This window comes from Ziziphus jujuba, chromosome 5 (genome assembly GCF_031755915.1).
Source record: "Ziziphus jujuba cultivar Dongzao chromosome 5, ASM3175591v1".
Taxonomy (NCBI): Eukaryota; Viridiplantae; Streptophyta; class Magnoliopsida; order Rosales; family Rhamnaceae; genus Ziziphus; species Ziziphus jujuba.
Window position 1 is genome coordinate 31201998 of NC_083383.1, and position 71516 is coordinate 31273513.

General features: G+C 35.0%; 4 protein-coding genes and 1 pseudogene across 45 annotated transcripts; 4 read left to right on the plus strand and 1 right to left on the minus strand.

The window, feature by feature from the left end:
- Window positions 1–2234: 2234 nt before the first annotated feature.
- LOC112489593 (cytochrome P450 714C2-like) lies at window positions 2235–5168 on the minus strand (annotated as a pseudogene).
- A 12392-nt stretch (window positions 5169–17560) lies between these two features.
- LOC107403768 (uncharacterized) lies at window positions 17561–24888 on the plus strand. 24 transcript variants are annotated; one of them, XR_007241756.2, is made up of 11 exons: window positions 17563–18027; window positions 18121–18697; window positions 19439–19511; window positions 19661–19847; window positions 20800–21139; window positions 21454–21548; window positions 21684–22146; window positions 22224–22336; window positions 22473–22572; window positions 22668–22762; window positions 23277–24578. XR_007241756.2 is itself a non-coding variant. In XM_048476513.2 (5 exons), exons 1-5 carry the CDS (start codon window positions 22083–22085, stop codon window positions 24871–24873), a joined length of 639 nt encoding a protein of 212 aa, XP_048332470.2. In that variant the 5' UTR covers window positions 21890–22082; the 3' UTR covers window positions 24874–24888. The 24 variants fall into 24 exon arrangements, 1 of the variants encoding a protein (XP_048332470.2); XR_007241755.2 differs by having other exon boundaries at window positions 21712–22146; XR_007241763.2 differs by having other exon boundaries at window positions 17564–18027; window positions 20800–20862; window positions 21032–21139; window positions 21454–22146; window positions 23277–24577.
- A 2394-nt stretch (window positions 24889–27282) lies between these two features.
- LOC107403345 (putative disease resistance protein RGA3) lies at window positions 27283–34850 on the plus strand. Of its 17 annotated transcripts, none has more exons than XM_060817138.1 (8): window positions 27283–30258; window positions 30358–31767; window positions 32060–32135; window positions 32273–32500; window positions 32762–32801; window positions 32972–33814; window positions 33910–34003; window positions 34523–34850. In XM_060817138.1, exons 1-2 carry the CDS (start codon window positions 27390–27392, stop codon window positions 31269–31271), a joined length of 3783 nt encoding a protein of 1260 aa, XP_060673121.1. In that variant the 5' UTR covers window positions 27283–27389; the 3' UTR covers window positions 31272–31767; window positions 32060–32135; window positions 32273–32500; window positions 32762–32801; window positions 32972–33814; window positions 33910–34003; window positions 34523–34850. The 17 variants fall into 17 exon arrangements, with proteins under 17 accessions (XP_060673121.1, XP_060673116.1, XP_060673117.1 ...); XM_060817133.1 differs by having other exon boundaries at window positions 30358–31299; window positions 31453–31524; window positions 31666–31767; window positions 32273–33814; XM_060817134.1 differs by having other exon boundaries at window positions 32273–33635; window positions 33715–33814.
- Window positions 34851–52523: 17673 nt separating this feature from the next.
- On the plus strand, window positions 52524–55796 carry LOC107403348 (putative casein kinase II subunit beta-4). 2 transcript variants are annotated; one of them, XM_016010231.4, is made up of 5 exons: window positions 52524–53138; window positions 54095–54313; window positions 54642–54751; window positions 54867–55032; window positions 55236–55796. In XM_016010231.4, the coding sequence occupies exons 1-5, from the start codon at window positions 52874–52876 to the stop codon at window positions 55364–55366; spliced, it is 891 nt and encodes a 296-aa protein (XP_015865717.1). In that variant the 5' UTR covers window positions 52524–52873; the 3' UTR covers window positions 55367–55796. The 2 variants fall into 2 exon arrangements, with proteins under 2 accessions (XP_015865717.1, XP_015865716.1); XM_016010230.4 differs by having other exon boundaries at window positions 52525–53138; window positions 54092–54313.
- A 6699-nt stretch (window positions 55797–62495) lies between these two features.
- LOC107403351 (uncharacterized) lies at window positions 62496–66345 on the plus strand. Of its 2 annotated transcripts, none has more exons than XM_016010233.4 (3): window positions 62496–63815; window positions 65129–65390; window positions 65685–65800. In XM_016010233.4, the coding sequence occupies exons 1-3, from the start codon at window positions 62788–62790 to the stop codon at window positions 65712–65714; spliced, it is 1320 nt and encodes a 439-aa protein (XP_015865719.2). In that variant the 5' UTR covers window positions 62496–62787; the 3' UTR covers window positions 65715–65800. The 2 variants fall into 2 exon arrangements, with proteins under 2 accessions (XP_015865719.2, XP_015865718.2); XM_016010232.4 differs by having other exon boundaries at window positions 62499–63815; window positions 65742–66345.
- Window positions 66346–71516: the final 5171 nt, after the last annotated feature.

Genomic DNA, 71516 nt, shown 5'->3' on the forward strand with positions numbered 1-71516 from the left:
ATTCATATATAAATATCTGCAATCCTCAATTTCATACGCTCTCTTCCTAAGGATATTGTGTATGCCATCTACAAAACATTTACTATATAGCAGTGTGTTTACTTCTAAATCTTTCTATCTTCTTCTTCTTTAATTTTTTTTCTTTTTTGGGGATAAAGTATTTGCGTGTTTGCTTCTAGCTAACCATGTACCTAAAATTTTATGCACCGATCTTCTCTCTCTCTCTCTCTCTCTATATATATATATATATATATATATATCTATACCTTTAGAAAGTACTAACTCTAGAATTCTCAACTTCAATTCTAATTAATCATAAAGTATTTTTCTCTTATCTCCAAGTACTGATTTTTAGTAATAAATTACCCTAGCAAAAAGGAAGAAGAAAAAACTTAAAAGAAAAAAGAAGGTCTGAAAAGCAACTAAGATTTCTAATGCAGCTATAGTCTAAAGTGGGGTTTTAATAGAGCAACCCACAATTGTGGCCAATTATGATGCTACATGCAGAAGCAGATAAAGTGAAATATTGAAATGACTGGAGAGGAAGTAGTCAATTCACCCAAATAGAAAAACAAGAAAGTGAAGTATAGAGGTGGAAGACTAGATAGAAGCGACGCAACAGACAGATTGTTATAAGCCAATTAAAAGCAGCCCTTAGATTGTATATATACATATCATATTCATGTTATATTTAATTATTTCTTACCATACAATATATGTCTAAAAAATGTGCATAAAAAGTTGTAGACTATAATCTGAACATATAGGTTAAGCTGGACTGCAACATGTCCACCACTTCTATATGAGTATGTCAACTAATGTAGCTACATCTCTTCCCCATACTGCTTGTGTTTAACCTGATTTGGTTATAAAAGCTCAGACCTACCGACACCTATATATGCTATACAAATCATTCACTTCATATTTATTTTATCTGTATACAAATCCAAAAAGAAATATAATTAGTTTCCTAAGGGTCAAGTACGTTTTTAAAAAAATTCTTCTTTTCAACCCACAAAAGCAGTTTTCTAGACAGAGTTTACGTATCATGCACTAGTGAGATAACACCTTTAGCTTAAGGATTTAAACTTCGATCAGGGTAAAAATCCTTATATCCCTAAGTTGTAACAAATACATATATATACATATATTATGTTTTTTTTTATTACAAACTAACATTATTATAAACTAACATTATTCTTCATCAAATTCATTGATTTCCCTGCCTTCATCCTTTATTTATTTTCCACGCTCAGGGATGTCGATGGAACCCAAAAAAAATTTTTTTTTTTATAAAAATTTAAAAAAATTAAAAATGACGTGTCGTCTGGGTGTCGTTCATCCCAAACGACATGTCGTTCAATCCATCTTCAACCTTTGTCCGGGTCGATCCGAACCCGCCTAAACCAGTCCCGATCCGATTCTTGACCGGGTTATTTCTTCCACCTCCGGCCACCGTTCAAGTCCAAATCGGTCCCATTTTTTTCCTCTCTTCATTTCCTACTAATACCCAATATCAATCTATCCTAAAACCTAGGTTATAATCACTTCTATAAAAAAACCTAAATCTTCAAAAATTCCACATTTTTAACCGGTTCTAAACACTAAACACAAATCACAAGTTTCAATGTCTCATTGTACTAAATTTGTAAGTATTTAACGGTAAGGCAACAAATAAACACAAAAAATAAAAATAAAAATGCACACGGGTCCATGGCAAGGCAACAAATAAACACAAAAACAAATCCACATCAGTCATGGCAAGGCTAAAAATCCACACAAAAACAAACCCACACCGGTCCCACAGCAACAAATAAACAAAAATATTCAACCAATTACCTCGGACAGTGCTGAGATGAGATGCACTTTTGTTTAGCTTTTCCACGGCAACTTTGGTTTTTTGTTTTTGTGTGTATTCGCGTAAGGACAACTTTGTTTAGAAAAAGTAGATTTTTGTTTTGCTTAAAATATAACAGGATATATAAGTATTTTTTTGTTTTTGTTTTAAGGTTACAATAGATATTGAGGGGTAGAAAAAAAAAGATATCAAATGAGGGGGCAAAAATCATTAACCTCGTCCCTATGAGCGTATTGGGCCAAATTCCCCAGAAATGGCCCAAAAATATAAACTTAAAAACAAATACTCCTTAACAAGCACACTATATCATATCAGCATTGTTTGCATCCATCAGATCCATCAGCCTTACATAATCCAATTCTTCTTTTTTATTATTTTATTTTTTTAATGCATGAACTCTACAGATAAAGCATGAGAGCCAAATGAGACGGCAACGCTGAATTTCTCTTTTTTGTTTGACATGCAAAAACATGCTGATTACTGCTCCAAACTGTCTGGTCAATTTTCTCCCTTGGAGTGTAACTCCATCTTTAGGTTCAATACCCAACCCAAAAGCTGGGCAGTGTTGGTATGCTGCTGAGAGAGCGAAGCAGAACTTTGATAGTATAAGAGATAAAATCACCTTCAGCTCCATCATGGTCGAGTGTTGGCCAGCACATATACGATTTCCAACTCCAAATGGTATATAAGCATGCTGAATTTTGGAAGTTCGAAGAACTCCATTATGAATCCTTTCGGGATTGAACTAGTGGGAATTAGGCCCACATATCTAGGGGTTTTGATACAATATTAAGATTGGAATCTGAATGTTCACTCCTTTTGGTACCAAAATGTTTTTGAGCTTCATATCCTCCAGAGCTTCTCTTACTACATAAACTGCTGGTGGGTAAAGCCTAGCGTCTCTTGAATAACCATGGTAAGCTGTGAAGATTCCAAAACAGCCTCATCATCACTTTGGATAGTACATATGAAGACATATAAACTTTATAAAATCCAAAGAATTTGGATGTCACGAATAGAACATACTATTTTTATGCTTTGCAGCATATCAGCATTTGGAACTCCATCTCTGTAGATTTCAAGCACCTCAGCATGGACACGAGCTTGCCATTTTGGATTGCAGCTAATAGCATCAAACTCCATGATGCTGCAATGGCAACGGTCTCATGGCCAGCAAAGTATATGTTCTTGCAGTTATCTACTATGAACCTATCCCGAGTCATTCCTAAAGACAAGCTATTGATATCAATGTAATGACTGGCACTATCCACTATCATTTGTAAAAGGTCCTTTTCATAAGAAGCCTCAGCACGACGTTTCACCACTGCTAATATCGTTGATTTTATCCCTTTCTCTAATCTCCAAATCTCTCTATTGCTCTCGATTGGCATGTATCTATATGATTTTATATACTTATGTATGTCAGCATATATAAAGTATGTCTAGTTCATTCAAATGTTGTGACCAAATATACCATGAAGCAAAGGACTAAATTACAATAGGATTGGAGGAATAAATGTCACACATAAACTCCATCCAAGATGTTTTGAAATTTGTTGTAAAAGGATTTTGAGTAGTACCTTCATCCAGGAAGCCCAATGGTTTGGTTGGACATGACCTTCCGAAGGTGTCTGATTTTCAACAAAATTTATTTGTCTCCCTTGTGAAAAATTGCTACCAAAACAGGATCTTGAGATAACATCTACAGACAAACTTCTCAAATCTTGGTTAACATTAATGTCTGCAATTTCTCCCTCACTTCTGATTCTAGTCTCCCAAGATTCTAGTAATGATGTTGTAGAGTCAACCATTAGGTTCACCATGCTCGTCAACAAAAATTTAACTAAATTAAATGCAAAAAAAAAAAAAAAACACAATCTTCATCCATTGACAAATTCACAAAACTAAGCAGTGTGAGATTTACCTTAAACTTCAAGGTATAATTCAGGTGCAATTATTAATTCAGTAGCAATTATCAATTATCTTTCTTTGATGAGCCCAAATGGATCCACCAGTAGCTAAAATACCCCGGCCAAATAGCGGTCTATGATCCTTGGATAGATAAGAAGACTTACCTAAGAAGGCTTGTCTTTAGCAATTCAAGTTATAGCTTTTCCATTCATATATGTAAACTTTTTTTTGGGCTACAGCTGTTAAAGAGATTGGATTGCACTGGGGTATTGAAAATGGGCTTCATGAGCTTGAGAAATCAAATGTCCACAATCAAAGCTTATTTGTTGATGCAGTAAGAGAAGCAGGACAACAATAATCAAATCAAAGTTTAGCTTCAAGAACTTCAAAATGTTATGTTTGTCGCTGATAACCAGGTGGACAAGTTCCACACTGAAGCTTTGCCGTGTTAAGTTACTCTGTGAATAAAATAAGCAAGCTGTTGTAGAATTCTGGAACTAATTCCAATAAGAGAAACACTAAATAAGAACACACAAATTTACCGAGGTTCGATCAAAAATAGACCTAAGTCCTCGTTGCTCAGGCGTTGAGCTTTTGCACTATGAATGTAATGTTTACAAGCTGTTACAAAGTCTCTAATGGAGGATTCACACAAGAATTCCCAAAACCAAAACCCAAGATCCCAATACACCCATTCATTCTTCGATCTCCACAGAGATCTCTCTCAAACTCACGTTGAGAACACAAAGAAAACAAGAAAGAATGGCTCTCAAAACTCAAGGATTCTATCGCACAAAGCTATAAACAGGTCTGCAACTCTCTTTTTTCACTATCTGTTTTTTCTATCTGCTATATTAAGAAGAAGACCAAAATACACACACACACACACACACACACACATATCTATATATATGTATATCCAAAACAAGAGAACGGTGCGTTCAGCTTATTTCTTCAATAGCTTCAACGTGGCAATCATCGTGTGGTGTGAGATGACCTTTCTGCCTTTCATTCCGATGTGGCAGCAAAGTGATGGTGTTTTGGTTGATGTATAAACGCTGTAAAATTCTTCTTCTTTCTCCTCTATTCAGCAGCCTGTAATCACAGATATAAGAGCTTTGATTTGAGGATTATTATCTCACACAAGCAGATAAACTTGCTTTTCGGCTGAAAATGAATCAAAAAATAAAAGAATTCAGGGAGGCTTTAGGTGAGGTTAGGACAAACAGAACATTTTTAATTAGAGGAGTGTTTTGAAGAGACATGGTTTGTCTTTACTACAGCCAGGGAGACCCGTTCCATTTGTGTGTGAAGATGAAGTTATTGGAACAGAAGATGGTAGGATGGAAATCTTTATATTCTTATTGGATGATGATGAAACTGAAGAAAGCAATATCATTGTCATTACCATATATATAGTTGGTATTGGAGGATCAGGTAAAACAGCACTAGCCAAATGTTGCTAAGGTAATCCATAACTTTCTACCATATTACTTAAAAAGTGTTTAGACGAAGACAAATCTTGGTCTTTGTTTTAAAAAACTGGCGTTTGAACTGGCCTTAGGTATGGATATATTAGAAAAGTGCAATGGTGGTCCTCTGGCATATAGACAATAGCAAATATATTATATTTCGGCAATTCAAAAAATGAGTTGTTGAATTTGAAGGATGATGAACTTTCTGCAATACCTCAGGAAGAAGCTAATGAAGATATAATGTGATAACTTTGAACCTTTCCAATAACTTTTTGACCAAATTCGGATCATTTAATTTTGTATTTTATCCTCATATACTTATCACTATATTAAATAATTATCTTTTATTTAAATACCTAATACTTCTAATACCTACATAATCTTGCATCATACTATTATATGTATGATTCTTCAATAGCTTAGGTAGCTTGCAACTGCTATAAAACTCTTTTTGTATAAGCTCTTTTTAGCTTGTATGAAATATGTCGTGATTTCCATGCATGGCCTCAAAAAAAGAACAAAAACAAAAGCAAAAAAGAAGGATAAGAAGTTGGAGTGCATCTATTTGATGTAAATTACTATTCAAGTTATGTAACAGTATATGCTTCCTTTTGTCCAGAACCGCAGGAGACCAAGTTTGGTTTCTCTAGTCTGCTTTCTCTTTTTCTTACTGCCAATGTTTAAGGCAATGCCATTTATGGTCCAACAAATAAAAATAAAATAAAAGAGAAGGTAACTTGTTTCTAATTGTAAGTGAATTTAGATTGTGACAAAAGTGCAAGGGTAGTGTCATGTATGTATCCATTATTAAGTTGCTTATGCATGTTAAGTACAACCAAACTGTGTAGTATCATGTATGTATCCATGTCATTTACACTATATATATGCTTCCTTTCTTGAAAGAAATTGTTCTTCATATTCCTTCTTATGAGAATTTCTACATGGTAGTGTTGACTATCCATCGCTGACAGCAGTCATAGAATAAGCAAATTGGTAGTAATTTTGCATTTATTGGTATCAATGCGCATATTCTCTGCTCTTGAATCTCCTACAAGTACAAGTTTAGGATTTGAAGTTTTATATGGTTAGTTCACCTTCTCAGATATGTATAATTATTATTATTAACATACTTTCATGTGTCAGATTGTATCGTGTAAAATCGTGGTCATATATATATGACTTTTTTAAAAAAAAGAAAAAACAAAAACAGTTAATCATAATGTAGAAATGATTACTTATAGTAAACAATTTTTTCATGTTCTGAAGAAGAGCATCTTTTAGTAGTTCAGAATGAGTTCTCAACTTTGGAAGAATAGGTGTCTTGTTATAAAAGTGGATTGTTTTCATAAAATATTTATATTTATATTTGAAAACTTTTTTATTTTTAAATGAAGTAGTAATGTAAAAAACTATAGTCCATTACAACTTCAAGAATTTGTTTTATATGCAAAGTTGATATTTTAACTTGGTAATCTTCAATTCTCTGTTTCCCTCTTTGGAAATTGGAAGCATTTGTTTATATATTCTAATTACTGTATGACTGATATTTGATTGTGACCTATGCAATCCGATGTAAACAAGAGAAAACACATCAATAGAAACACCAAAATGAGAGAAAGCAAAAAGCAACAAAATCAAACTCTACTCATTTTTTCAATGAGAAATTGGCACAAGTATATATTAGTACCTTTGTATTATCTCTTTTCTCTTCTTCATGATAATTACTTTTTTTTTCCCTTCATAATCAAATTAATATATACATTTGCGAAGGGAATAAATTTCTTTCTTTTTTCCTACACTACTCAGCTATTGCTTCTATACTTGCCTCAATTATAATATTAGTACCTCTGTTTTTGGAATGTATATTGAAAATAGAGGATTTGAATTTAGAATTATCTAATACAGTGCTTCTATATTAGTACCTCTGTTTTTAAATGTACATTACTTCCTTCTCCTATTCATGGTAGTATCTATATATATACATATATATATATATATATATATATTCATAACCGAATCAATATAATAATATATACACATAATTAAAAAATAAAATAGAAGGAAAATGAACTTCCATTTTCTGGAGGGAATAAATTTCTTACTTCCTAGATCACTCAAGTGCTTCGATACTTTCCTTAATACTTTATCATATGCCAAATGCGATTGAATTTCCCTACTCAAGGCAAGAATCTACAGCATTTGTTAGTGAGCTATCTCTCCAAAACGCAAGGAATTAACATATAATATTGCTTTTAGAGCAAAGAACCTTGTAACTCAAGTAACTAGTACTTTTCAAATATTGAAGAAACGAATAAATTCTTTTGAAAGCAAGCTAGATGAATGGATTCTAATACTTAATTATAAATATTAGCAAGCGCAGGCTCTTCTTCTCACATATACACCAGCTTACAATCTCCCTATTATCGGCTTTTCTTCTCACATATAAGTTATAAGTGTTCCTGTTGAGTTCTAGTTTTCTTTTTCAATGGCTGAAAATATTCTCTTCAATATTGCTGAAGGAATTGTTGTGGAGTTGGGTTCTTTCCTTCGCGGTGAGATTGGATTGCTTTGGGGTGCCTAAAATGATCTTCGGATGCTTGAGAGAACAATGTCTGCAATCAAAACTGTACTTCTTGATGCAGAGGAGAAGCAGGCACACAATAATCGAGTTAGAGACTGGCTCCAGAAACTTGAAGGTGTTGTGTACGATGCTGATGATTTGGTGGATGATTTTCACACTGAAGCTCTGCGGCGTAGAGTGATGCCTGGCAATAAATTGAGTAAGAAGGTATGCATTTTCTTCTCAAGCTCAAATCAACTTGCTTTTCGTCTAAAGATTGGTCATAAGATAAAAGAAATTAGAGAAGCTCTAGATGAGATTAGAGATGAAAACACCTTTCAATTAGTGGAGCATGTTGAAGAGACAAAATTAGTCTCAGCTAAAGCAGCAAGAGAGACTCACTCTTTTGTACGCAAAGAAGAAGTAGTTGGGAGGGAAAATGAAAAAAAGGAAATCTTGAAACTTTTGTTGCATGATGATGCAATGAAAGAGAATGTCTCCACCATTACCATTGTTGGTATTGGTAGATTAGGAAAAACAACACTTGCTCAACTTGTTTTTAAAGATGCCATGGTCCAAAAGCATTTTGACCTAAGATTGTGGACGTATGTCTGAGAAGTCTTTGACTTGAGACTAATTGTTGGCAATATTATTAAATTTGCCACCCACCTAGACCAAAATCTTACAATGGATCAGTTGCAAAAATTGCTTAGGAAAGACATAGATGGAAAGAGATACTTTCTTGTGTTAGACGATGTTTGGAATGAGGATCCTACAAAATGGCTTGAGTTAAAAATCTTGTTAGAGGGTGGTGCAAGAGGTAGCAGAGTGTTAGTAACTACCCGCAGTGAGAAGGTTGCTATGATAACCCACTCATTTGATGGTCAACCAATTCACTTAAGTGGCTTGGAGAAAGCTATGTCGTGGTCTTTATTGGTGAAAATGGCATTTAGGCAACAACAAGATTTGGAAAACCCAGAGATTGTGGATTTAGGAATGGCAATTTTAGAAAAATGCAAGGGACTTCCTCTTGCCATAAAGACCATAGGAAGTATACTATACTTCAAAAATCCTAGGACTGAGTGGTTGTTGTTTAAGGATGATGAACTTGCAAGAATAGCTCATCAAGGAGATGGTATTTTAGCAACACTTAGGATAAGTTACAATCATCTTCCTTCTTATTTGAAACATTGCTTCGCTTATTGTAGTTTGTTTCCAAAAGGTCATCAGTTTGATGTGCAAATGTTGATAAATTTATGGATGGCACAAGGTTTTATTATGGATATTTTCTGGATCTACTTTGGAGGTCCTTTTTTAGGAAGCAGAGGAAGATGAATGGGGTAGTATCTGTTGAAAAGGTGGTAGTCTTGCCACCTTGTGCAAACCAAAATCCACCCAAGTTTGCACCCTTTTTCTTTCTTCAAAAGAAATATTTTGTTGAATGACCTAATGCAATATTTATGTCTATGTTTTATGTTCCTTTTAATGTCTTTTGAATGCCTAAGTTTTATTGTATTTAGCTTAGGAATTGTCTCTTTGTTGGATATTGATTTTATTTTGTAAAATGGCTATGTGCTAGAAACAGTGTTTCCAGCACCATAGGTCTATTGTTGGGGCTGGCGTTCTCTAAGCTTTTAGAATGAGTTTATGATTTTTGGATATATTGTAGTAGACATGTAAATGAAAATATATAAAAAAGAATGACTCAAAAAGGCCTTGGAAAACCCAAGATATACAGGTTGCAAGTTGGCATAACTGCTGAGATTTCCAGCAATTATGGCCCATAGGTTTGAGATGAATTGGAGGCCTTACCCAATTCTTTTGGACATAGTCTTCTCCAAATTTCATCCTTGATATTTTAACATACCACATGCCAAAATTCAAGCAATTTGGATGAAGATATCTCAGTCTTCCATCTGGTCAAAGTAGTGATACAGGATTAGGTGGAGACAATTTTTTGAAATTCAAAATCTCACCAACTCTTGTCATGATTATGCACTCACATGTGAAGCTGGTGGTTGAACGGTCATGTATCATAATTTTAAGTGGGAAATGTGTAAATTTTGAATTTTAAAGACTTTCATTTGGTCCCACACACACCTCATATGTATGAGACAAGTTTTGTATCCATATATGCAACAAATGAATGAAAAGCAGTGTGCTGTTTAGTTTTGTATGGCCTACTCTAACATCTTCTCTTCTTCTTCATCTTCTTCTTCTTCATTCAAAACAAAAACCCTAACAATCCTAAATATCAACATACCAAAAACAAACACAAAAATCACCCAAACATCAAACCAAAAACCGGATTAAAGGTTGTGCACAAGACTAACATCTTGTGTACAACACTCTTGGCCAAGTGAACCCAAAACCACACCAAACTCCAACAGTATCTGCAGCTGCAAAATGCATGATCTCATGCATGATCTTGTAATTTCAGTGGCTGGTACTACTAGTATCTTACTAGATAAAGATCTTATAGATTTTGGTGAAAATCTTATCCATGTATCTTTTCATTCATCATTAGACTAGAGAATATATTTGAAAGGTATTTCATCGCTGCTTAAACATAATTATAAGTTGCGGACATTATCTGGTGTTCCTCAATCTAATGTAGCAATGATGAATTGTAAGGAATTTTATTCCAAATTTAAGTCATTACGGGCATTGGGTTTGAACAATTTTTCAAGAATGGAGAAGCTACCAAAAAATTTAGGTGAATTAAAACATTTGAGATATCTTAATCTCTCATTTTTTTCGTGAAATCCAAGAGCTGCCTAATTCTATCACCAAACTGCAGAATTTACAGACATTGAATCTTGATGGGTGCAAGAAGTTATCAAGTTTGCCAAGAGATATGCATAAAATGGTCAGCTTGAGGCATCTTGTGTTGAATGGTTGTGATAGTTTGAGTCATATGCCCAGTAGACTTGGAGAATTGACTTGCCTTCAAACATTAGATAGGTTTGTTGTGGCTAAACAGTGGAGGGGGTAGAGGAGAAAGAATATGAGTATTGGTGAGGTTGGAGAACTACGCAACCTTAATAGTTTGAGAGGAGTGTTAAGTATTGAAGATTTGAGACCTGATATTGAAGAATCAGAGAATCCAAATTTACAACAGAAGCAACATCTACGGAGGTTAGTTTTGGAGTTTGATATTTTTGAGGGAGAATATGAGAAGTCGTTAGAGTTGTTGCAGCCACATGCTAATTTAAAATCATTGGAAATTGGATTTTACATGGAAGTGGGATTTGCAAGTGTTAGAGTTTGGGCCCATGTATATGTGAAGGATTTGGGCCTCAAAAGGTTTTGGGCTTTTGTTTGTTTCTATTTTGGAAAAACATTATTTTTGAATAAAATAAAAAGATTTTTGAATGTGGCAAGTTGAGAGTTTGAAGGCTTTACAACTCTTTGTTGTTTAGAGTTGGTTACTTACACGTTCTTTGATAATGTTTCTACAGTTTTTACAGAAAATAACGAAAAAAAAAGGGTTTTTTTTTTTTTTGGAGTTGAACGAGAGAGAACAAAAAAAAAAAACAGTGGTAAAGGGAAGGTATTCAGATAGTTCGAAGAGAAAAGCTTCAGAGGTGCTGAATTTGAAAGCTTTTGTAGCCCTTATATCCTGGCAGATGTTCGCTACAAAACTTCTGCACCGGTGGTCGTAAAACGTCTTAAGGACACTGTGGTATCACACAGGGCTCGGTCAACCTTTTTAGAAAGCAGATCAATTTCAAGGACCTACAAGTTCTATAATGTTTTAATTATTTTGTATTTAATTTTATTTATTTTGTATTAAATTGTCCATATGTATTTACATATATTCACATATTATGTTTGTAACAATCTTAAGACGTTTTACAAATTTTATATATGTAAATATAATATGGAAATTTAAGTTGTTTATTATGTTATTGATTGCTATGTATATATTGCATTTTTATGTATATATATATTGATTATATATTTCCATGTGTGTTTCACTGTTGAAACAAAAGAAAGAAAAGAAAAAAAAAATTTATGGGTAATTATTAATTTTTATGTTTTTAATCAAAAATTATATCCAAAATCAAATTGCCCATAAATTTCTAAACCTTTTGGTCTATTTTTGGCCATTTTTTGGCCACTGGAAGAGTGAAAAAAAGAAGAAAAATTGATTCTGGTTCGTATGACCCGTTTACCAGAGAAACCGAGTCAAAACGACCCGGTTGAAGGTTATGTTGAAGAAGAAAGGAAATTAGGGTTTGGGCTGTATCTCAAAGACTGGGCCGTTTTTTTTTTTTAAATTTTTTTGGGTCAGGCCCAGTTCCAAAGCCCAGACCAGGTTAGAACAGGCTACTGTTCAACCCAGGATCCAGGCCCAATTGAGATCAAGGCCTAAGAGAAACGACCCAATGGCAAATGGGCTAGCCACGTGTAGCAAGGAGAGAGCACCACGTGCCCGACCTGCCACATCAGCATAGTGACACGTGGCATGAACAGTACCAGTAAATAGTATCGATGAATAGTGACTATAAATAGTATTTTTGGGTGTATACAGTAATTTTTGTGGTGTATTCAGAAACCCTAAAAATAACTTTTTTTGTGTTTTCCTTATGGAAATTGTTTATAATTAGTTTGTTAATATAGAAAATAACAACTAATTGATTTCTGTTGTGTGATGATACAGAAATGGCAAGTGGAGACAACAGGACTGTGCCCACTCAGACTTTTGGAATTCAGATGCCTCCTTCTGCTAGTCATGCAGAAAAACCTGAGAAGTTTAATGGAGCAAACTTCAAAAGGTGGTAGCAGAAGATGCTATTTTACTTGACCACCCTGGGACTTGCGCGGTACTTGACGGAAGATGCGTCACCCAGTAATGAAGAGAGTGATAAGGAGACTCTCATGGCGTTGGATGCATGGAATAATTCTGATTACTTATGTCAAAATTATGTCCTGAATGGCCTGTCTGATGCCCTGTATGGTGTATACTGTGGCACGAAATCAGCTAAGGAGCTGTGGGAAACACTGGACCGGAAGTACAAGATCGAGAATGCGGGTTCAGGAAAGTTTATTACAGGCCGATTCTTGGACTACATGATGGTGGATGCGAAGCCAATAATGAATTAAGTACATGAGTTGCAAGTGCTGATTCAGGAAATGCTTGTTGAAGGGATGATAATGAATGAAGCATTACAAGTGGCTAGTATGATTGAGAAGCTACCTCCGAGTTGGAGTGACTTCAGGAATTATCTGAAGCACAAGAGAAAGGAGATGGATATAAAGGCTCTTATTAGCAAGTTTCGCATAGAAGATGACAACAGGAAGTCTGATAAGAGAACTTCGAAGGCTGTGTTGAAGGCTAATGTTGTGAAACATGGTCAGGGCTCCAAGAATAAGAAGCAAATTGGAAAAGCTTCTAAGCTGGGGCCAAAAGGAGGAATCTCCAAGAAGGCCAAATTTCAAGGTAGGTGCTTCAATTGTGACAAGATGGGTCATAGAGCTACCGAATGTAGGCTGCCAAAGAGAAAGAGGAACTAGGCATAGGTGATGGGGGACATCACTAAAGAGGTTGACGATATTGACCTAAGTGCTGTGATATCTGAGGTGAAATTGGTGGGATCTAATCCTAGAAAGTGGTGGATAGATACTGGTGCGACCCGCCACGTGTGTTCGGATAGGAGTATGTTCACTTCCTTCGAACCAAAAAAGAATGGGGAGAAGCTGTTTATGGGTAACTCCGCTACCTCAGAAATCCAAGGTGAGGGCAAAGTAATCCTGAAGATGACATCGGGGAAAGAGCTGATTTTGAATAATGTACTATATGTTCCAGACATTCGTAAGAATCTGGTATCTGGATCGCTGCTGAGCAAACATGGTTTTCGCTTAGTGTTTGAGTCAGATGAGGTTATTTTGTCCAAATTTGGAATGTTTGTAGGAAAGGGCTATGTAGTCAATGGTTTATATAAACTGAATGTAATGACTGTAAAGCCTAAAGAAATGAATAAAGCTAGTAGTTCTTTTGTTTACTTGCTTGAGTCTTCCATTTTGTGGCATGGTAGACTAGGACATGTTAATTTTAATTCTCTGCGGAGATTAATTAACTTAAATCATATTCCCACATTTGAAATTAATTCTAATCATAAGTGTGAAACTTGTGTGGAAGCAAAATTAACGAGGCCATCATATCAAACAATTGATAGAAATAACGAACCTTTGGATTTAATGCATAGTGATATATGTGATTTAAAATTCGTACCGACTAGAGGTGGTAATAAGTATTTTATCACCTTTATTGATGGTAACATGAAATATTGCTATGTATACTTACTTAAAAGCAAGGATGAGGCTATAGAGAAATTTATTCTCTATAAAATGGAAGTTGAGAATCAACTTGACAGGAAAGTTAAAGTGATCAGAAGTGATCGTGGTGGAGAGTATGTAACTCCTTTCGGAGAGTATTGTGCTTAACATGGCATAATACATGAAGTTACTCCACCATATTCGCCACAATCAAATGGTATGGCTAAATGGAAAAATAGAACCTTGAAAGAAATGATGAATGCAATGTTGATAAGTTCTGGAGTACCTCAGAACTTGTGGGGGGAAGCCATTTTGTCGGTAAATGACCTTTTAAATAAGGTGCCCCGGAAAGATAAGGTAAAGACACCTTATGAGGTATGGAAGGGAAGACAATCCTCCTACAAATATTTACAAGTGTGGGGGTGTCTAGCTAAAGTAGTAGCACCTACACCTAAAAAGGTGAAGATAGGTCCCAAAACTATTGATCGCATCTTCATAGGATATGCACAGAATAGTAGTGCATATCGGTTTCTCATGTATAGGTCAGAAATTTCTTATATACGCAAGAACACAATAATGGAATAGAGAAATGCATCATTTTTCGAACACATTTTTCCATATAAAGTGGAAGAAGGACCGAGTACGTCTAAACGAACTTATTATACTATTTATGATAATAATCATGATAGTGATCAAGAACAAGAAACTAAAGTTGAGCTTAGACGTAGCAAGAGAGTAAGAACTTAAAATTCCTACGGTCCGGATTTTCTTACTTATATGCTAGAAAGTGAACCTCAAAGCTTCCAAGAGGCTATAAATTCTCCTGAAGGGAATTTATGGAAAGAAGCGGTCAAAAGTGAAATTGATTCCATCCTGCAAAATCACACTTGGGAGTTGGTAGATCTTCCTCCAGGTTGTAAACCTTTGGGTTACAAATGGATTTTTAAAAGGAAGATGAAAGCAAATGGAACAATAGATAAATACAAGGCAAGGCTTGTAATTAAGGGATACAAGCAAAAAGAAAGCCTTGATTATTTTGACACTTATTCTCCAATAACGAGGATAAATTCCATAAGGATAGTACTGGCAATCGCAGCATTGCAGGATCTTGCAGTATATCAAATGGATGTGAAAATAGTTTTTCTTAATGGAGATCTAGAGGAAGAGATCTACATGGAGCAATCTGAGGGTTTCAGTGCTCCAGGATAAGAAAAGAAAGTCTGTAGATTGGTAAAGTCCTTATATGGACTTAAACAAGCTCCAAAGCAATGGCATCAAAAATTTGATAATGCCATACTAAAAGATGGGTTCAAAATAAATGACAAGTGTATCTATGTAAAAGATATAGAGAATGGATATGTCATTCTATGTTTATATGTAGATGACATACTCATAGTAGGTAGTGACAACAATATGGTCCGAACTACAAAAGCCATGTTAAATTCTAAATTTGACATGAAAGATATGGGGCTTGCAGATGTCATTTTAGGTATGAAAATCACGAGAACTTCGAATGGAATTATTCTTAGTCAAACTCATTATGTAGATAAAATACTGGCTAAGTTTAGTAATGATGATACTAGTATAGCCAGAACACCCATAGATATGAGTTTACACTTATCCAAAAATAAAGGAGAAGGTGTATCTCAAGTGGAATATACTAGGGTGATTGGAAGTCTGATGTACTTGATGAGTTGTACCAGACCAGACTTAGCCTACGCAATAAGTAGACTAAGTAGATACACGAGTAATTCAAATGAAGATCATTGGAAAGGGATCGTTAGGGTACTAAGATATCTACGATACACTCATGAATACGGAATGCACTATACAAAATATCCTGCTGTATTAGAAGGATACAGTGATGCAAATTGGATATCAGATATAAAGGATTCAAAATCCACTAATGGCTATGTGTTCACATTAGCTGTGACATGGAAGTCCTAAACAAAAACTGTGATAGCTCGATCCACTATGGAATCCGAGTTTATTGCTTTGGATAAATGTGGTGAAGAGGCAGAATGGCTACGCCAATTTTTAAAGGGCATTCCGAGGTGACCTAAACCTATGCCAGCAATAAGTCTACATTGTGATAGTCAATCTGCGATTGGCAGGGCACAGAATATTATGTATAATAGAAAGTCTAGACACATTCGTCGTAGACACAATTCCATTAGACAATTAATCTCAACTAGAATTTTCTCAATAGACTATGTGAAGTCAAAAGATAATATTGCGAATCCGCTAACCAAAAGGTTAAATAGAGAACTAGTTGAGAAGTCATCAGGGGGAATGGGATTGAAGCCCGTGAATAAAGTCAATACGATAGAAACCCAACCTAGTTAACTGGAGATCCCAAGATCTAGGTTCAATGGAACAACTCAAATTGTAAAGACTAGTATGGATCATTGTAGGGGGTTAATCCTCTGCCCATTCCTATAATGAAACAATGATAGAAAGAGGTTAAGCATAAAAGTATGCTTTTAATGATTCCTATAAGTGTGTGTTTAGTAATCTATGCATAGGTATGCTGATTACATAAAAAATAGGAGTCACCTATGTGAGAGAGAAGAGTGGCCGCTGCAAAAGAGAATTATTTAGGGCACAATTTTTTAGAAACTCTCGCAGAACCAGGGAGGTGTTTAGGGCCAAAATGAACACAACCGTGAGAACTGAAGTGTACCAGGAAGGAATCATGTGTAGGCTATGTTGTCATTTTCACAAAAGACGAAATGATTCAAAGATATCGCTTCTACCATAAGTCAGTAAAGAAAATATAGTCTCACAAGGGAAGGTTCAAAGAGTAACATCTATCTATCCTATGCAGGTTCTGACTGTAGAGCTTTACCACCAAAATCATGGTTGTTTTAGAAGTCAAATCATTCATGTGGGGGATTGTTAGAGTTTGGGCTCATGTATATGTGAACGATTTGGGTCTCAAAAGGTTTTGGCCTTTTGTTTGTTTCTGTTTTGGAGAAACATTATTTTTGAATAAAATAAAAAGTTTTTGAACGTGGAAAGTTGAGAGTTTGAAGGCTTTACAACTCTTTGTTGTTTAGAGTTGGTTACTTACACGTTCTTTGATAACGTTTCTACAGTTTTTACAGAAAATAAAGAAAAAAAAAGAGTTTTTTTTTTTTTGGAGTTGAACGAGAGAGAACAAAAAAAAAAGAAAACAGTGGTAAAGGGAAGGTACTCAGATAGTTTGAAGAGAAATGTTTTAGAGATGCTGAATCTGAAAGCTTTTGCAGCCGTTGTATCCTGGAAGACGTTCGTTACAAAACTCCTGCATCGGTGGCAGTAAAACATCTTAAGGATACTGTGGTATCACACATACTTCGGTTAACTTTTTTAGAAAGCAGATCAATTTCAAAAATCTACAGATTCTATAATATTTTAATTATTTTATATTTAATTTTATTTATTTTATATTAAATTTTCTACATGTATTTACATATATTCACATATTATGTTTGCAACAGCAAGTTGGGTTGAGTCCCTTGTTAATCTTGTTGAATTAGAATTATATGGATGCACTGAATGTCTGTATCTCCCACCTTTGCATGTATTACCTTGTTTGCAGACACTTACTCTTAAATGGCTGTATTCCCTAGAGTATATTGATGTTGATCAAAATGCTACTACTACTAGTAGTAGTTCAAGTTGTAACATGTCGTTCTTTCCTTCCCTGAAGAATCTTGAGATTCGGGAGTGTCCAAAACTAACTTCCATGCCATTATTTCCATATCTTGAATGGTTATCCCCAGAACAGACCAGCTCTAAGCCATTACTACAGATGATGACGATGACGATGGCACAAAAGGAAGCTAGTTCTAGTTCTAGTTCTAGTGCATCTTCATCATCATCATTCCAACCTCTCTCCAAATTGGTGGATATGCAGATTCAATCCATTGACGACGTACAATCTCTGCTACAACAAGGTATGGCCTACCTCTCATCTTTTCACCCCAATCTCTTTATATGAAAAATGGGGTGCCCAATTTCTATTTCTAATTCGAATTCATTCCCTGAAGCTGCTGTTATGGGCAACCTCTCATCTCTTCAAACTCTTGATATTCGGAAGTGCCGCAGTTTGACATCATTGCCAGAAGCCATGGGCAACCTCTCATCTCTTCGATCTCTTAAGACTTGGGAGTGCCCCAATTTGACATCGTTGCCAGCAGCTTTGGGCAACCTCTCATCTCTTAGATCTCTTAATAGCCAGAAGTGCGCCAATTTGACATCGTTGCCAGAAGCTATGGGCAACCTCTCATCTCTTGGATATATTGAGAATCGAAATTGTCCCAACTTGACATCGTTGCCAGAAGCTGTGGGCAACCTCTCATCTCTTGTATATCTTGAGATTTGAGAGTGCCCCAATTTGACATCGTTGCCAGAAGCTATGGGCAACCTCTTATCTCTTAGATATCTTGAGATTAGAAAGTGCACCAATTTGACATCGTTGCCACAAGCTATGGGCAAACTCTCATCTTATATTGAGATTCGGGAGTGCCCCAATTTGATATACATCGGGTGACGACTGGCCCAAGATTGCCCACATTCCAAATTTAGTCATCCACTGAAAGCTCTGCTATTTGGTATTTTCTACAGGTATATTCCATATATTCGTCTATCTATCTATTTCTTAACTTCTTCCAACTGCTTTCAAGGTGTTATATATTATCTATCTTATGATATTAATTATCTACTGCTTTCTTAATTTCTTACTTCGCACTGCTTTAAGGAGTTTGTTCATTACCAGTTTCCCAATCTTGCAACAAAGATATACTGTTTCTTACTTCCACTGAAACTCGGATGCATGCTACGAAATTTCTTCCACTGAAATTTCTTATTGCACCTTCGGTCATATTTCCATCTCTTAGTTTCTTAATTTCTTTCTACATAGATCTTAAGCTTATCCTATAATTATGACGACGATGATGCCTTATTTCTCGCTTATTATTTCCTTATAATGGTGCAGCCACATTCACTATCTATACAGCTTCTTTTTTCACTCCTGGTGCAAACTAGAATGGAATTACGTTAAATGTAAATCCCACTAGTAAGTTTGATCGTTTTACATGCTTTCAAATTAGTTTTAAAACCATGTTATTCGAAAATAAATTCTGCTATTCACATATTATAATTGTCACAAATAACATATAACACAGGATCATCTCAACCTCCCCTGTTTGCCCATTTCTTAAGGCAATGCCTATTTGGTCAAATGCTCCACTTTTTGCTGTTTATGTGCTCTGCGTCATAAAATAAATGGTCTCTAGCTTGTATTTAGTTTATGCTCTCAAATTTCCCATTAATCAAAGCTATTTTTTAATTTTTCCTTAATGCCAGGTTTACAGATTGTGTTGCTTGTACAGAATCAATTATCAATCCATCCCAAATAGCACTCATGGAATAAGCAATGGTTTGTAGTAATTTGTAGTTTCTTTCAATAATAATTGCTGTCTTTTGTATATTTTTTACTTAGTTTTTTTATTTTTTTTATTTTATCTTTTTTATGATTATTATTATTATTATTATTTTTAATTTGTCACGGTCCCAACTTTTGGGCAGGTTAGGTCTGCAACACTCCAAAGAGATTGGATTACCTGGAAACTTGAAATGTGAAGCCATATCTGCAATGAAAGCCTTGCTTGTTGTTGATGCAGAGTAGTGGAGAAGCAGACACAAAAACATCAAGTTAGCAATTGGCTTGAGAAGCTTCAGGGTGTCTTATATGATGAATACAACGTCAAAGCAGGTAAGCATTTTCTTCTCAAGCTCAAATCAATTTTCTTATACGATAAAGATGGGTCATAACTCATCACATAAAGGATATCAGAGAGACACTATATGAGATTACGGGCAATAGAAGCTTTCACTAGGTTGAAGAGACAACGTATTACCATTTTATCAAGCCATTAAGGAAATCAAATATTTGAATTTGTTATGAATAAACTGAATTAAAACTCTTTTTAACAGTATTACATATGGCTATCCTTAAGGCGTGTGCACACACACACACACGCACACATATTTTCTGTTGCAAAAGTTTGCGTTGAGTTTCTTGAGGCCATGCCTTTTTAGTCAAATAGGCAGCTTGTCCGCTAGGCTAATTATTAATGGTGAATTTATTTTCTTTCTGTTTTCTTCCCCGTAATTTAAAAATAAAAAGAGAGAGAGAGAGAGAGAGAAGAAAAAGAAGTAAGAATGCAATGAACCATGAAATATGTATTAGTAATCATTGGCATCTTGGATTGCATGGTTGCAGCTATCTATTTGTTGGAAATTAGAACGATGACCATTCTGGTTTTAACATTGTTTGTGATAGTACAAATTGTTGTCTGAGCGTTGGAAGTTGGCATAGAACATTTTCTCTGTTCAAACAGAGAACAATGTAACATGACTGAAAAGTAGGTTATAAAGGTTAATAGAAATGATTAACCAGGGTGTATAATTTTGAGTTCACAGTTTTATTATCTCTGAAATCCCATTATAACACTTTAATGAGCTACATGATGCATTTACACTAGTACATAGTTAATCATGCTTTCCTTTGAGGCCGTTTGGTCGCTTTGGACTGTTATACAAGATGTTTTCCTTATTTCATGATGCAAATATTCATCATTGATAATATTATATATATATATATATATACGGTCAAGATATGACTAACCTGTATTTCTGAATTATGATATTGGATTGGATTAAAGTTTGGAGCTGGACTAGCTGCTGATAACGGTGCTGTTGGGTTTACCTTTAGCTTGATGATTGTGGTAAGCCTGCAAGCATTCTGACTTCTACCTCTGGTGGTAAGTTCTTGAATTACGTAAATGAATAAAAGATAGGAGGTGACGTACCTGAAGTTTTGGCATCTCATCAGGCACTTAAACCAATCTAATCTGCTGGTATCAAGCTTTGACGGAAAGTTTTACATGCTTGCAGAAGGACAGATTTTAAGCATTTACTAAGATGTGTTACTTCCTCGACTCTTGGCTGGTCTAGAGAAATATCAAACAGCAGGCCTATCTTTCCTTATTCTTTTCATATCAAGTTAAGAAAATCATTTCCTTTTGCTTTCAATATTCCAAAATTTATTGTTTTCAAAAAGTACATATATACTTTTTACTTTTCTTTTTTTTTTTTTTTTTCCTTTGGTATTTTAAAATCTTTGAGCTTTTGTTGTTGGATTGACAACTTGAAGATTGAAATATACCTTATCACAAGATCCCTTCCTGGAATTTTAATTGTGTTCTCTCTTTTATACAAAAATGTCTTTTTTTACAGGTAATTTATATACATAAATCTTTTTTGGAAACTAAATCAATGTCTATATCTTACACTTACTTTGATCTCCATTTTTACAGGTTTTACTCATTTACTTTTCTATTCTTTTTTGGATTCCATTATATCATCATTAAGTTGTCGATCTCCATTCCTGTATTGGCTTCAAAGTTTAAAGGTAGTGCATACTCCCAATGTGATCATAAATTTGTTAGTGCTTTGCAGCATGTTGGCTTCACTGTTTCCGTTACTAAAGTACATGTTGTCTCTCTGTGTGTTTGTGGATTCCCTTATATTTCTCTGTTTATGCAAGTAAAAGTGCTGCGAATTCTTTCTTTAAGTACTGGCAGACTTGAACTTGACTGAAGTTAACTTGAAGTACACTCATCTAACAACGTCTTTCAACCAAAAGGGGAATAACAGAACCTTAACCGAAGCCATGCATTTTGAAGCTGAGTCAGCAAGATTGTTTTTTAACAGTTAGAGGCTTATAAAAGTGGGCTTAACAGCATAAAAAGATACACTGCAACAGAAGCTTTCAGTCTCAATCAGTGTCACCATTGTTCTTTTTTCCCTCGTAACCTCTTCTTCTTTGTTTTCCTTTCTCTTGGTATTGTTTAGCAACATTTCAAGTGAGTGTTTTGTGAAAGAGAGAGGGTGGGGGATTTTGGGCTGGTTTAAGGGTATAGAGAAATCTGTACCAAGAGAAAGAATGCTGTATCAAGCCTTGTCTATGATGCTAAGAATTTCTTGGATTGAGTTCACCAAAGATGCAGGTCTATTCTGAACTGAACGTCGTAAATTTGTGTGTTGATTCTTTCTTTAGTATTGAATTTTCAATGAATTGGTGAAGACTCAGGTTCTAAAGCTCAATCCAGCTCATCGTCTGAAAAACGCTGCAGCTTTAGCTCTGCTCACTCCATCAGCTTCAGCAGGAATATGTTTTCTTCCTTATCTTCATATCAAGTTGAGAAACTCATTTCCTTTTACTATGGAATACTCCAAAAGTTCTTGTTTTTGAAAGTACATATATAGTTTTGTTATTATTATTATTTTTTTCCTGTGGTATTGTATATAAAATCTTTGAGCTTTCTGTTGCTAGATTGACAACTTGGAGAAGGAAATATACCTGATCACAAGCAAATGTACCCGGAATTGTGTTTGTGTTTTCTCTTTTATGCAAAGATGTCTTGTTTCTACAGGTAATTTATATGTATAAATCTCTACTGGAAATTTAATCCCTCTAAATAAATCAGTTTTTCATCTTGTGCTCTTACTTTGATCTCCATTATTACAGGTTTCACTGAGTTAATTGTCTACTCTTTCTTGGATTCCATTTTATTGTCATTCAGTGGCCAATCTCAATTTGTTGATTGGCTTTGCATTTTGAAGGTATTGCCTGCTCCCAATGCGATCATAAATTTGTTAGTGCTTGTGTGGCACTGCAATTCCATTATATAGTATAGGTTATGTGTTTTTGTGTGTGTGTGTGTGTGTGCGCTTGTGTATGTGTGTGTCTGTGATCCCTTATATTTGTCTGTCTATACGATTATAAATGCTGTGAATTCTTTTTGTATGTCTTAACTGCCAGCCTTGAACTTAATGGTTACATTAATTGAATTTCAAAATAATTTATTGAATTACATTTTTAACAATTAAGATCTTATTTATAACACTTGCATGGTGTTCAAGAGTTGATAACTTTTGCTTTCACCCTTTCTTTACAATATTAATTTATAGATCCTTTGGAAAAAAAAAAAAAAAAAAAAAAAAAGCATATAGAAACTGTCTGGAGATCAGTATAGCTCTGTAATTAAATATCAAATACTTATACTGTCATGACTTTCTCTTTTTATGGGCAGATTTTTGATAATTTTATTTAGTTAGTAGTTTCACAACGAAACAGGTTTTCTATGTGGGAGTTACAGTCATTATTACATGTTGATTTGTTGATGAAGTCTCAGGCTCAAAGCTCAAACCAGCTCATCATCTGCAAAGCCCTGCAGCTCAGCTCACTCCATCAGTTTCAAACTCAGTAGCTTCCATCTAATCAAACTTGACAACTTTAGTCTTCTGACATACTAGCTAGCTTCCAGTTGGCAGTTCTTAATTTAGAAAATGTTACATATTCATTGTAGTCTAGACAGATATAGTACTTGTCTCTACAAATATCAAACTCAAACTCAATACTCAATGAATTGACGACTGAGTTTTTTTTCTTGGCCAAAATTTCTATGACTCTGTGTGTGTCTGTTTTATTAAATTGAAACTTTCACATACTTCGTGTGAGTTAAAACATTTGAGATACCTAATTAAGGTTGATGGTTCATGAATGAGCTCAATGGAACTGGCAACCAGGCAAGCATTCTGATTACTGCTGCCTCCGGCAGAGTGGATCAGATCGTTATACAGTTCAACTGGCAAAGCTTGGGACTGTATATCTATAACTGCTTCTTTAATCAAATAATAAGATTATTCAATAACTACAGTGACATTCTAAATAAATATCCCACGAGGGAGAATCATCAATCTTCTTTCGTGTTTGACTGCATCTTTCTGTACATACGCTTAGAATTGCCATTTCATGTAAGGTTTTGAACCATGACCAAACAGAATCAATAACTAGAAAAGATGGAAAACAACAAATAACAAGAAAGAGAGAGAGAATAGAGAGAAATTTTAGATGTTTAATAACTTCAAATATTGGCTAACAGAACATGTCCTCTTTCTCTGTGAATCCTTTCACTTGAAAAATTTATATACTGGTTAGTAGGGACAAAGAAAACTGTTGTAAATATTAACTTGAGTTGCAAGTGAACATGAGTTTTCATCAAAGCTCGTAGCTTCTTAATGCAATATATATAAGTAGATGTATATATCCATCACAAACTGGTTGTTGAACAAAGATCCAACATTTTGGTCATTGGTTTTGGCTGTAAATAAGGGGCAATAGCATATGATTTCTGGTGCCATAAAGATAATTATGGGAAACTGGAAAGACCGCTTATGTGTGTCATTTGAAAATCTCATCTAAACTTGTAAAATGTGGCTGAAGATATTCATTGGTTGAACTGAAAACAATGTGGCAGGAGTAGGTTATCAAGGTTGGACTGAGCTGGTGATAGAGCTATAGATATGCTACTCCAGAAACTTGATTTATTTGATATCTTGATATAACACCATTGTCTTCTTGTATATTCTCTTGTTGTTGAAGTCTCTTTCTCTTGGTATTCTAGGAATATTTCTGGGAGAGCTTTTTTCTGAGGAAAAGAGATGTTGTACAAGGGGATTTGCGGTGGTTTATGGGTTTAATAAAATCTGTAAAAACCAGAGAAAGAGTTGTGCTGTATGAACTGAGTTGTATAGTACAAGCTGCCAGAACTTATTGGATGGAATTCACCAAAGATGTATATTCATTTCTTGAATCGAACCTCATAAAAATCTTTTGTGTTAATTGTTTTTTCCCTTTTTTTTTTCTTTTTTTTTTTTTTTGGGGGGAATAGTTTAGTGTTGTGATTGAATTCCTACTGATTGAATGGTAAATAAGGGTAAATTGGTTGAATTTCTAAATACCAACCAATTAGGGCTCCTAAATTGGTAATGGATTGCATAAGCATTTACTTCTTTAAGATTTAAGATCTTATTATAACACTTGAATGGTACTCGAAAGTTAGTTTATTTCTGCCTCTTACTTTGTTTTTGCTCTTTCTAAAATACTAGGAAAATGTCTAGAGATCTTTGTTGTACAATATCAAATACTTGTACTGTCTTGACTTTCAATTAAAAAGATTGGTGAACATGTTTTATTTTGAGCAAATTTTCAGAATGATACTCACAGGAAAACAAGTTTTCAATGTAGTAATCACAGTCATTTTTACATGGTATTTGTTCTCTTGATATAACATCATTCTTAGTTTGTCTTCTTGCATATTCTTTAGTTGTTGTAAGTCTCTTTGTCTTGGTATTCTAGGACTGTTTCTGAGTGAGTTTTTTCTGAGGAAAGAGAGGTTGTACAAGGGGATTTGTGGTGTTTTATGGGTCTAGTAAAATTTGTAAAAACCAGAGAAAGAGTTATGGTGTATGAACTGAGTTTTGTAGTGCAAGCTGCAGGAACTTATTGGATGGAATTAATCAAGGATGTAGATTCATTTCTTGAATCGAACCTCATAAAGAATCTTTTTAAGTGTTCTTTCTGTTATTTTTGGAACAGTTTAGTGTTGTGATTGAATACCTACTGGTTGAATGATAACTAATGGCAAATTGGATGAATTTTTAAATACCATCCATTAGGCTCTCCTAAGTTGGTAATGGATTGTATAAGTTTTTACTTCGTTTAACATTTAAGATCATTTATAACACTTGAATGGTACTCGAAAGTTGGTCTTCTTTTCTCTTGGTATTATTGAGGAACATTCTGGATAGGTAGTTTATGATAAAGAGAGAGGATTTAGTAGGGATTTTGGGTTGGTTTATGGGTTTAGAGAAATCTGTACCAGGAGAAAGAATGTTATATCAAGCTTTGTTCATAGTGTTAAGAGCTTCTTATCGGATCTAATTCATGAAAGATACATGTGTATTCTGGATTAAACCTCGGAAATTTGTGTGTGTTCATTCTTTCTTTAGTATTTAATTTTCAATAGTTTTGTTGGTGAAGACTCAAGTTCCTAAGCTCAATACAGCTCATCTTCTATAAAGCTCTACAGCTCAACTCAGCTCACTCCAGCAAATTACTTTCAAAAATCATTTTATTTTATTTTTTTGCAATAATTAATTTTAAAATTTCACATTTTTTGTTTATTTTTAATTATATTTTATTTAAATTATATGATAAGTTTCCATTTTTTATACATTTTAATTATATAATCTGTTTAAATAAGTTATATGTTTTGATAAAATATATTTACTCAAATTTATTTGAAAAATTGTAATATATTTAGTTGAATATATTCGATAAATTATAATTCATTTCAACACATGTAGTAAAATATATTTGGCAAATTATAGCTTGGTTGAAAAATTTTATGGAGTTAAAATTACTACATGAATTTTTTTCAAACTAAAAAAATTATCATTTAACTTAAGTAAAATTAATTATTATAAAAAAAAATTTAACTTAAATAAAAGTGTAAGAATAATTTAAACTTCTTTTTAAACCATGTGAAAGGTATTATTAAAAATTTTAAGAATTTTTTAGCATCTACCTTAACCTTAAATATAAAAAATTTTCCTTATTTTGTATGAAAATAAAGGAGAAAAGAAAGAAATTATAAAAATAATTGACACCACATAGGACAAAGAATCATTCATTCTCATTTGAGAAAATACAAGGGAGCCATTATTGTACGGAATAAGAATCATTCATTATCATGTCGGAAGCCATTATTGTGTGGGTCCCTCTTCCACCAAACCCAACGACCATTATTAGAACGAAAGGCCAATTGAGCTACCACGTGGCCCATGTCGAGTGGTTATAAGTATTGGCCTGTGCCACCAACTTCCGTATTCATTTAACTTAAGTAAAATTAATTATTATAAAAAAATTTAACTTAAATAAAAGTGTAAGAATAATTTAAACTTCTTTTTAAACAATGTGAAAGGTATTATTAAAAATTTTAAGAATTTTTTAGCATCTACCTTAACCTTAAATATAAAAATATTTCCTTATTTTGTATGAAAATAAAGGAGAAAAGAAAGAAATTATAAAAATAATTGACACCACATAGGACAATCATTCATTCTCATTTGAGAAAATACAAGGGAGCCATTATTGTACGGAATAAGAATCATCCATTATCATGTCGGAAGCCATTATTGTGTGGGTCCCTCGTCCACCAAACCGAACGGCCATTATTAGAACGAAAGGCCAATTGAGCTACCACGTGGCCCATGTCGAGTGGTTATAAGTACTGGCCTGTGCCACCAGCTTCAGTATTCATCTGGTAGCTCTGTTGAGTTTCTGGTTTTCTTCAACAAAGGCCTTTTCGACTTTTAGTTTTCTCTTCACCTCCAAGAAACGCAAATGGCAGATACTATTCTTTTCGATATTGTTGGAGAAATCATTTTGAATTTGGGTTCTTCAGCTCTCAAAGAGATAGGATCGCTTTGGGGTGTCAAAAATGACCTCCGAAAGCTTAACCAGACAATGTCTGTGGTGGAAGCTAAACTTCTTGATGCAGAGGAGAAGCAGACACGCAGCCATGAAGTTAGTGTTTGGCTAGAGAAGCTTCAAGACATTGTGTTTGATGCTGATGACTTGGTGGACGAGTTTCACACTGAAGATCTCCGACGCAGAGTGATGCCTGGGAATAAAATGAGGAAACAGGTATGCATTTTCTTCTCAAGCTCAAATCAACTTGTTTTTCGGTTGAAAATGAGTCACAAAATAAAAGAAATTAGAGGGTCTCTAGGTGAGATTAAAGATGATGCAACCTTTCCTAGTTTAGAGACTCGCCATGAAGAAAAAGAATTAGTCTCACCTAATGTGAGAGAGACTCACTCGTATGTACGCGAAGAAGAAGTCGTTGGGAGGGATGATGATAGAAGGGCGATAATAAAACACTTGGTGGATGTTGAAACTAGTGAGAGTGTCTCCTTCATTGCCATAGTTGGTATTGGGGGATTAGGAAAAACAACACTTGCCCAGCTTGTTTACAATGATGATAAAGTTCAAAAGCATTTTGATCTAAGAATGTGGGTGTGTGTCTCAGATGTCTTTGATCTGAAATCGATTGTTGGGAATATTGTTAGATCCCCAACCAATGCATCCCTAGATCAACTGAAAGACAAGCTCAAGAAAAAAATAGATGGACAAAAATACTTTCTTGTGTTGGACGACGTGTGGAATGAGGACTCCACAAAATGGGAAAGCTTGAGGAGCTTGTTAATGGGTGGTGCAAGAGGTAGCAGAGTTTTGGTAACCACCCGTAGTAAAAAGGTTGCTGAGGTAACCCGCCCCATGTTGCCATATACCTTAGAGGGTCTAGACCAAGATAAGTCCTGGTCTTTATTTGAAAAACAAGCTTTTGGACAAAGGCCAGATTTTGAGAAATCTGATTTTGTGGCCTTAGGAAAGGAAATTGTTGACAAATGCAGAGGAGTTCCTCTGGCCATAAAATCAATAGGAAGTATATTATACTTCAAAAAATCAAAAGCTGAGTGGTTGCTTTTCAAAGATAATGAGCTTGCTGAAGCAATTCAGCAAGAAGACAATAATATCATACCCACACTCAAGCTAAGTTACAATCATCTCCCTTCATATTTGAAACGTTGCTTTTCTTACTGTAGTTTGTTTCCAAAGGATTACAAATATGATGTGCAAGAGTTGATTAAATTGTGGATGGCACAAGGTTTGATTAAGTCAAACAGAAACCAATGTCCAGAAGACATTGGTTATGGATACTTTTTGGATCTACTTTGGAGGTCCTTTTTTCAGGAAGCAAAGGAAGATGAATGGGGTAATCTCGTGTGCAAAATGCATGATCTCATGCATGATCTTGCAATTTCAGTTGCTGGTACTCGTAGTGTCTTAATAGATAAAGATTCTATCAAATTTAGTGAAAATCTTGTTCACGTATCTTTTGATATTCCACTAGATAAAGATTCTATCAAATTTATTGAAAATCTTGTTCACGTGTCTTTTGATATTCCACTAGACGGTTCAGCAATTTTGAAAACTTTATCGCCGTTGCTTAAACATAATTATAAGTTGCGGACATTATTTTGTGTTCCTGAATTTCATCTTCCTGAATTCAGGTTTAATTTTGAATCTAATGTAGCAGTGACAAACTTGAAGGAAATTTGTTCGGAATTTAAGTCGTTACGGGCATTGGGCTTGCAAAAAATTTCAAAAATGCAGAAGCTACCAAAAAATTTGGGTGCATTAAAACATTTGAGATATCTTGATCTCTCATTGTTTGTTGAAATCCAAGAGCTGCCTAATTCTATCACCAAACTGCAGAATTTACAGACATTGAATCTTAGAAGGTGCAAGAAGTTATCAAGTTTGCCAAGAGATATGCATAAAATGGTGAGCCTGAGGCATCTTGTGTTGGATGGTTGTGATAGATTGAGTCATATGCCCAGCAGACTTGGAGAACTGAGTTGCGTTCAAACATTAGATAGGTTTGTTGTGGGGGCTAAACAGTCGAGGAGGAAGAATACGAGTATTGGTGAGGTTGGGGAACTACGCACCCTTAACAGTTTGAGAGGAGTGTTAAGAATTGAAAATTTGAGACCTGATATTGAAAAATCAGAGAATCCAAATCTACAACAGAAGCAACATCTACGACAGCTAGTTTTGAAGTTTGATAGGGAACTAGATGATGATATTTTTGTGGAAAAATATGAGAAGTCGTTAGAATTGTTGCAGCCACATGCTAATTTAAAATGGTTGGTAGTTACTAATTACATGGGAGTGGGATTTGCAAGTTGGGTTATGTCCCTTGTTAATCTTGTTAAATTAAAATTAATTGGATGTGTTAAATGTCGGTATCTCCCACCTTTGCATGTATTACCTTGTCTGCAGCAACTTAGTCTTCTTTTCTTGGATTCCTTGGAGTGTATTGGTGTTGATCAGAATGCGACTGCTACTAGTAGTAGTTCAAGTTGTGACATGCCGTTCTTCCCTTCCCTGAAGAAACTTTGGATTAAGGAGTGTCCAAAACTAACTTCCATGCCATTATTTCCATTTCTTGAGAAGTTAGTCCTGAAAAATACCAGCTCCAAGCCATTACTACAGACGTTGACGATGACAATGGCGATGGCACAAAAGGAAGCTAGTTCTAGTTCTACTTCTAGTGCATCATCATCATCATCATTCCAATCTCTCTCCAAATTGGAAAGTATGGGGATTCGATCCATTGACGACATACAATCTCTGCTACAACAAGGTATGGCCTACCTCTCATCTCATCGCTCCAATCTCTTTATATGACCAATGGGGTGCCCTATTTCTATTTCTATTTCTAATTTGAATTCTTTCCCTGAAGCTGCTGTTATGTGCAACCTCTCATCACTCCGATCTCTTAACATCGGAGACTGCCCCAATTTGACATCGTTGCCAGAAGCTATGGGCAACCTCTCATCACTCCGATATCTTCACATCGACGGCTGCCCCAATTTGACATCGTTGCCAGAAGCTATGGGCAACCTCTCATCACTCCAATATCTTTTCATCGGAGGCTGCTCCAATTTGACATCGTTGCCAGAAGCTATGTTCAACCTCTCATCACTCCAAAATCTTCACATCGGAGGCTGCTCCAATTTGACATCGTTGCCAGAAGCTATGGGCAACCTCTCATCACTCCAAGATCTTTACATCCGAGGCTGCTCCAATTTGACATCGTTGCCAGAAGCTATGGGCAACCTCTCATCACTCCAATCTCTGGACATCATGGCCTGCCCCAATTTGACATCGTTGCCAGAAGCTATGGGCAACCTCTCATCACTCCAATCTCTGGACATCATGGCCTGCCCCAATTTGACAACGTTGCCAGAAGCTATGGGCAACCTCTCATCACTCCAATCTCTTCGCATCGTAGACTGCCCCAATTTGACATCGTTGCCAGAAGCTATGGGCAACCTCTCATCACTCCAATCTCTTCGCATCGTAGACTGCCCCAATTTGACATCGTTGCCAGAAGCTATGGGCAGCCTCTCATCACTCCAATCTCTTCGCATCGTAGACTGCCCCAATTTGACATCGTTGCCAGAAGCTATGGGCAACCTCTCATCACTCCAATCTCTTTCCATCGAAGGCTGCTCCTGTTTGACATCGTTGCCAGAGGGCCAGATGTTTCGCACTTTAACGTTTTTGGGCATTTCCCAGTGCCCAGTCTTACAACAACGATATAATAAAACATCTCCCATGATTGCCCACATTCCAAATTTAGAGATCTACTGAAAGCTCTGCTAGTTGGTAGTTTCTACAGGTACATTCCATATATCCATCTTTCTATCTATTTCTTAATTCTTCCTACTGATTTCAATTCGGTGCTATATATTATCTATCTTATGATATTAATTATCTACTGCTTTCTTAATTTCTTACTTCTCACTGCTTTATGGAGTTTGTCCATTACCAGTTTACCAATCTTGCAACAAAGATATACGAACACTGTTTCATACTTCCACTGAAACACGGATACATGCTACTTGTAAATTTCTTATTGCACCTTCATTCATATTTCAATCTCTTACTTTCTTAATTTCTTCATACATCTATCTTAAGCTTATCTTATAATGATGACGATGATGATGCCTTATTTCTCCCATATTATTTCCTTATAATTGTGCAGAAACATATAGAGTGCCTGCAGCCACATCCACTATCTATACACCTTCTTTTTGATCTCCTGCTGCAAACTATAGTGGAATTATGTTAATTGTAAATTCCACCAGTAAGTTTTGATCGTTTTACATGCTTTTGAATTAGTTTTAAAACAGTGTTATCTGAAAATAAATTCTGCTATGTACACATTATAATTGTCACAAATAACATATAATATAAGATTATCTCAACCTCCCCTGTTTGCCCATTTCTTAAGGCAATGCCCATTTGGTTAAATGCTCCCCTGTTTGCTATGTATATGCTCTGCGTCATAAAATAAATTGTCTATAGCTTGTATTTAGTTTAAGCTATTAAATTTCCCATCAATCTAAGCTATTTGTTTAATCTATCCTTAATGCCAGGTTTACAGATTGTGTTGCTTGTACAGAATCAATTATCAATCCATCCCAAGTAGCACTCATAGAATAAGCAATAGTGGTAGTAATTTGTCATTTCTTCCAATAATAATTATGGACTTTAATATATTGTTTACTTCGTTTTTTTTTTTTTTTATTTACTTTTTTATGATTATTATTATTTTTTTTTAATTTATCACTGTCCCAACTTTTGGGCAGTTTACCTCTGCAACACTCCAAAGAGATTGGGTTCCCTGGAAGCTTGAAAATGCAAAGCCATATCTGCAATGAAAGCCCTACCTGTTGTTGATGCAGAGTAGTGGAGAAGCATACACGAAAATATCAAGTTAGAGATTGGCTTGAGAAGCTTCAGGATGTCTTATGTGATGCTCATAACTTTGTGGAAGAGTTTCAGTGATATCGGTCTGGGAGACTACGTCAAAGCGGGTGAGCATTTTCTTCTCAAGCTCACCAATTTTCTTTCAGGATAAAGATGGGTCATAGCTCATAGCATAAAGGATACCAGAGAGACACCATATGAGATTACAGGCAATAGAATCTTTCACTTGGTTGAAGAGATTTCTTTTGGAATCTCTTTTGGAAACTAAATCAATTTCCATATCTTACTCTTACTTTGATCTGCAATGTTAAAAGTTTTACTCATTTAATTGTCTATTCTTTTTTGGATTGCATTTTATCATCATCAAGTTGTTGATCTCGATTCCTGTATTGGCTTCAAAGTTGAAAGGTATCGCATACTGCCAATGTGATCGTAAATTTGTTAGTACTTTGCAGCATGTTGGCTTCACTGTTTCTATTACTGTAGTATCTGTTCTCTCTATGTGTTTGTGTATTCCTTTATATTTCTCTGTTTATACAATTAAAAGTGATGTGAATTCTTTCTTAATGTACTGGCAGATTTGAACTTAACTGAACTTAACTTGAAGTACACTCATTAAACAATGTCTTTCAACCAAAAGGTGAATAACAGAACATTCAACGAAGCCATGCGTTTTGAAGCTGAGTCAGCAAGATTCTGTTTTAACAGTTAGAGGCTTGTAAAAGTGGCTCAACTGCATAAACAGATACACTGCCGCAGAAGCTTTCAGTCACGATCGATGTCACCATTGTTCTTTTTTTCCTCATTACCTCTCTTTCTTAGTTTTTCTTTGTCTTGGTACTGTTTAGAAACATTCCAGATGAGTGTTTTGGGAAAGAGAGATGGTGTAGAAAGCATTTTCGGTTAATTTAAGGGTCTATAGAAATCTGTACCAAGAGAAAGAATGTTGTATCAAGCCTTGTTCATAATGCTAAGAACTTCTTGGACTGAGTTAACCAAAGATGCAGGTCTATTCTGGACTGAACCTCATAAATTTACGTGCTTTCTTTAGTATTGAATTTTCAATGGGAGGCTCAGGTTCTAAAGCTCAATTCAGCTCATTGTCTAAAACGCACCGCAGCTTCAGCTCTGCTCACTCCATCAGCATCTGCTGGAATATGCTTTCTTCCATTGTCTTCAGATCAAGTTAAAAAACTCATTTCCTTTTACTATGGAATATTACAAAAATTTTCATTTTTGAAAGTACGTATATGGTTTTGTTATGATTATTATTATTTTCCTATGGTATTGTCTATAAAATCTTTGAGCTTCCTGTTGCTAGATGGACAACTTGGAGAAAGAAATATACCTGATCACAAGCAAATGTACCCAGAATTATATTATTGTTTTCTCTTTTCTGCAAAGATGTCTTGTTTGTATAGGTAATTTATATGTATAAATCTCTACTGGAAAATTAATCCCTCTAAATAAATTAATTTTGCATCGTGTACTCTTACTTTGCTCTCCATTATTACAGGTTTTACTGAGTTAATTGCTACTCTTTCTTAGACTCCATTTTATTGTCATCAAGCGGCCGATCTCCATTTGTTGATTGGTTTTGCATTATGAAGGTATTGCTCGCTCCCAATGTGATCATAAATTTGTCAGTGCTTTTGTGGCACTGCAATTCTGTTATATAGTATAGTTTCTGTGTTTTTATGTGTGTGTGATCTCTTATATTTGTCTGTCTATACGATTAAGAATGCTGTGAATTCTTTCTGTATGTCTTAACTGCCAGCCTCGAACTTAATGAGTACATTAATTGAATTCAGAATATCAGCCAATATGCTAGTACTATTTGGTCCTCATTTGATCAAAGTAATGTATTGAAGTACATTTTTAACATTTAAGATCTTATTCACAACACTTGCATGGTGTTAAAGAGCTGGTAACTTTTTTTTTCACCCTTTCTTTACAATATTAATTTATAGATCTTTAAAAAAAAAAAAAAAAAAAAAAGCATTAAGAAAATGTCTAGAGATTAGTATGTCTCTGTAATTAAATATCAAATACTTGTACTGTCATGACTTTCTCTTTTTATGAGCAAATTTTTGATAATTTTATTTATAAGTAGTTTCACAATGAAGCAGGGTTTCTATGTGGGAGCTTCAGTCATTATTACATGTTGATTCGTTGATGAACTCTCAGCTTTAAAGCTCAAACCAGCTCATCATCTGCAAAGCCCTGCAGCTCAGCTCACTCCATCAGTTTCCAACTCAGCAGCATCCATCTAATCAAACTTAGCTACTTGGTCTTCTGGCATACTAGCTAGCTTCCAGTTGTCAGTTATTGCAGTTAGAAAATCTTTATGTTTATGTACTCATTGTTGTCAAGACCGATATGGCACTTGTCTCTACAAATATCAAACTTAAACTCAATACTCAATTAACTGAAGACTCAGTTTTTTTCTTGGCCAAATTTCTATGACTTTCTCTCTCTTTCTTTCACTGTTTTTATTAAATTCAAAATTTCAGATATTTTGGGTGAGTTAAAACATTTGAGATATCGAATTAAGGTTGATGGATCCTGATCAAGCTCAATGAAATTGGCAATCAGGCAAGCATTCTAATTAATGCTGCCTGTGGCGGAGTGAATCAGATCATTGCCCAGTTCAACTCGCAAAGCTTGGGAGTGTACATTTCCAAATGCTTATTTAATCAAATACTAAGATTATTCATATAACTACAGTAATATTCAAACTAAATTTCCCACCAAGGAGAATCATCAATCTTCTTTGGTGTTTGACTTGCATCTTTCTGTAAACACACTTAGAACTGCCATTTCATATAAAATCATTGCATGTAAAATTTTAAGCTATGACTGTTAAATTACCATTGATCCCAAGGTCCACCTTTTTGGGGTTTCTTTCTATGTGTTTCTATTTATTTTATTTTATTTTTTTTTAGAAGTGGAGTTGTTGAGTTTTGAATTCAGGACCTATTGGATCTGTGGTTCTAATACATGTTAAAATACATGTTAAATTATCAGTGATTCCAAAAGCTTACGTTTATGGAAAGTGGTTTTCATTTCGTTTATATTTTTCTCTAATGATGACCAAACAAAAACAAAAACTGGAAACGATGGAAAACTAATAAATAATAAAAAAGAGCTAGGGTTTGTTTTAGAAGGTTAGAGAGAGAGAGAGAGAGAGAGAGAGAGAGAGAGAGAGAGAGAGAGAGATGTTTAATAACTTCAAATATTGGCGAACAGAACATATTCTCTTTCTGTGTGAATCCTTTCACTTGAAAAATTTTATATACTACTTCGTAGAGACAAAGAAAATTGTTTTAAATATTAACTTGAGTTGCAAGTGAACATGAGTTTTCATCAAAGCTAGTAGCTTCTTAATGCAATATATATAAGTAGATGTATATATCCATCACAAACTGGTCGTTGAACAAAGATCCTACTGGTCGTTGGTGTTGGCTGTAAATAAGGGGCAACAGCATATGATTATTGGTGTCATAAAGATAATTATGGGAAACTAGGAAGACCACTTATGTGTTTCATTTGAAAATCTTATCTAAAGTTTTAAAATGCGGCGAAGATATTAATTGGTTGAACAGAAAACAATGTGGTAGGAGTAGGTTATCAAGGTTGGACTGAGCTGGTGATAGAGCTATAGATATGCTACACCAGAAACTTGATTTATTTGATCTCCTGATATAGCAACATTCTTTCTTAGTTTGTCTTCTTGTATATTCTCTTCTTGTTGAAGTCTCCTTCTCTTGGTATTCTAAGAATATTTCTGGCTGACTGTTTTCTGAGGACAAGAGAGGTTCTACAAGGGGACTTGCGGTGGTTTACAGGTTTAGTAAAATATGTAAAACCCAGAGAAAGAGTTATGGTGTATGAACTGAGATTTATAGTGCAAGCTGCAAGAACTTATTGGATGGAATTCACCAAGGATGTATACTCATTTCTTGAATCGAACCTCATAAAATCTTTTGTTTTAATTGTTTTTTTCAGCTTTTTTGGAATAGTTTAGCGTTGTGATTGAATTCATACGGGGTTGAATGGTAACTAACAGTAAATTGGTTGAATTTCTAAATACAAATCAATTAGGCAGCATTATTTTCTCCTAAGTTGGTAATGGATTGTATAGGTATTTACTTCTTTAACAGCTTACTATAACATTTGAATGGTACTTGAAAGTTAGTTTTTTTCTGCCTTTTACTTCGTTTTTGCTCTTTCTAAAATACTAAGAAAATATCTAGAGACCTCTGTAGTACAATATCAAATACTTGTACTGTCATGAATTTCAATTAGAAGGATTGGAGTCATGTTTTATTTTGAGCAAATTTTTTGAATGACATTCACAGGAAAGCAGGTTTCCAATGTAGGAATCGTAGTCATTTTTACACGCTATTTGTTGATGAAGACTGAAGTTCTGAAGCTCAATCCAGCTCATCAGCTACAAGATTCAGCTCAGCTAACTCCATCACTTTCCACATCAGCAGCTTCTATTTAATCAAACTTAACTAATTTGATCTTCTGTGATATTATTTGCCATTTGTCAGTTATTACAGTTAGAAAATGTTTCTGTATTCAGTTTGGTCAAAACAAACAGTTCTTCTCTCCTCAAACATCAAACTTTTTTTCTTGACCACCTTTTCTACGATTTTCCCTCTCTTTTTCTGTTGTATCAAACTAAGAACCAAAAATAGAATATTCAACCTTGTCGCTGACTCCTATTATCTGCCTCAAGCATAAAGGAGCAAAGTATTATGTGAGAAAGAGTAAAAGTTCAACAAATAAATGGAACCGCGAAACAGGTGTGAATTGATAAATATCAATGCCTACTTAGCTCCCTAGAAGAATCTAGAGTTATCTTGTTTTCTCTTCCGACTTAGCTCCCTAGAAGAATCTAGAGTTATCTTGTTTTCTCTTTAAAAATGGAGAACAACTAGTGCCTTGGAAGTGGTGAGAAAAATATCTATAATTAAATATTTCTAGAAGTATCTACAACCTACTTTCTCTTCTATAAATAGGTGATGATGTATGAGTTAGGTGTCATGTCCAAAAGCAATAGAAAAAAGAGAGAGTGCTTATGTGTGAGTGTGAGTGTGTGTCCTTTGAGTGAGAAGAGTGTGAAAAGGTGTTTTGTGTCCTAGTGTAAGTCAAAAATCAAGTGAGTGTGAGTGTGTTAGTGTGTGTTGCTCATTTGTGTGAGTGAGTGTGTTGCTCTCTTTATACGTGAGAGTGTACCAATTGTTTTATATTAATAAAAATCAATTTTCTTGATTTCTCCTTTAGTCCTTTGTCTCCAACATTTTTGGTATCAGAGCGTGGTTGGTCCAAGTTCAACTTTGTGGGAGCTTCTTGTTCGTGGTCACGCAGTCAAGACTAAGTTTACGTAGTGCTGCGGGAATTTCCAGCAACCATAATGGGAGACCTTCAAGTTGGTGGAGGTATTAAGAAGCTCAACAGTCAGAATTACGGCACGTGGTCAACGTGCATGAAGTCATATTTGAAGGGCCAAGATCTCTGGGAGATCATAGCTGGCAGTGAAGTTGAGCAACCACAGGATGCTGAGGCTTTGAAGAAGTGGAATATCAAAGCTGGTAAGGCAATGTTTGCCCTTAAATCTAAAGTTGAAGAAGAGATGTTGGAGTACATACGGGATACTGAAGTGCCAAAAGAGGCCTGGGACACATTTGCAAGACTCTTCTCAAGGAAGAACGACACAAGGTTGCAGCTTCTCGAGAGTGAATTACTGTCAACAACACAGCACGACATGACAATCCAGAAATATTTCAACAAGGTAAAAACTCTTAGCCGCGAAATTACTGAGTTAGATCCTAGTTCTCCTATTACAGAATCTAGAATGAGGAGAATAATTTTACATGGGTTGAGACCCGAATTTAAAGGATTTATTTCAGCCATTCAAGGTTGGCCAGTCCAACCTTCATTGATTGAATTAGAAAATTTACTTATTGATCAAGAAAATATGATCAAACAAATGGCTGGGGTCTCACTAAAGAGCGATGAAGAAGCGCTCTTTAGCGGCAGAAGAAAAGGTCGACCCAAACAACAAAAATTTAATAAGGTAAATCAACATGGAGAAGATTTTAGAGGAGAACAAAGGAATAATAAAAATAGACAACAATTTTTAGAAAATAAAAGAAATAATGGACGATTTTTTGAAAATAAATGAGATGATGGAAGATGCTTCAACTGTGGAAGAAAAGGACATTATATTAAAAACTGTAGACTAAGGAAGAAATTTACAGAAAGTAATATAGTTATCCCAGAGCCTCAAAATAATATAAGTGAAGATGAATGGGATGTTGAAGCATCTTTAGCTACTGCTGAGCTCATGGATGGCTCAAGTTCAATGCAAGAAAGGGAAACGGCACTCGCAGTGGTTATCCCTAGACGCATTGATTATAAAAATGATTGGATTATAGACTCTGGAAGTTCAAATCATATGACGGGAGATAAAGAGAAGCTGCAAAGCATGACAGAGTATAAAGGAGGGCGTATGGTGGTGACGGCAAATGACTCAAGATTGCCGATAGCTCACGTTGGTAAGGCAGCAATCATGCCTCGTTTTAGTTGCCATCAAGTTCAACTGCAAGATGTCTATCATGTGCCAGGAATGAAGAAGAATTTGCTGTCAGTAGCTCAACTAACATCTTCAGGAAATTATGTATTGTTTGGACCTGAGGATGTTAAGGTGTATCGAGACCTTAAAATCTCTGGTACACCAACAATGAAGGGGCGGCGATTGGAATCTATCTATGTGATGTCAGCAGAGTCTGCCTACGTAAACAAGACAAGAAGGAACGAGACATCAGACCTTTGGCACGCACGGTTAGGACATGTCAGCTACAAAAAGTTGAAAGTGATGATGAAAAAGTCAATGCTCAAGGGTCTTCCCCAACTCGATGTCGGTGTCGACACAATCTGTGCAGGGTGTCAATACGGCAAAGCACATCAACTACCATTTGAAGATTCAAAGTTCCAAGCAAAAGAGCCTCTGCAACTCATTCACTCTGATGTCTTCGGGCGTATCAAGCAGTCATCAGTTGGAGGCATGCATTATATGGTGACATTCATTGACGATTTTTCAAGGTACGTCTAGGTTTTCTTTATGAAAGAAAAATCTGAGACCTTTTCAAAATTTAAGCAATTTAAGGAAAAGGTAGAAAAAGAATTAGGCAAAAGGATACAATGCCTACGCACAGATAATGGGGGAGAATATACCTCAAGAGAATTTATACAATATTTAAGAGAATACAAAATACGACATCAATTGACGTGTCCAAATACTCCGCAACAAAATGGTATTGCGGAAAGAAAGAACCGGCATCTTGCAGAAACATGTCGGAGCATGCTACATGCAAAAAATGTTCCAGGAAGATTTTGGGCTGAGTGCATGAATACAGCAGCTCATGTGATTAATAGGCTCCCTCAAGCAAAGTTAGAATTCCTCTCACCCTTTGAAAAACTATGGAACATAAAACCCACAGTAAGCCACTTTCGAATCTTTGGCTGTGTTTGCTATGTGTTTGTGCCTTCTCACTTACGCATGAAGTTTGATAAGAAGGCAATAAGATGCATTTTTGTCGGATATGATAGCCAAAGAAAAGGGTGGAGATGTTGTGACCCTAATACTGGACGATGTTATACTTCACGAAATGTGGTGTTCGATGAAGCATCTTCTTGGTGGGCACCTCAAAATACAGAGTTGCCAAATTCAAAGGAGATTGAGGTCAAGCTACAACAAAATATGGGGGAACAAGAATATGAAGCATGTCAGCCAACAAATGAAGGAGAAGACGAGCCAACTATAGCAGACGAGCCTACGATATCATCTCAAAGTCCCTGGCGGTCTGGTGTACATCAAGGAATACCAGAGAACATCGGGTCGAATCTTCAACAAAATGACGAAGAGACAACTCCACAACCAAGAAGATCTAGCAGACAATGAAGACCAAATCCCAGGTACACTAATGTAGTAATAACAGAAATGGAGGATATAAAAGAACCTACATCATATGAAGAAGCATCTAAATATCATGAATGGAGAAAGGCTATGGAAGAAGAAATTTCTGCATTAAATCAAAATCAAACTTGGGATTTGGTGCCTAAACCTAAAACTGTAAAACCCATATCCTGTAAATGGGTTTACAAGATAAAAACTCATCATGATGGATCAATTGAAAGATATAAAGCTCGTTTAGTCGCACGAGGATTCTCACAGCAATATGGACTAGACTATGATGAGACGTTCAGTCCAGTAGCAAAGATCACTACTGTACGTGTTCTACTAGCACTTGCAGCAAGTAAAGACTGGAAGCTGTGGCAGATGGACGTGAAGAATGCCTTCTTGAATGGAGATCTAGACAGAGAAATTTATATGATACAGCCAAAGGGTTTTGAAAGCAAAACTAATCCAGAGTACGTGTGCAAGCTAAGGAAGGCACTTTATGGTCTAAAACAAGCTCCGCGGGCATGGTACGGTAAGATTGCAGAGTTCCTTCTTCAAAGTGGATATATAGTATCTTCTGCAGATTCTAGTTTATTTGTGAAGACTGAAGGAACAAAACTAGCAGTAGTGCTAGTATATGTGGATGATTTAATTATCACAGGAGATCATGAAGATGAAATCTCTCAAACAAAGAGAAATTTATCAGTTCGCTTCCAGATGAAGGAACTTGGGGAGCTCAAGCACTTCCTTGGACTCGAAGTTGACCGAACAGAGAAAGGTTTATTTCTTGGTCAACAAAAGTATGCAAAGAATCTACTACAAAAATTTGGAATGTTGGACTGCAAGCCAATATCAACTCCAATGGAGGTGAATGCTAAGCTATCTGCATATGAAGGAAAAGACTTGGAGGATGCTACTATGTACCAACAATTGGTAGGAAGTCTTATCTATTTAACACTGACGCGGCCAGATATTTCATTTGCAGTTGGAGTTGTAAGTCGGTATATGCAAAGTCCAAAGAAACCTCACTTGGAAGCAGTCCGACGAATATTAAGGTACGTTAAAGGCACTATAAACTTGGGGCTTCTATATAAAAGAGGAGAGGAATGCAAGTTGGTTGGTTACTGTGATGCCGACTATGCTGGAGATCATGATACACGACGATCGACTACTGGATATATATTCAGCCTTGGTTCAGGAGCAGTATCTTGGTGCAGTAAAAGACAACCAACTGTGTCTCTGTCAACTACAGAAGCAGAATATAGAGCAGCTGCTATGGCAGGCCAAGAAGGTATGTGGTTAAGACAACTACTTAAAGATTTACATCAACAAGTTGACTATGCAGTTTCTCTCCATTGTGATAACCAATCAGCAATACAATTGGCGGAGAATCCGGTATTTCATGCAAGGACAAAACATGTGGAGATACATTATCATTTTATCAGAGAAAAAGTACTGCTAGAAGAAATTAAAATGCAACACGTTAAAACAGAAGATCAAGCGGCAGACTTATTCACTAAAGCACTCAATATTACCAAGCTTACAAAGTTAAGAGAAATGCTCAACATGGTGAATAGAGAATCAATCAAGAGAGTCGACATTGAGGGGGAGTATTGATAAATATCAATGCCGACTTAGCTCCCTAGAAGAATCTAGAGTTATCTTGTTTTCTCTTCCGACTTAGCTCCCTAGAAGAATCTAGAGTTATCTTGTTTTCTCTTTAAAAATGGAGAACAACTAGTGCCTTGGAAGTGGTGAGAAAAATATCTATAATTAAATATTTCTAGAAGTATCTACAACCTACTTTCTCTTCTATAAATAGGTGATGATGTATGAGTTAGGTGTCATGTCCAAAAGCAATAGAAAAAAGAGAGAGTGCTTATGTGTGAGTGTGAGTGTGTGTCCTTTGAGTGAGAAGAGTGTGAAAAGGTGTTTTGTGTCCTAGTGTAAGTCAAAAATCAAGTGAGTGTGAGTGTGTTAGTGTGTGTTGCTCATTTGTGTGAGTGAGTGTGTTGCTCTCTTTATACGTGAGAGTGTACCAATTGTTTTATATTAATAAAAATCAATTTTCTTGGTTTCTCCTTTAGTCCTTTGTCTCCAACATGAATAAATGCATCATACATTCTCGCTCAACACTTTTATTCTTTTTAAAATAAAAATGATCTAAAATGTGTCCATATACACATACCAACATTGCATTTAGAACATTTTTAAAAGAACCTTTTTTCCTTTGACAAAAAATTGCTTTCTTTCCATGTTCTTTGAAAGCAAATTGCATATCTACCCTTAACAAAAAAATAAAAACCGAAGTTTTCATTTCTTTTCTGTTTCCCAATTATTTCTCATTTATTAATGCAGGTTTAAAAGAGAGAAAAATTTGGCTACACCTCCATAAAGGAAAGAACAAATTCTAGTGTGAACTGTGTAAGCAGGTAAATTACCATCTGTATCACAGCATACATATGAGATTATTGCTAATCGATCTGTCAACTTTAATGCTTTTAGTCATAATACAAATAAAAACACAGCTGGATTCTGAAAATATATGCTCCCCCAAATAGAAAGAAAAATAACTATTAGCGACTAATTGCTTAAAATACTGGCAATGCAGGTTCTTATAATCCATTCGGTGATATAAATCTTCCTCTTAAAGTCCTGTTGTAGCTAAGCAAATCATTAGTAATTTCAGAAGCAGTTTTGTTCATCATTGCTGATGGAATCATTGACAAGTTGGGTTCTTTTGCCTGGAAGAGATTGGATTGCTTTTGGGTGAACACAGTGTCTACAATCAAAGCTGTACTTCTTGATGCAGAAGAGAATCGGACACAAAGCAATCAAGTTAAGATTGGCTGGAGAAGCTTGAAGATGTTGTGTATGATGCTGATAACATAATGGATGAGTTTCACCCTGAAGGTCTGAGGTGTACAGTGATTCCTGGCAATAAAATGAGGAAATAGGTATGCATTTTGTTCTAAAGCTCAAACCAACTTGTATTTAGGCTGAAAATGAGTTTAAAAAAAAAAAAATCAAAGAAGTTAGAGAGGCTTCAGACAAGAGTAAAGCAAATAGAACCCTTTATAATTTAGAAAGGTGTTCTAAAGAAACACAATCAGCCTCAACTTATGAAGCCAGAGAGACTCATTCCTATATAGGTGAAGAGGAGGTTACTGGGAGGGACAATGATAGAATGGAAATACTCAAACATTTGTTGGATGATGAAACTGCAGAGAATGTCTCCATCAGCCATAGTTGGTATTGTAAGACTAGGAAAAACAACACTTGCCCAACTTGTTTTCAATGATGATAAGGTCCAAAAGCATTTCAATAAGACTCTGGGTCTGTGTCTCTGATGTTTTTAACTTGAATCTTATTGTTTGGAATATTATTAAATCAGCAACACATACAGCTAAATCTATTGCAAAATGACTTCAGACAAGTAATAGTCAGAAAAAGATGCTTTCTTGTATTGGATGATGTTTGGAACGTGAACTCCACAAAATGGGAAAGCTTGAATAGCTTGTTAATTGGTGGTGCAAGTGGTAGCAGAGTTTTAATAACTACCTGCAGTGAGAAGGTTGCTATGATAACCCACATTTGTAGGATATCACTTAAAAGGTTTGGATGAAGATAAGCCTTGGTCTTTTTTTAAAGAAAGAGCATTCGACCTGGGGCAAGATTTTGAGGAATCAGATTGTGACCGTAGGAAAGGAAATTGTTCAAAAATGCAAAGGAGTTCCTCTTGCAATGAAAACAATAGGAAGTATATTATACTTCAAAAAGTTCACAACTGAGTGGTTGATTTTCAAGGGTAATGAACTTGCTAAAGCAACTCAGCAAGAAGACCATATTATAACAAAACTTGAGCTAAGTTACAATCATCTCCCACCGCATTTGGAACATTGTTTCACTCACTGCAGATTGTTTCCAAAAGATTATCAAATTGATGTGCAGTGTTTGATAAAACTGTGGATGGCACAACGGTTTATTAAGTCAAACCAAAACCAATTTCTAAAATATATTGGTTATGGATACTTTTTGGATTTAATTTGGTGATCCTTTTTCGAAGAAGTATATACAAATGAATTTGGTAATATCTACAGATGCAAAATGCACAATCTCATGCACGATATTGCAATTTCAGTGGCTGATAAGGACGTGCCTTCATAGATAAAGATTCTACTAATTTTCCTGAAAAACTTATCCATGTGTGTTTCAATCCATCAAGAAATAATGTAGCATATTTGAAAGGTATATTTCCCTTGTTTGAACAGAACAAGTTGAGGACAATTATTAATGCTCATCCACATCATTTAAATTGTATGGCTAATGATACAGTGGAAGGTAAGGCAGTTTCTCCTTCAGTGGCATACTGCAACATGATTCTTTCAAAATTTAAGCTATTACAAGCAGTGGATACCTTCAGATTCACTTTGCTGAATAAACTGCCAAGTAGTTTGGGTGGATTGATATTTCAATGTTCTGTCATATCGTAGAGCTACCTAATTCAATCACCAAACTGCAAAATCTACAAACATTGATTCTCTGTTTTTGCATTAGATTATCAAGTTTGCCAAGAGACATGCATATATTGGTGCGCCTGCGGTATCTTGAAATGCACAACTGTTTTGGTTTGACCCATATGCCTAGAGATTTGGAGAACTAACATGTCTCCAAAAATTAGATTAGAAGCTTAAGGAGGCATACCAGCAGGCTTGTTGAACTGCAAAACCTCAGAGGAAGGTTAACCATTCATAATTTTAGAGTTGATGAAGATGTTGGATCAGAATCGACGACAGCAAATTTACACGAGAAGAAACATCTATAAAGCTTAGAATTATACCATTTGAAATCTGAGGAAGATGGTTTTGCAGAAAAACATGGAAAATCCTTAGAATGGTTGCAGCCACATCCAAATCTAAAAAGCATTGAGAGTGGATGGATATGTGGGAGTGAGATTTGCAAGTTGGGTTTTGTCCATTGTCAATCTTGTGAAACTAGAAATAGTAGAATGTGAAAAATGCTGGTATCTCCCACCATTGGATCGATTACCATCTCTTCAGAAACTTCATCTGGAAAGATTGCCTCTTTTGGAGTGTATAGTATTGGACATGTCAAGCTTGAAACAGTCTTCATTATCACCAAGAATACCATTTTTCCCTTCTCTTAAAATATTCTTCATTTGGAACCATCCTGAACTAGTTTCAATGCCACTCTTTTCATATTTTGATTTCATATCCCTGAAAAATACTAGCTTGAAACCATGAGAGCAGACAATAATGATGAAGAGTTACGGTAGGGAAGCTTCTTCTTCATCTTCATTGTTAGAGTTTGTGACCCGAATTTTTGTTGACCCGACCCGAAAAGCTCGCGGTGCGACCCATTTGGTGAATCTAAATTTTGGAGAAAAATTTAGGGCTCTATGGTGGAAGCGGAGGTTTTGGGCTATCGGCCCGAGACCGTAGCCCACCACTGAGCCCGATGGGGGTGCGGGGGCAGCGCCCCCGCGGTATGGACCTGTTCAATTTTAGGGTTTCTTCTGTACTATATATATTTAGTTTTCGGCTGTAATTAGGGTTAGAAGGTATCGCGCAGTCAGGCTCACCTTTTGTACCAATCTTTCGATATTGGATTTGTTCTCCCTGCCCGTGGTTTTTCCCGTCAAGGGTTTCCACGTTAATTTTGTGTTTGTTCTTCGCTTTCTTTGTTTCCGTTGCTATTTGTTTTTCTCCCAATTCCGTAACAAGTGGTATCAGAGCCACATCGATCTATTTGGGAATTTTTTTTTTTCGATCATGGCAACAAAGTTCGACATTGAGAAATTTGAGCGCAACATGAGTTTCTCCATGTGGCAAGTCAAGATGAAGGCGATTTTGACACAGAACCGTTTACACAAGGCGTTGGTTGGCAAGGAGCAGATGCCGTCTTCGTGGGATGCCGAAAAGAAAGCCGAGGTTGATGAGCGTGCCCTATCCACCATTCAGCTATGCTTGTCCAATGAAGTTTTGAGGGAGGTCCTTGATCAGAAGACAACAAAGGACTTATGGGACAAGTTGGAATCTTTGTACATCACAAAGAATCTCACAACGAAACTGATTGCGAAGCACCGTCTATACACCCTTTCTATGGTTGAAGGTACATCTATTAAAACACACATAGATGATTTTTCTACTATTTTGTTGGATCTGGCAAACATGGACATTAAATATGATGATGAAGATCAGGCCCTAATGCTACTGCGTTCCTTACCTCCATCGTATAAAAATTTTAGGGAGACTTTGATTTACAGTAATAAAACCCTAAAATTGGAGGATGTGAAAGCTTCTTTATATTCTAAGGAGTTGTTTGATAAGGAGTTGACCAGCAGTTTGGATAACAATAATTTTGGGAGTTCCGGAGGAGAGGGTTTGATTGTTAGAGGTAGAACATCATCTAGAGATCAAAATAACAATGGTGGTAGTCGGCCAAGATCGAAGTCAAGGTTCAGAAACCTTATTTGTCACTACTGTAAGAAAAAGGGGCACATCAAAACTGAATGTCGTAAGCTTCAGAATAAAAATAATGAAAAGAGTAAGGAACATGCCGAAGCCAGTGTCGCACATGAGGAAATTGAAGATGGAGATGTTTATTCAGTGACTGAGGATAGTTCAGGCAAGCAGGGATGGATTTTGGATTCAGCCTGTTCGTTTCACATCTGTCTCCATAGGGATTGGTTCTCTTCTTATGTTCCGGTGGATAAAGGTGTTGTGCTGATGGGAGATGATCATCCTTGCTGTGTCATCGGCATTGGAACTGTAAGGGTGAAGATGCATGATGGAATTATTAGAACACTATCTGAGGTACGTCACGTTCCAGATATGTCTAAAAATTTAATTTCTTTATCTGCTTTGGACAAGTCTGGTTGTTCTTTTGCTGGTGGAGGTGGAGTTTTGAGGGTTCTGAAGGGTGCTTTGGTGGTGATGAAAGCTAGCCTGGTTGGTACATTATACAGGCTACAGGGTTCTGTGGTAATGGGGTCGGCTGCTGTTTCAGTGTCCATGTCAGATTCGGATGTTACTCGTTTGTGGCATATGAGATTGGGCCATATGAGTGAGAAAGGTTTGGCGATGTTGAGCAAACGGAGTTTGCTTGGCGATCGGAGTATCTCGAAGTTGGAGTTTTGTGAACATTGTGTGTTTGGGAAGCAGAAGAGAGTTAGCTTCAGTACTGGAATTCACAAAACCAAAGGTACTCTAGACTACATTCATTCAGATCTTTGGGGACCCGCACGTACTGCTTCTAAGGGTGGTGGCAGATATATGTTGACCTTCATTGATGATTTCTCCAGGAAGGTCTGGGTATATTTTTTGAAGCACAAGAATGATGTATTTGCTATCTTCAAGCAATGGAAAGCTTTGGTAGAGAAGCAGACGGAAAGAAGGGTGAAGCGCCTTCGTACAGATAATGGATTGGAGTTCTGTGATGGTGTTTTCAATGAGTTTTGTAGAAACGAAGGGATCGTTAGACATCTCACAGTTAGAGGAACTCCGCAGCAAAATGGTGTGGCTGAGCGGATGAACAGAACTCTTATGGAGAAAGTCCGATGCATGCTGTCGAATTCTGGGTTAGCACAGGACTTTTGGGCAGAAGCAGCTGCTACAGCTTGCTACTTGGTGAATCGTTCTCCATCGGCAGCAATCGATTGCAAGACTCCTGAAGAGGTATGGTCTGGAAAACCTGCTAATTATTTAGATTTGAAGGTGTTTGGATGCCCTGCCTATGTTCATGTTAATGATGGTAAGCTTGAGCCTAGATCGAAGAAGGGCATATTTCTTGGTTACCCGCAGGGTGTAAAAGGATACAAAGTTTGGCTTCCTGATCCAAAGTCATCTAAGGTTGTGATTAGCAGGGATGTTGTGTTTGATGAGATGGCAATGCTGCATCCGAAAAAGGAGCTCGTTGTTTCAGACAATATGCCAAAGCAGGTGGAGTTTAGGGTGGAGGAAGTAAGTACTTCACAGAATGGTTCAGTTTCAGGCCCATTTGAGACACCCACTCATGTGGAAGAAGAGAGAATTGAGGAGGTGCAGGAGCATTCGATTGCCAAGGATAGACCTCGCAGGGAGATCAAGAAGCCCTCTAGTTTAGCAGACTATGTCACTTTTGCTTGTGTTGCAGCACAGGAGATCGAGAGTCCCAGTGATCCTTGCAACTATCATGAAGCCATTTCATGTGAGGATTCTGCAAAGTGGTTAATTGCTATGCAGGAAGAGGTGGAGTCGCTTCATAAGAACCACACTTGGGAGTTAGCATTACCTCCAGAGGGTAAGAAGATTGTGGGATGCAAGTGGGTCTACAAAAAGAAAGAAGGCATCCCTGGTGTTGAAGATGCGAGGTACAAAGCACGTTTAGTAGCGAAGGGGTATTCACAGGTACAGGGAGTTGATTTTAATGATATATTTTCCCCTGTCGTTAAACATACTTCTATTCGTGCTTTGTTAGCGCTAGTTGCTATGCATGATTTAGAGTTGGAGCAACTAGATGTGAAGACCGCTTTCTTGCATGGTGAGCTTGAGGAGACAATTTATATGCAGCAACCCGAAGGTTTCGAGGTTGAAGGAAAAGAGGATCATGTGTGTTTGTTGAAAAGGTCCTTGTATGGTTTGAAGCAATCCCCTCGTCAGTGGTACAAGCGGTTTGATGGGTTTATGTTTAGCCATGGTTATTCTAGAAGCCAATATGATAGCTGTGTGTATTTTAGGAAGTTGGAAGATGGCTCATTTATCTATTTGTTGCTTTATGTTGATGATATGCTGATAGTGGCCAAGAAGAAATCCGATATCAACAGATTGAAAGCAGAATTGAGTGGTGAATTTGAGATGAAAGATTTGGGAGCGGCAAAGAAGATTCTTGGTATGGAGATTGAGAGAGATAGATCTGCAGGTAAACTTTTCTTGACTCAAAGATCTTTTGTTGAGAAAGTTCTGGAGCGTTTTGGAATGAAGAACGCTAAACCTGTAAGTACTCCATTAGCTACTCATTTTAGATTGTCTGCTGATATGTCACCACAGTCGGATAGAGATATTGAGTATATGTCACATGTTCCTTATTCTAGTGCTGTTGGTAGTTTGATGTATGCTATGGTGTGTACCCGTCCTGACATTGCACATGCTGTTAGTGTTGTGAGCCGGTATATGGCTAATCCTGGCAAACAACACTGGCAAGCTGTCAAATGGATTCTAAGGTACTTGAGAGGCACTACTAACACTTGTTTAGAGTTTGGTGGAAGTAAGGAGGGTGTACGTGGATATGTTGATGCAGATTTTGCTGGGGACCTTGATAGAAGGAGGTCCACTACTGGTTATGTATTTACTCTTGGAGATACTTCTATCAGTTGGAAGTCTGTTTTGCAAGCAACAGTTGCACTATCAACTACAGAAGCTGAATATATGGCTATAGCTGAAGCGGTGAAAGAAGCTATTTGGTTAAGGGCGTTGATAGGTGAGTTGAGCTCTGAGCAGGAGAGTACGGTCATCAATTGTGATAGTCAGAGTGCTATCTATCTCACTAAGGATCAGATGTTTCACGAGAGGACAAAACATATAGATGTTCGGTATCATTTTGTACGTGATGTTATTGCTCGTGGAGATATTGTTGTCAGCAAGGTGAGTACTCATGATAATCCTGCTGACATGATGACCAAGGCACTTCCAGTAGCCAAGTTTGAGCATTGCTTGGACTTGGTTGGTGTTTGTTGTTGAGCTTTGCCTTTTAGGGACTTTTGTGGAAGAGGATGGCAACTTTTTATCGAAGATTGGAGTTTTGTATGTTTTTTCATTCCTTATATGGAATTCGTGTCAAGGTGGAGATTGTTAGAGTTTGTGACCCGAATTCTTGTTGACCCGATCCGAAAAGCTCGCGGTGCGACCCATTTGGTGAAACTAAATTTTGGAGAAAAATTTAGGGCTCTGTGGTGGAAGCGGAGGTCTCGCGCAGTCAGGCTCACCTTTTGTACCAATCTTTCGATATTGGATTTGTTCTCCCTGCCCGTGGTTTTTCCCGTCAAGGGTTTCCACGTTAATTTTGTGTTTGTTCTTCGCTTTCTTTGTTTCCGTTGCTATTTGTTTTTCTCCCAATTCCGTAACATTCATCTTGTTCTCCTTCTCCGTCCAAATTGGAGAATGTGAGCATTTCAGGCATTGAGGACTCAACGGTCTCTGCCAGAAGCTGTGGCCAACCTCTCTTCACTCCAGTGTCTAACCATTGAAAAATGCACCAGCTTGGCATGTTTTCCACGAGGAATGCATTGCCTAACATCTCTAAGGGAATTAGGAATTGAGGACTGACCAATCTTACAGCAAAGATATTGTATCAAATCTGGTAAAGATTGGTCCATGATTGCCCACATCCTAATTGATCAAAGGGTTTAGCAACTCTGTGTTTGTTTTTCATCCATGGTCAATATAATAATTTAACACTTCTAATAATTATGTCCCCCAATTAAATTGCAGATTTCCTCCCAATTCCAGACGGGTCCATATTCCCAAAACTCTGACACTTTCATTGAGAGTGATCAATTTCCACTTTAGGGAAGATAGAAATTAATTTTTATGTGCTAATTTTGAAACATTTAGAATTGTTTTGGTAAAAAGATAGTTATAAGATCAATACTTCAGTGTCTTTCTTTCAAATGAAAGATCTTGTACCCTCAAGTCTACAATGTTGATTGAGCAAGGGGAAAAAAAGAGAGAAAGAAAATAGTCTTAGTATATGTATAGATTTTGTATATAATTTAGTTATTATTTTATTATCGAGTTTATTCATAAATTTTTAATTTCTTGCTAATTTATCATAAAAACAGACGAACATGTGGCTTTTTTTTTTTTTTTTCCTCAGATTTTTGCTAACCCAAAAGAAAATTTATTTTGTAAATGTTGTAGTTGAAGTTGCTTGGATTCTTGTGGGGCTTAAGATAGTGATTACTTGCATAAAATATCTACCATCAATGAGCTGCTTCAATTATCATATTATTGTTAATTTTTCAGATATGTATGAGATTTTATTCTAAACAATATTCATGATCAATTTCTTAAAAGATTATACCGGGAAATATTATAATTTCTTAAAAAATTTATGAACTATTTAAGAAATAGTTTTTAATTTGTTCATAGTGGAATTAAAAAAATTATATTAATTCTGATAATTAAAATGTATTAGAAGGAGATCAAATCGTCCAATTGTACTCTTTTTTTATTATTTGTCAATTTTTTATTGTTAATTTCCTTTTTAAGAAATTTTATTATTAATTGCCTGGTTAGTATTTGCAATGTAATTCTAATTTTCACTATGTCAATTTCTCTTAGTTATTAGTATTGATGGAATAGCCAAATCAGACAAACACAAAATATAAATATATATATCAAATTTTCATGGGAACACAAATAAAAGTTATTAAATAAAGCAATTAAAATGTGCAATCTCAATTATTGTTTATAACTCAACTTACACAACTATATCATATAGAACAAATTATAAGATGAAAACTAAGTTTTCTTTTGTCGCTATATTTATGTCTTATGCCACGTCTTAAACCTCTTTTAAATGTTCTCTCTTTTATTTTATTTTTTTATTTTTTATTTTTGTTTTATTACTGTTACGTTTTTATTGTTTCACCAGTTATATTAATTTTGAACTACAAGTGAAATTGAACAAGTAAAGACCTGCACGACCATTTCTTCTGCATCTTATATACTACAAAGCACAAAATAGTATAAAATGTTTTAAATAATAAACCCAATAATGTTTTTACTCTTAAGACAATAAATACCTTATATAAAATAATGGAATAATTTATTTTAAGACAGCCAAAATTTATTTTATCATAAAAAAAAGGTCAGAATTTATTTTGAAAAGTCATATAGGATTCTTTTTAATAATAACTTTTATTATTTGATTAAAAAAAAAAGTTTTGTGTGATATCAAAAAAAAATCTAAAATACATATATACTTTTTTAAAAAAAATTAAATTGTAGACACGTGAAAATATTATTTGTTAAATAAAATTTAAAATTATAGGATCTAAAAATTTGAAAATTAAAAATTTTATCGGAAAAGGAAAAAATTATGTTATAGTTAAAAAAAAAAAAAAATTTGATTACACGTAGGACGACAACAAAACAAGCAAGACAGAGTAGAGAACCTAAAGAGCTGCTTCTGTTACCTTCTCTCTCTCCCCCATTTCTCTTACAAACCCTAGCTTTCTCCGTCTCTCTCTCTCTCTCTCTAAATTTCTATGAATCAATTTCTTCACCAGAACCTCGATCCCTCTCGCCTCCGATACCAAAGAAACCACTAGCCTCAGCATCCTTCATCTTCGCCATCTTCCCACGAATCTGCAACAAAAAAATTCTAGGGTTTTACACGGAATTTTCCCCAATTGCTATGCACGCACTCTGAGCTTTGAGACCCTCAGTTTCCTCTTCCATAAGAATCGGAGACTCTGTGTATTGTTAAGGTTTGGGCGTGGAACATGTATAGGGATCGTGGTGGTGGTGGTGGTGGGTCTTCGAAATCGGAGATTGTCGGTGGTCCGCTCGATCGGAAGCGTATCAACGATGCTCTTGATAAGCATCTTGAGAAATCTTCGCCTTCGACATCCAGAGCTTTGAGCGGTAAGGACAAAGAGAGACTTTCCATACCGTCTACTTCCACCGGTAAATCACAGCTCGATCACCGCGACTCTCGCTCCGCCGCTGCCGCCGCCGCGTCTCTATGCAAGAATAAATGCTCCGATGGTTGGTCTCGTTTTTCCCCCATTTCTTAAATTTTCTCATCTTTGTAATTTTGTTCTCTGTTTTTGTCAGTGGGACTTCTGGATTGTGTCACATTCTTAGGAAATTTTTGAACTTTTATTGTTTGCTTACTACTAAGAAGTAGATTTGGTACATCCTAATTACTTGGGTTTTCGGTTTAACTGGTTTTGGTTAATTTTTGGAGGTTTAATCTGGCCTATGCTGTTGGGAATAAGCATTTCAAATGGCGTTTTGGGACTAATTGACAGAGGAATGTTCCTATGTGGAATGGTTGTTTGTAGAATAATATAAAGTTTTCAACTTTTTAAAAAAAAATGTGATATGGGTATGGCATAATTGGTTCTTTCCTTTCGTTCTCTTATCTTCTTTGTGTTTTAATCATGGTTTATGTCATTTTTTTGCAAGAAATTGAGTGCTTGGAATGAGTTCGGTATATATTGTGTGAGTTCGTTTCAATTTCTGGTCTATGTTAGGTGAAAGGTGACTTCTTTATAATGTGCTAATGTAAATTATTTTTTACTTTGTCTTATATTTAAGTTTTGATATGAAACTCAAACATTTTGAATTTTCATATGGTGCATCTTAGGGTAAGTACCATATCTGCAACTGCGACTTGTGCTTATTGCTAATAACTAGATTTTGCACTTTATCTCTCAATATTTTTTTTGTTTTTGCCCACCGTCTGAGCCCAGACTTATTATCTCACCGCAATATGCTATATTTAAGCAGTTAGGATTGACTTACCCCCCTAGTTTATTAATTTGGAGCTGTTATCTTTCCTTATTTTGCCTTCCAGAAAATTTTCTTTGCATCCTGTGACACCAAAAAAAAAAAAAAGTAATTTGTTTACATCTTTGAATACTTTTACTCTGTTTAGAATGCCAAGTGCTGTAGTTCTCACTTAGTTGATGTTAATGTCCTTTTTGCATTAATAGCAGAGGAATCTGAGACAGATAGTGAAGAGTCTGATGTCAGTGGTTCTGATGGGGATGACACATCTTGGATTTCATGGTTCTGCAATCTGAGAGGCAATGAATTTTTTTGCGAAGTTGATGATGAATACATCCAAGATGATTTTAATCTTTGTGGTCTGAGCAGTCAAGTTCCATATTATGATTATGCACTTGATCTTATTTTGGACGTTGAATCGTCTCATGGTAAGAATCTATCCATCTATGTGAGTTTTTATTTGCATTTTTGGAGTAAACTTTGTTGACCTGTTATTGTACCTTAGTTGATGCTTAAGTACTTCATATTGCTGAAATTTTGACTGCATTTGAGTAGAAAATGACTGCATTGAACTTAATCGATTTCCTTGTCATAATTGTGAACACCATGCAACATAACTGGTTTGTGCACATTCTTGGCAGAACAGTCATGGTCTACTACTCTGTGTCATGCACGTGGGTATTTTAAATTTATGTGCATTATGTATGTTTAATTCTTTGCTCTGAGATGCATTCTAACAGCTTTAGAATTTCTTAGGTGATATGTTTACCGAGGAGCAGAATGAGTTGGTTGAATCAGCTGCAGAGATGCTGTATGGTCTTATTCATGTTCGATACATACTGACTAGCAAAGGAATGTCTGCAATGGTAAAGGATCTGACTTTATGATTTGTTATATTTTTTCTTTTCTTTTTTTTTTTTTTTTCCCCCCAACAGTTTTTGTAAGTTTCCTTCTATGAATCTTGATGTAAAACTTCTATAGCTGGAGAAGTACAAAAATTATGACTTTGGGAGATGCCCAAGGGTTTACTGCTGTGGACAGCCCTGCCTTCCAGTTGGCCAATCGGACATTCCTCGATCCAGCACCGTAAAAATATATTGCCCCAAATGTGAAGATATATATTATCCTCGATCCAAGTACCAAGGCAGTATCCTTATAATGCATCAACTATTACTAGCTTTGAAGTTTTCTTTCACACATCTGGCTGAATGTTGCATTATCATTTTGTAGGTTTTAACTAATCAAGTTGTGGACTTATTCTTAATGGTACTATATGGTGCTAGGATTATTGTTCAGTTTTCAAGTCTATTGCTTTCTGTTCCATTTTTCATTATCCTTAACGATTTGAAGACATTGATGGAGCTTATTTCGGAACCACGTTTCCTCACTTGTTTTTGATGACATATGGGCACCTCAAGCCACAAAAGGCAGCGCAGAGTTATGTACCGAGAGTTTTCGGCTTCAAGATACATAAGCCTTGAGAAAGAGTTGTGCAAGTTTGGATTTGCATCCAGAATCTTTGGTAGCCCATCGGTGGCTGATCACGTCTCTCACCAAGAGCCTTGTTGAGATAGAAATTGGCTGACAAGTGAGGTAAAAATGCAGTAATTGATAAAAGAACTACAATTGATGCACCAAGGAAAATGTTTAAAGTGCGAATTGGCCTATTAGCAGAGCCCAAAAAAAAAAAAAAAAAAAAAACTATTTTATTTGTGAGATTAACAGAGCGTTTGTAATTCTTCTTCTTCTTTCACTTTTGGGTTGAGATTGTATGAGGTGCTTTGTATTTGTAGCTCATAATTTTTCTATTCGTTTTGTTCTGTCTACTTTATGCACCCCGGGGCAATGCCTGACAAAGTTTGAACTAAAAAATTCAATGAAATGAAATGGGAGGAAACAATTGAAGATTAATATGGTGCATATATTTCAGACCAGGTGCTCTGCAGAAAGAGAATACCATGGGAGATTGTGTCATGGTCAATTTTCGATAAATTGAATTTCCGTTTCATAGTAAAATATGTATAGTATAAATTTGGAGTTTCAAGTCCAACGTACAATTTACTTACCATATCATTTTTGACTTATTAATAGGTAAAATGTTTCAGTAAGCTATAATAACAACAAATATGATAAAATTAAATTAAAAGGGTAGGTAATCGGTGATGTAATATTGCGGCAAAAATTGTAGTAATGGGGGTGACGTCTTCCAATAGCAAATATCTAAATTGACTTCCATTAAATAAAAAGAAGTTCAATATCATACAAACTCTAAAAGCTTATGTAATAATTTTATTTGTAAAAGATCGCAATCATAAGTCGAAATTCATAGTATGATTTGGTTATAAGAAAACGAAAATTTGTTTTGGTCCGTTCTCAATTGGAACAAAAACTAAAGAAGATAACAGAAAAAATGGAAAAACGCTTAGCCTAACTTATAAAAGTAGTACCTAATTTGAAATTATAGATTTCAAAGAATGGAGTTGAGTTCCAGAAGACCATGGAGATTCTTCAGCTGTTATACCTTTTATTTTAGTTGCTAACAAACAGGCTTATCGTGGAGTGGCTAATTACGGAAAAGACCCTTAAGTACTGCCCAAAGTACTCTCGCCTGCTGTTACTTGCCACCTTCTCAAAATCAAAATTTTACTTTAAATTATCACTCTCAAAACTTTCTTGTTTAAGAAAAATTACATAAACTCCAAAAATAAAGGACAAAAGGACAGGAAGGGGCGGGGGGAGGATATCATACATACATACATACATACATACATACATACATACATATATATATATATATATATATATATATATATATATTTATATGTATAAAAAAATTGAAAAAAATAACAAAAGAATAAGAAAAGAGGGAGATAGGAAAGGGATTGAAAAGAAGGTGGTAAAGAAGCCACTTGGGACTTAAATTTCCTCATCACAGAGTGGGTAAAGTAGCCCAAGCCAAGACAAGCGGATATTAAGGAGAAAATGGTACTTAAATAAGATAATAGGTGATTGGTCACAAGGTCATCTTTATCCCTAAGATAGTTCCTTTCTAATAATTTATATATTTGGTAACCCAACTCATATAATTCCCAAGACTTTTATACTTTGTCAATTGACGTCCCTATCAAACTCCCTCTATTGCTCTCTACATGTCATGAAAACTATTGTTTTTCCATAAGGAAAATAATATATATATATATATATATATATTTGATTATTTGTATATATTAACTTTGACATTGAAAGCACCCACATCAAATAATAACATGCAAAGAGATGTATGAAATTGCTTTAATATTTTACTTAATCAAGGAGGAGAAAAAAAAAATCTTAATATTTAAAGATTCTATTCTATATAAAGTCATTGTCATTTTAAACAAATTTCACCATCATTCATTTCCATATTTATTATAGCATGAACCAATATGTCTTCTCGGATTAATTCTCCCAATTGGGTTTTATTTCTAATTTGTCATTATTGGATGAAAGAAATGTGAAGAATTGGTGAAGAAAATAATCAAAAATAGTTCAAAAAGAAGCAACCTTTGCTTTTGGGACATTTGTAGTAAGATATTGATGGTGCACAACTTATCTATTGTCCATATGAAGATGGTCTAATGGCCAATCATCTTTTCCAAAAACCAAATATTAATTCAGGCTTTATTCTTTTATTATTTTATACAAGAAAAGAAAATAAAGGAGTTTAGAAAATTGAGGCACAGTCCTCATTTACTCAAAATATTCTACTTTTAGGGAGATTTAGTATTAAATAGCTTATAAGTATAGTTATATCGGTCTCCCTTCTTACCATCTTTCATGTCCATTTAAAAAAAAAAATTCAAGTAGCCTATTTCTTGCTCCCATAAAACTCGCAAACAAAATCTTTAAGTTTTACTTAAAAAAAAAAAATGTACCACTTTGCCTTAAACGAAGCATATATGTGTGTGTGTGTGTGTGTGTGTGTGTGTGTACTTTTCAAAGTTATTAATCTTTTGATACAATTTAATGAAATTATTAATGAAAATTTTTTATAGAAAAAACACAAAACATATTAATGAAACCAGCTCAAAATAAAAATCGTTTTGTGTAAAGACCCATTGTCATTGAAAAGGAACAAAATAAAATACCTGCTATTTTTTCTTTTCTGTAGAATTTTTGACCGAATTTTAAAACAAAGATATTCATAAAACATATTATAGAAAGGGAAAAAAATAGTAATAAAAACAAAAAAAATTTGAACCGAAAACCAAAATGGGGTAATAAGTTAATTTTTTTTTTTAATTTTTTTTTTGAGGGTCTTGGCGTTGAAGAAAAAGCAAGTGGCATTATCGTAATTAAATTTTAATTGATAGCTGATTCGTGCAGGTTTGCGAATTGGAATGCCTAAGCTAAGTGTCACAATTTCACATTTATGCAGTAGAAATAACCTCTGCGATGCCAAGAGCCTCTAATTAAGATCAGCCTTTCAGCTATTTGAGTTTCATATATCGGCCCATTTAATATTAATTGTATATTTTTGAGATTCACCAACAAGAACTATTCTGACAAGTTTTGCATGTAAACGACTATGATTGCTTTTCGACATCAAAGCTATTAGCCAAGATGTTCGTCACATTTATGGTCCTCATAGTCATCAAGACTCATGCCACTCAATAGGTTAGCTCGATAGCACCACACTTGCTTAGCTTGAAGCTCGACTCCTGTGCCAAAATCTAGCAAGCAACACAGCTCTTCATTTGAACTTTTGATCCATGCTCATCTCGAATAGCACGTGATATTAAGGTATGCACGTTAGTATCGCACCAACATGCCAACCAACGATAGCAGCACAAGATCCAAAACCTATATATGAATGCCGCCCAATGGCATGGTGTCACTCTGTTCATGCCTATTAGCTTCCGACCTTTTAAATGGGGTAGAACCCAAGCCTCCACTCTATGGAACCTTTAACACAACCGTATAACAAAGGTCCAAGGGTGTCTTTTTCATTGTCCATAGAAAATGGCATAGTGAATGCTACACTGAACCTTTGGCACAGGAATGACGTGCAATACCAGCTCACAGCATCTACTGTACTGTACTCAGGACTTTCTATCCCTTGAAGATATAAAATCACCTCTGTACCACCTATGCCAATCCCACAGCTTGCCATCGCTTATGGGAGGCTCATTTAGCCAAACTCAAAGCCAGAGTTGAGGACTGTGGAGAACCAGACACGAACCACCCTCTAAAAATCTTATTTAACCATTTTCTTCTTGGCAAACAGCTAGAAATATCATTTTGTGAGATGGATCATAATAAAGTTTTCTCTAATAAATTTTAATATCTTGGCCCACCATTCGGCATATTTAAGATGTTCAAACTTTAAATATTTACAAAAATACTACCAAACCATTTAAAAAACGTAGACCGTCATACTAAGCATGTGGATGCCACGTGTGATTGAAGCTATATGCAGTCTACAGTATGTAAGATCACTAACACCTTTTGTCTTTGCCGTCCAAGAAACGATTAAATCCAAGTTACGAATTTCTTCACATTCAGCTTTGTTGCCCTTCGCTTTTACTAAATTTACCAGACTACCACTCCATGTAATTATATACCTATTTTTTGGTTTTTAATTTTATTTTTATTTAATCCTTTTTCTTTTTGTACTTATAATTTATGTTACGTTTTTAGTCAAAACTAAAAAAATTACAATGTTCACCTCTAAGATAAAAAAATAAAATAAAATAAAATGAAAAAAATAGTTCACTTATTTTTATTTTTCTTAGTTTGCTGTTGTCATTCTTGATTTCTCTCGTAGATATTTTTCTGTATATTTATTTATACATACACTCATATTTAATAGAAATTCTAACTCTAATTTTAAATTTTTTTTCAGATTTATTAAAAATTTTATTTTCTGGATATAAGATAACTCAATCTCATTCATATGCATGGATGTGAATAAATTAAAGATAAGTTTCTGTAATAAAGATAACTCAATCTCATGCACATACATATATATATATATATATATATATATATATATATATATATATATATATATAGATATGGTTCTTTTCCAAAAACTCCATGAATTTGGACCTCTCTCTCAGCATATATAGATTACAACTAGTTACATAATCGAAACAATGCATGCAGAGACAGGTTTCTCTAACTAAAAATTCGTTAACATTTGAACTAAATATGACCTCGTTCTTAAAGAGATATTGAATTCCTGATTATATTCTTCACCCTCGTGGAGGCGTGTGTTGTCATCACCGATCCATTGATCCATGTCCTGAACCTCCTATATATATATATATATATATATGAAGATTGTCTTCGTCCCTCTGTTTCTTGTTCAATGCAGCCACACCCTTGGCTACATTATCCTCCATTATTGTTGTTTGTGGCAATGCCATATAAACAAAAAATAAAAAAATAAAAAAATAAAAACAAAAATAAAAAGGTTTACGAAGAATGTAGGGCTTCACATGCACGGAAGCAACGTGATGATGGGCGAACTTGGATTGAACTATTTTTAAACTCAAGTATAAGTTAAACTAAATTTAAAATAGTTTAACTTTTGAGAGTTTTATAAAAACTTGTTCATCAAGGATGAGGAATACAAATCACATGGAATTTGAAAGCTTCTTCTTATGTATGCATTGAATATGTTGATAGATTGTTATACACAATTTTGAAATTCGTGAATTTCTATAATCTAATCATGCATGTAGGCTATATATATATATATATATATATATATATATATATAGCACAACAACTTAGAAATGTTGACCAATTTGATATATACATATATTCATCTCCTCCATCAACATCGAACTCTTTATTTGTTACAAGCCCTTTATATTTGGGTCAACCCTACTTTTAAAGACTTATCAACTTAAATTTATTCTAGATCATTTTTATTTAGAATTCAATGATTTAATTTTGCTATCCCTTGGACGATAATAATGAAAACGGAACTAATTTTCATGATCACCATAAAAATCAACATTAATATTCTTAATGGATATATATAAATAATTAGCATTAGCCTTGTGATCAAGTATGCTCCTTCAAATATTTAAGTAAAAACCATTATTATAAATAATCCTTTTAAAATTCTTTATTAGCGTATCACAACATATATATATATATATATACGTAATCCCCCTTTTTAAAATTTTTATTTCTCAAATTTATGACCAATCTGAAATCCTAATTAATTATTTTATTTTTCTGTATAAAGGCAAAACATGTATAGGCATAACTTTTGCCTTTGAATGAATTTGTGTCTCACATAAGAATACTTGATTGTTTATATTATTTTACTTTTCTATTTTTTATTAACATTCATTTTCCCTCCATGATTACTGCAGAAAGATAATCAACCAGGTATATTATTTTTTGCTTAAAAGAAAAAGAAAAATGCAAAACAAGCTAAGTATAGTTCATTTTTATGACTGATATTAACAATACTACTGGCAAAGCAAAGCTTCTGTACAAACTAAATGCCCTCTCTTAACACTGAAGATAATCTTGAGAATTAAATTTTTATTTTTTTAATTTTGGATAAAAATGCCCTCTCTCCCTCTGAAATTGGGTTATTCTAGTAATAAAAAAATAAATTGATTTTTGCAATAGGTCCTATTAAATAGGCCATATCTATATATGGCTATGACAAATGCTCATGTAAGCACCAACAGCATATATTCCTAAATATAGGGATGATTAATAGTTCTTAACTGTAGTTTTCTTATTTTATGTTCATATGGATTCGTTCAAATATATATATATATATATATATGGATGTGGATGGGGATGATTTTTCTTTTTTCTTCCTTTTTTGGTGTTTTACTATCAACTCAAATAATGAACTGGAAATAACACTGAAAGCTCATACAAGAACCTTATAGCCATGCTTGATAAACAACAAAAAGAATTCAAATTGTTAATTTATATATACATATATAGATAGATAGATAGAATTCAAATTTTTAATTGATAGGACTAAAAGTTAAAAAACTACATAAACTTAAATTATGGAGTTTATATACACTAATTAATTATTTAACACACAACTTTCAAAAGTGACCTACATATAGTAGAAATAAAGAAGATGTATACCAATTCTATCTTCTTCTTTTTTTCTTTTTTTAATTTCCCGTTTGCACATTTGTGTCATAGTTAAAATATGAAATATCATAATTGGACATTCATATTTTGTGAAAATAGGTACGAAATTCAAACCATAAACAATTCAACAATTTGATCTCATGATTTTCTCATAGTTATAATTTTTTTTATCCTCTCTCTCTCTCTCTCTCTCTCTAGCCATCTTTAGTAATAAATTTTATACAGGTACCTTAATAGGGATAAAAAAAATAGTAATAATTAAAAATAAAAAAATAAAGAAATGGGATATTCCTTCTTATTTACAAAACAATACCAAAAAAAAAAAAATGAAAAAGCTAGAAGGGAATGGCACATCCGTAATTAGAATCTACCCTGAGGCCATTTCATAGAACCAGACATTTCCTTCGATCATTTTTGTAGGCTGTGGCCGGTCTTTGTCTCTGGTTTGAAAATTGAATAGAAATACAAATATTATATAAATACACACACAAAAATGCCCTGATTGTTAGCCATAAAACCCAACGGAGACACCGCTCTCTATTTGAAACCATCTTTCTTTTTCTCTGCAATCTCGCAGAGGCGCTTTTTGAGAAAGACTCGCCAAACCCCACGTATAATCCAAGTCCAAAAGAAAAGAAAAAAAAAAAAATACCCTCCAAAGAAGAATAAGCAAGACATTCTCAAAAACTCTCAAATTTTCCCAACAAACAAACACAAATTCTTTCTTCTTCTTTCTTTTTTAATTTTTTTTTTTTTTGATCCCATATGTGATATGCATCAGAAGAAATCAGAAGCTCAGATCGGAAAAGAAAGCAGCGGCGTCTCTTCCGATTTCAACCCTGCCCCACCTCTTCTTTACCATTCTACTCATCACCATCCTCCTTCTTCTCCTACAATCTCTGTCAAAACCCATAATCAATACCACCATAACATCCAGTTTCCTCAATACCCATCTCAAGGTCTTGCCCCAAATGACCTTCTACCAATCCCCACCACGCCTTACAAGCGTCCTCTTTTGACCCAAACCCACTCTTCCCTCTCCAAATCCCCTACCCTTTATAAATTCCCTCCTCCCCATCAAAACCCACCTTGTTTCTCTCGCTCCTTCGCCGCCAAGACTGGAGCTTTTCGCCTCCTCCGCCGTCTCAACCGCCTCCGCCGCCTTGTCATCTTGCTCTCTTTGCCGTTCTTCTACTTTCTGGTATCCCATCCCAGCCACTCTTTCTTGCTTGATTTTCTCTCTGCTTTTGCATTCTCTGCTGCCCTCTTGTTCTCGCTTAATCTCGCTCTCCCTCGCCTTCCTTCTATACGGTTGTTCCTTGCCCGCTCAATCCCAATTAAGCTCATATCCCCATCTTCCTTGTCTAGACCTCCTTTGCCCGTGTTTTGGTCAATTGGGTCTCGGCCAAAATCGGAGAAAAGATTGAATTCTGGGTGTTGGGTTCAGGCTTTTAGCAACGGGGATATGTATGAGGGGGAGTTTCATAAGGGAAAGTGCTCGGGGAGCGGGGTGTATTACTATTATATGAGTGGGAGGTATGAGGGGGATTGGGTTGATGGTAAATATGATGGCTATGGCGTAGAGACATGGGCAAGAGGAAGCAGGTATCGGGGGCACTATAGGCAGGGTCTTAGGCATGGGTTTGGGGTGTATAGGTTTTATACCGGGGACGTTTATGCTGGGGAATGGTCTAATGGGCAGAGTCATGGGTGTGGAGTTCATACATGTGAGGATGGGAGCAGATATGTTGGGGAATTCAAGTGGGGGGTCAAGCATGGGCTTGGCCACTACCATTTCAGGTAATTTTGGAGATAGATTCTTAAAATGATTCTTTGTTCTGTAAATAATTTAGTTTGATTAAGGATTTTTGTTTCTTTTTTTGTTTTGGCAAATTTATCTTTTTTAAATTATGGGATGATTGTTACTTGGTGTCTGTCCCTGTATTTTTAATCCTTTTTTGGGTTGTGGTTTGATCGTTTCATGTTTATGTCTTTTCTTTCTTCCTTTTTTTTTTTTTTTTTTGGGCGATTTGAATTACGAGTTGAATTATGGGTTGATAAATGTGCATTAATTTCTTTGAATTTTAATTCTTGATTGTTTGATTTGGCTGTCATTCTGGTAATTCTGAATTTGGGTTTTAATGGGTTTTTTATTTTGTATAATGAATTCTGTTATGATTGGTGTGCTTATTGCAAGGAATTGTTTTGTTAGGTTAATTTGTCCTTTTTAGTTATTGATGATTGTTACTTGTTGTCCCGGCATTTTTCTTATATCCATTTTTTGGTTCTGTTTTGATAATTTGATGCTTATATTATCGTATTTTTCTAAAGTCTGGTTTAGATGTTGATTGATGGGTTGTGAAAGGTTTCCAATTCTTCATCATTTAATTTGTCTTGCTGGTTCATTTTTTATGAGATTAGCTTGAGATCGCTCATGCATAGTTTGGGATCGTTAGTTATGGTTGGTAAAGTGTAAGGGATGTAAACACTGTTATAAAAGTGCTTATGGGATGGTTCTGTTGGTTGCCAAGGCACTAGTACATGTAATTTTCTATTACTCTTTTCTCGAACTATCAAAAATATGAATTATATAAGAGTTTGGAGGGGAAGAGGGGACCTATGAATCATACAAGGTGGGATTGAAAAGAGTCAATGCAGTTATACATCTTAGAATGTTGTTGAATGCTTTCTTATGCAATTCGTTTGATTCAAGTTCAAAAATCTTATTTCATGAAGTATATATAGGGGGAGGCAAAGGGACTATCCATCATCATAATTCATATTTGGCATTAGGAAATTGGATAGTACCTCAAGTGGTTGAAGTGAATCTTACCAGTGTTGGGCATCTGACCAGCCCCATATTTCTGTATGTGTGTATACCCAGCCATTGCTAACTTAAGTAAATTCAATTGAAATTGAAATTCCGTATATCTTGTGAATATAAGAATGGCTTCCTTCCTCATTGATGTAAATCAGTTTTCTATTGGTTATTCATTGATTAATTGATGTTGCTGTTATACATGCTTTGTTTTGGACTTGAAAGGTAGATATTGCTATTATGATGTTAGTACATGGTGTATTTGGTATGAACTTATCTAGCTTCTTTCATTCAGAAATGGGGACATGTATGCTGGAGAATATTTTGCAGACAAGATGCATGGTTTTGGGGTCTATCAATTTGCGAATGGGCATCGGTATGAAGGAGCCTGGCATGAGGGTAGAAGGCAAGGGCTCGGAATGTACACATTTAGAAATGGTGAAACTCAATCTGGTCATTGGCAAAATGGAGTTCTTGATGTTCCAAGTACACAGAATACAACTTATCCTGTATCTCCTGTTGGTGTTTATCATTCAAAAGTACTTAATGCAGTGCAGGTACTTGTTTTATATCCTTGTTTGTGTATACAATAAGTATGTCTATAGCTTGTGAATAATCATGTAACATATTTGAGTCTTGATCATTCTTATTGGATTTTTGGGGGTTCAAAAAAAAAATTTGATCTCCAATGGCCATTGAAGTTGGTGAGTAAATAAGAATTTATCGAGGCTTTGTTATCATTCTTATGATGTGATAATATCACATGCAAAACATTTCTACCTTTTTTAAGATGATTAAAACTGTGTTCCCTCCTTGATTCTGTCAAGCTGAATAGTTCACTGTTTTCTTAGGTTAATTCTGTCCTAAAAGCAGGAAGCTAACTGCAATTAACTCTGTCCTAAAAACAGGAAGCACGTAAAGCAGCCGAAAAAGCCTATGATGTGGCAAAGGTTGATGAAAGAGTAAACAGGGCTGTAACAGCAGCTAACAGGGCAGCAAATGCGGCTAGAGTAGCAGCGGTAAAGGCTGTTCAAAAACAGATGCATCAAAATACTAACAACGCCAACATTCCAATACCTTGCATGTGAGACCCCCTACAATTTCCACATTTTTATCAGTACAAATCTGTGTTGGGAGAGCAAGAGAAAGCTGGCTTTTTTATGGATTTTCTTTTTCTAGTAGCTTTGTAATGTATGCTTATCTTCTCTTTGGCATGCATCTTTTGCTTTGAGAAGGTGTGGCTTGGGTGCCACCCTGAACTTGTTGTAGGGAGAATCCAACAGAAGAGGTTTAAAAATGTCCAAGATTGCTTTTTAGCTTGTGTATAGATACAGAGAGAGAGAGAGAGAGAGAGAGAGAGAGCTACTAATTTTTGCTTTCCATCTTAGTTCAGTTTTGTATAGATGATGTCATTGTAATATATAAGTGCTGGTGCCCTGGTGAAACCTTGACCCAGCCATTGTTCCATTCCTTAGTTTTTCTGTTTTTCAATGACAGTTGATCTTATGCTAATTGTCTACTAGTGGTGAAAATCTTTACTCGTCTTATACTGATAGATTCAACTCAATATATGATTATGTTGGTTAACTGTTTTTAATCCAGAATTAGCAACTGCCTGCTGAAATTATTAGCACCATATGCGATTAGAAAATGGGAACGTTGTTCCACCAAGCGGTAACATTAAAACGACGTCGTCAACTGTGCTATGCGCTGTCCTAAGCCTCACGTGCCCATTTTGTGTTATAAAAACGTGCAAGTCCAACTACTTCCTTTATTTTGTCATTTTTTTTCTTAGACTCTAGATTTTATTCAATTAAGATGCCACCATATTGTTGTTAAATATGATATCTGTAATTTTATCTATTAACAATGTGGGGATATGCAAAATAAATTTGTCGTGGACTCGCTTTAAACTTCACGCCGCATAATTTAGTCACAGTAAGAAGTGTTTAACAATCGTGAATGGTTCTGATCGTCCTCTTCCAATATGGGAATCATTCAGCTAAATGTTTCAGTGTATTATAACATCCACCCCTGATTCTTTCTTGAAAAGTCAAGAATATGCGCTAGTGAAGTAATTGTAGCAAATCTCAAAAGGTAAATGGTTCTCCAGCATTGGAAAATCAGACCCGAAATTCCTCAAAAAAGAATGGAATGAATCAAATGTTTTCGTTAATACATTCAACACATTGTAACAAGTCCACAACAAGTTCGTCACTTGAAAAACCGCAACTTTTTTGCATTAGCAACTTCCCAATCTTGCTTCTTGTCTCTGAACTGTAAGAACCAAATCGCTCAAATTTACCGGATTCTTGTGAAGAAACGAAACAATGTATCTAAGTTGGTTTGATTCCATTGATTCTAAATAAGAATCCCTGCCATGGTGTAGTGGACCGATAGATACCATCATATAGGTACGAATGAAGAATCTTTTCCACGTCGCAATCTCTGTTAGGAACTCTAGGAATAATCTTTTCCATGTCCTCCATCAAAGTTAGCGTTGCAGAGAACGAAAAGATGAGATTGACAAGGAATGCGAGAGACTGCTTTTGGAATTTAACAAGGCGCTTTTTGGTGGTGATTGTGTTGATTTCATCGACAACAATAAGAATATGAGTAGTCGACCTACAGGGGAACCATTTCAAATTCTTCGCTGGATGCCGCTACAGGTAAAAGCAGATTATCATAATTAATTAGGAATTTAATGGAATGTAATAAGATATGATAGTATATTGGATAAGCTCAATTTCATGATTATGAGAAATATTTGTATTTATTTGTATGATGTATTCGTAGTAGTAATGTTCTAGTTGCTGAATTGACAGTAATATAATGGTGCCCTACCTTTTCTCTCTTCAATGGTGCCCTACTTTTTTGTTTGTTTGGATTAGATTACCTTTCTCTCTTCAATTCAATTTTGATTAAATTTCTATATGGCTTGAATTACTTGTGGTTTTTCAAATTTTTTTTGTTTGATTTTGATGCTTGAATCTTGATGAAATATTTGTTATTCTAATTAGATTACATTTTGGTATTGTTTTGGCCACCATCACCAACCGATGCGTCCAAGATTTTGAAGCTCTGCGCCGCTTATCCGTGACTCCATCACAGCAGCCTGTATCGCATTTGGCTTTCTGTTTTAAGAAATTGTGTTCTTATCTTTGTTTTAAATCCAACATTACATGTTTTAGCTTCAACTTTTCTTTTCTTTTTTTTTTTCTTTTTATCTTTTTGATATGGAATCGTTGCCTTTAAAAAAATTATTATTCAGAAAAATTGTAATAGATGGAGTTGTGGTAAAAAAATGCAATGTTCAAGAAATTGTTATAATTCTTTATTTAAATTATAATTTTATTTATTTAAAAAATTTTCATTGCATATTTACAAATAGGGGAAGAGAGGCAAATCAATATTTGCCAACATATGGTTTTTTCCATTCTAAGTAAACCCAATCAAAATGTTTCCTTTTATGTGAAAAGTAAAGTTGATAACTTTTTTAATTATAAAAGAGTTTTGTTATTTATCATGATTAATAACTATTACCATTTTATATGATAAATTTTAATTGAATATAAATATTTTTATATAGATTTTATTGCTGAATAGCAATGGTGACAAATAGTATTTTTTTTATTGAGAATTACAAATTATATCTATTTTTAAAAATAAAAAACTAATAATGAAAAAAAATCCTACTAAAATTAAAATTTACTTTAAACAAATTACCAAAATTACAATTTAAAACTACATCAAACTTATAAGATATTTTGCGTTGCATGTATAGTAATATTTTAATTTTACATATCCGTATTCCTTATGTTATATATGTTGTTAATGAAACCAAAAATTGCAGGTTTCTTTTTCTTTCTTTTTTTTTTTTTTTGTCTTTTTTTTAACTAACAAAAAGCATAGCAGAAAAAAAAATAAAAAAATAAAAAAAGTGTTTTTTGGTTTGAGATTTAGGATTAGTGTTTGCCTGGAACCGATCCGATCGATCAATGATGGAGAATACGGTGCAGAAATATGACTTGACAAGAAGTTCTGAGACTTGAGAGTGCAGCAGAAAAGCTAGAGAAGCAGAATCAGTGTGTGGCGGTCATGTTGGACAAGCTGAGGAAACAGTTTGACCATGTCATAACTCCAGAATTTGATAAGGTTCTGACAGATTTGGTAAGAAGTTACAGAGAAGCAGAAAGACGATATCGACAAGGATTGCGAGAGTCCGGTTTTGGAATTTAGGAGGCGCTTGTTGGTGCTGATTTCATGATTAACAACAATAAGAATATGGGTATAATCGGCCAGCAGAACGGGAACGAATTCAAATTCTTCGCCGGATGCTGCTACAAGTAAAAGCAGATTATCATAATTAATTAGGAATTGAATTAGAGGAAATATAAAATAAGTATTAATTATTCGTTTGTGCTTCCTGCTATTTTTCTCTCCTACTTGAGTTAATTTGTGTTTCTCAATATTAAATTACTTAGGATATTAGCCTTTTAAAATCCTTGTAAACCATGAAAATAAATAGCAAAATGTAAAGTAGCATTTACCTTATTGCTTTGATATGTATTTGGTATGCAAAAACTGTCACAGTGGTCAAATCTCAAATGGGATTTTTCTTGTTGAATACTAGGATTGGGTTTCAGGCAATAATTCATTCTTCGAGAACAAAAACTGATCTAACGATGAGGCACATTGTGAGGGATAAACCATGCTGCAGTCACATTTAAGATTTTGCCACCATGAGTCCTCTGCTGTATTAACAGGCCCATCTTTAGGGTTAAGCCACTAGGGCCATTGCCTTAGGCCCCAAATTATTAGGCCCTTAATTTTGTAATATATATATATATATATATATACGGAAATTCTATGGTGAGGACGGTCCGTATGAGGACTGCAGTATTAGTGATAATTTTTTATATTATTAACAATGGTTTCTTAAAAAATCATCACCAATACTATGAAAAAGCGTCACCAATACTGTGGTACACTTGAGAACCGTCCGTACCATAGACGGACTGTATATATATATATATGTAAAATTGAGGCACAATTAAAAGGTTTAAAAATGATTATTAAAAGTATTTTAAAATAAGAAAAATGAAAATAATAATATTTATGTGAATTTTTTAATACTAATTTATTTTTTGATCATTTTTTTAATAAAATTAATATTTATATGAGTTGCTCAAATAGATTTGTACATGATAAATTGGTGGATTAATTTCAACAAGTCTTGAAAAAATAAAATTACAATAAATATATTAATGGTTTGGCCAACCAAATTTGTTGGCAAATAATTTTTAGTTATTTAATGCATTTTTCAGTTTTTCTTTTAATAATTAAAAATATATATTTTCATTAAAACAAAAAAAAAAAAACAAAAAAAAACAAATTGGCATCTCTTTTTCTTTTGATGTAACATGACAAATACTTTTAAAATTTTTTTTTTAAAAAAAAGGAAAAAAAATAGCCTTCATTATATTCAAAAGTTTTTGTTCTTTTAAAAAACATTATATTTAAAATAAATTGAGAATTCAATATATTGTTAAAAAACATTATATTTAAAATAAATTGAGAATTCAATATATTGTATCATAGTTTTTTTTTTATATTTTTTCTCTAACTTCCGAAATGGAATTATAATTTTATTTTATATATTTTATAATATATTTAGTGTATAATTGTTTTTTTTTATAAGACCGAAACAACATTGAGTATAGATATAAATTCTCTCTCTTTCTCTCACTCTCTCTCTCTCTCTCTCTCTCTATATATATATATATATATATATACCAAAAAAAAGAAAAAAAGAAAAAAGGCAAATTCCTATGAGGCGCCATCTTCCTTTCTTGCCAAATGCCCATGTAAGCTAAGCATGAGGCGGCCCTGGCCGAAATGCTCCCCAAAACAATCAGATGTGCCATGTCAACTATGATCAGCGGGAACTGGAAGAGAGTCAACATTGTCGACATCAAAATTAAAAACACATGCAGAAGCAAACAATTTCTTGGGCTATACCAGCGGATGAGCCACGCCATTGTATATTGAATGATCTCTCCTCCTACACCAAATCACTTGGATACACACCTCCTTGATCACCATATATCTTCCCGTTGACTGCTCCACTTCTGCGTCTCAGTTACGCTTGTAGTCCAAAAGCTCCACCTTAATAAGCTTCATAGAGGGCGACAAAAACGTTGCCGATAAAGTAAAAGCTCTCTAGATGCTATCAGTGGGAGACTTAAAGGCTGGTAAACTTGGAAAATCTAACAATGAAATTAATTTCATTTGACTAGAGTACTTTTTCTTTAGAAAGCAACAAAATGGAAAAGTAAAAGCTGTGCAGCTGCTATCTGGGGAAGGAAGGAACGTTTCAATTTGCTTGAATTTGTTGCATTTTAATCCAATTAAAATTTTTCATTACAAATTGATTGATAATTCCATCATATTTAACCAATATTAGAATATAATTTATTAAACTTAGGCTTTTGTAAAAAATTTAGCTTTTTATTTTATATATTTTATTATCATTTATCATAATTTCCTCCCATTCCATGTGTTGAACCCTCATTTTCCTAGGTGTGTGTGTGGCTGTAATACCACCTCTCTAGATACCAAAAATTTAGCTTGGCAAAAATAAAATAAACAAAAATTTGAAAATTTAAATTGAAAAGTGTTAA

Excerpts from the sequence above, each read along its gene's own strand:
- LOC107403348 (XM_016010230.4), top strand. The coding sequence starts at position 52,874 with ATGTATAGGGATCGTGGTGGTGGTGGTGGTGGGTCTTCGAAATCGGAG. Across the intron at positions 53,139-54,091 it reads CAAGAATAAATGCTCCGATG|CAGAGGAATCTGAGACAGAT; the intron begins GTTGGTCTCGTT and ends TTGCATTAATAG. Across the intron at positions 55,033-55,235 it reads TCGATCCAAGTACCAAGGCA|ACATTGATGGAGCTTATTTC; the intron begins GTATCCTTATAA and ends AACGATTTGAAG.
- LOC107403768 (XM_048476513.2), top strand. The coding sequence starts at position 22,083 with ATGCTGTATCAAGCCTTGTCTATGATGCTAAGAATTTCTTGGATTGAG. Across the intron at positions 22,337-22,472 it reads CTTCCTTATCTTCATATCAA|ATTGACAACTTGGAGAAGGA; the intron begins GTTGAGAAACTC and ends TTCTGTTGCTAG. Across the intron at positions 22,573-22,667 it reads AAGATGTCTTGTTTCTACAG|GTTTCACTGAGTTAATTGTC; the intron begins GTAATTTATATG and ends CCATTATTACAG.
- LOC107403345 (XM_060817126.1), top strand. The coding sequence starts at position 27,390 with ATGGCAGATACTATTCTTTTCGATATTGTTGGAGAAATCATTTTGAAT. Across the intron at positions 30,259-30,357 it reads ACAATCTCTGCTACAACAAG|CTGCTGTTATGTGCAACCTC; the intron begins GTATGGCCTACC and ends CTTTCCCTGAAG.
- LOC107403351 (XM_016010232.4), top strand. The coding sequence starts at position 62,788 with ATGCATCAGAAGAAATCAGAAGCTCAGATCGGAAAAGAAAGCAGCGGC. Across the intron at positions 63,816-65,128 it reads CTTGGCCACTACCATTTCAG|AAATGGGGACATGTATGCTG; the intron begins GTAATTTTGGAG and ends TCTTTCATTCAG. Across the intron at positions 65,391-65,741 it reads AAGTACTTAATGCAGTGCAG|GAAGCACGTAAAGCAGCCGA; the intron begins GTACTTGTTTTA and ends TCCTAAAAACAG.